Source organism: Tenrec ecaudatus, chromosome 15 (genome assembly GCF_050624435.1).
Source record: "Tenrec ecaudatus isolate mTenEca1 chromosome 15, mTenEca1.hap1, whole genome shotgun sequence".
NCBI classification, from domain to species: domain Eukaryota; kingdom Metazoa; phylum Chordata; class Mammalia; order Afrosoricida; family Tenrecidae; genus Tenrec; species Tenrec ecaudatus.
Window position 1 is genome coordinate 54,921,622 of NC_134544.1, and position 71,884 is coordinate 54,993,505.

The window sequence follows — 71,884 nt, forward strand, 5'->3', positions numbered from 1 at the left end:
GTTCATTGCTGACCTGACCGTGCCACCAGGACCGCTTGAGTTCACATAAAAGAAACCACAAATGGAGCTTAGTCACGGGAAATTATGTGCAACCTCATTCACACTTACAAAGATGCAGAACAAAACTCAGGAATATGTAAGAGAAGAAGATCAGAAAGTTTGATACAGAGTCATTTGATTTAGGAAAATGGAATCATAGAGAGCAACTTGGCAATATTTATCAAAATGAAAAGCAGAGGTACCCCAATGCCTCTTCTGGAAACATGTCTTATAAACCCTACTATATGTGTGTAAAACGACAGATATGGGATAGATGAGCTGAAGAAGAATTCAGCATCAAGATTGTAGGAGGCTTATTAACAACCTGCGATATGCAGGTGACACAGCTTGCTTGCTGAAAGTGAGGAAGACTTGAAACACTTGCTGTTGAAGATCAAGGATTGTAGCCTGCCGTATGGACTACAAGTCAATGTCAAGAACACCAAAATCCTCCCAGGTGGACCAGATAGATAGCATCGTGATCAATGAAGACAAATGTTGAAGTGGTGAAGGACTATGTCTTGCTTGGATCCACAATCCATGCTCATGCAGCAGTAGGCGAGAGATCAAGCAATGCACTGCATAGGGTAAATCACAAGAACTCTTTACTGAAAAGCAAGGATGTTAATTTGAGGACAGAGGTATTGTCCATGGCCTCATATGGATGTGAAAGTTGGACATAGAATAAAAAAGGCAAAAGAAGAATCAATGCATTTGAATTGTGGTGCTGGAGAAAAAGAGTGAAAGTGCCACACATGGACTGCTAAAAGGACAATTGATCTGTCTTAGATCAAGAACAGCCAGAGTGCTCCTTGGAGCAATGGTTCTCAACCTGTGGGTCACAACCCCTTTAGGGGGTGAACGACCCATTCACAGGGGTCACCCGATTCGTAACAGTAGCAAAATTACAGTTATGAAGTAGCAATGAAAATAATTTTATGGTTGGGGGTCACTACACCATGAGGAACTGTATGAAAGGGTCGCGGCATTAGGAAGGTTGAAAACCACTGTCTTACATACTTTGAACATGTTGTCAGGAGACACCAGTCTCTGGAGCAGGATCTCCTGCCTAGTGCATTGGAAGAGCAGTGAAAAAGAGGAAGGCACTCAAGGAGATGGATTGGTAGAGTGGCTGCCACAGCGGCTTGGGCACAAGGACCATTGTGAGGAGGGGGCAGGACCGGGCAGTGTTGTGTTCCGTTGTGCAGAGGGTCACTGTAGATTGGAAGCAACCCGATGGCACCTGTGGTAACATAATTTCATGTCAACCTGAGGATAAGAAGCGTGAAGGGGTGGAGTCTAGCCTGTCAATCAGGTCACAGGCTGATGAAGCCTCCTAGTGGGTGTGGCCTTCTCATGAGGCTTCTGGAAACTTCCCCTCTCTCCCTGGAGGCAGGCCCCACTCTCACTCTGCTTTTCCTCCTGTTGACAAGCCATGTGACAGAGACCTGCAGACAGCCTGCGATGCTTCCACTGGCCAATGAATCCACAAGACTTTTCACACACCAGCCTGTGTTCTACCATGCATTTGTCATCACTGCGAGTCGCAATAGTGAGTCTGAAGAGGAACTGATGGACTAGTATCAGACATGGGCTAATATCAGACTTGTGGATTTGCTCTGGACTGGGCTGGGACGTTTTCTCAATACGCAATTGCTCTTTGATATAAAGCTCTCTTGTACACATATATGAGTGTCTGCATTTGTTTCTCTAGTCACCCCGGCCTAACACAGCACCTAACAACAACAGCACAATTGCTGGAATTGCAAAGGACTGAAAGCAAGGGTTCTTCAGTAGGAAGAATTCCAGGAAGAAAAAATAAAATGCAAAGCAATGTGGTAGTGTATGCTACCACTTGCTTTGTTTTGTTTTTAATGGGATATATGTACATACAATGCCTCTGTGTACATATATATGTATATATATATATGTGTGTGTGTGTGTGTGTTTTCACTACATTGCAATTCATTACTTTTGAATTTTGTGCTACTTAAGAAATTTTACATGGAATGCATGGTGATTGCACATAGAAAATTGGAAATCAATGCAAAGGCCGAAGCATGTGGATTCTTTTGCCTTCTATTGAGCCTGCAGAGGCCGACCCTCTGGGGAAGGGGCTAGCAGCTGAGCCGTTTTCGCAAGCTCTGTGTGTGATTCCCATGCTCTTGGAAGGCTGAGCACCCCTGACACCGAGCATCCCTGATCAGGCGCCCTTATCACAACAATAATAGTAACAACGATGGACGCAGCAATGAACACTTACCGAAAAAGATAAAGCCTGAGGCAGTGCTGCCAAAATCGTGCGCCAATTTTCCTGAAATAAAATTAAGTCTCTGGCACAACAAAGGTTTTACACCATGATGAGGTATTCCTTGTTCCCTCTGGTGTTCACTTTTAACCACTATTAATCATTTCACCAGCTTGTTGCATACGTTGTGAAAGACTGTATCAGAGTCATCTGAGCTAGGGAAAGGCCCACAGTGACCCAACCCAGCAGTTAACTGAATGATTTGGCAGTTAGAACCCAGGCAATCTCCTTCCATAAAGGTTACAACCGGAAAACCCTACCAGGCACATGGGCCCCATCATCTGGGCTCTCCAGGATTCAGAACTGACTTCAGAGCAACTAACAACTAGGAACGCAAAGAAGCCTGACTGGAAGCAGCTGCGTGAAAGCGGGTAAATTGCTCAAGCAAACTCAACACTTCCGAACGTACACAGACACGCTCCTATGAGCTCCAAGGAGGAGCCCTGGTGGTGTAGGGGTTATGTGTTAGGATGCTAAGTACAAGGTCAGCAGTTTGAAACCACCAGCTGCTCTGAGGGGAAAGACAAGGCTTTCTGCTTCTGTAAAGAGTGACTCGATGGCAGTGACTTTGGTTAGACTTAAGTGAGTTAGTGGGCTAGGCATTGGGGTTGTTAACCTTAAGGCCAGCAGTTCAAAACCACCAGCTGCTCCATGGAAAAAGAAAAAGCCTTTCTATGGTCTCCTAGAACAAAAAAAAAATCATATCACTGTGAATGACAGGGAGTACGGAGTGGAGACCCAAAGCCCATCTACAGGCAATAGGATATCCTCTTACGGAAGGGTTATGGGGAGGAGACAAGCCCCAGGGTGCAGTGTAGCACCGATAAAACTTACAACTTTCCTCTAGTTCTTTAATGCTTCCTCACCCCTACTATCATGACCCCAATTCTACCTTACAAATCCAGCTAGACCAGAGCATGTACACAGGTACAGATAAGAGCTGGAAACACAGGGAATCCAGGACAGATAAACCCCTCAAGACCAATCATGAGAGTAGCCATACCTGGAGGGGAAGCGGGAGGTGGGGGGAGAAAAGGGGAACCGATCACAATGATCGACATATAACCCCCTCCCAAGGAGAAGGACAACATAAAAGTGGATGAAGGGAGACATCTGTCAGTGTAAAACAGGACAAAATAATAATAATTTATAAATTATCAAGGGTTCATTGGGGGGTGGGGAAGCGGTTTGAGAAACTGACACCAAGGGTTCAGGTAGAAAGAAAATGTTGTGAAAATGATGATGGCAACAAATGTACAAATGTGCTTGACATGGATGAATGTATGGATTATGATAAGAGTTGTATGAGCGCCCAATAAAATATTTTTTTTAAGATTTATGGTCTCAGGAATCCACAGGGGGCACTTCTCCTCTGTCCTGTAGGGCCCCTGTGAGTCCAGATCCACTCAACGGCCGTGAGCGGGTGAGTTCTAAAGAGAAGCATAACTAGAAGTTAAGATCATTTACCTTTGACAGAAGCAACTGGGGCGGTTTTGCCAGGCTTCTTTGATCTCTAGACATTTTTTTCCATTTCAAACCAGATTTTAAATTTATACATAGTGAACCACAGCATCACAGCTGAGCTACGTTTACCACACAAAGAAAGAAGGACGGTGCCGTGGGAGAGAACACAGGAATGCCACGACAGCAGCGAGGGCAGTGTCGACATCGTGACCACAGATCCTGTGTCTGCGACCGTGGCCGTGAGTCCTGTCCACAACTCCCAGAAAGGGGGCCTGTTGGCAGGAACAGGGTGGGGGTTTGGACACAGATCCACAGCTCCAGCAAGGCCCAGCCACTGACTCCCTAGCCCAGGGGTGGGGCACCTTTATCCTGCCAAGGGTCATCTGGAAATCTAGAACATCATTCACGGGCCAACTATTTCATTAACCCACGCCTAATGTGATGGCTGGAATTGCTTTTCTCTGGTGAGGCCTGTAATGTTAGCTGGTATTGATGATTTCACAGGCCTTACACGAAGCCAGACTTTGTCCACTCCTGCTCTAGCATACGAGTATTTCAAGTCACAAGCGTGTATTTCTAAGACGCTAGGAAAGGGACAGGGCGCAGTCTCGAAACTCCGGGTGCTGGCTGCCCTGTGCTCTTTAATGTATTCCCCTTGGAATCAAGTTGCGCATGCAGTGTAGCATGCAGCAGTAAGAGCATGTGGTCTGGGACCGCAGTCCCTGAGCGCAAATCCCAGCTCAGCCCCAGGGTAGCCTTGGGCAAGTGCCTCCCTCTCTCTGGGCCTTGGTAGACATGTGTGTGAAGTTTCCTAGAGTTGGGCTGAGGATGAGCTATGTTGCCGCATGCGAAGCCCCCTGCAGAGAAACCAGCACACAGTAGATTCCACGTGGCAGCAGGAAACAGCGTAGCAGTGGACATATCTGACCTTTGTCACGCTCTCTCCATCTTTACCCTATTCTCACACCAACCATTCCTCCCACAACACTCAACTTCTATGCGAAGTTGGATAAATCTTGACTGTGGCCATACAGAACTCACAGGCAATACTCATGATTGAGGGGGCTTATTGTTGTGGTTGCTGTTATCAGTGCTATTGAGTCCACTTCCGCCCATAGAGACCATGTGCACAACCGAATGAAACACCGCGCAGTCCTGCACTGTCCTCACAACTAACTGTTCCTCTGGCTGAGCACATTCATGCAGCCGCTGTGTCGTTCCATCTCGCCAAGGGCCTGCCTCTTTTTCACTGCCCTTCCGCTTTACCTTACATGACGTCCTTCTCCAGGGACTGACCTCTCCCGGCAATATGCCCAAAGTGTGTAAGACAACGTCTTGCCATCCGTTCCTCTAAGGCCCACTCTGGCCTCAGTTCTTCCAAGACAGATCGGTTTGTCCTCTTAGCAGTCCATGGTCCTTCCAGTATTCTTCTCCAGCAGCACAATTCAAATGTGGTTTATTAGGGGAATTAGTAGGTGAGAATCGGTAAGCAGTAAAGATGCAGTCACTGGTCCACAGCAGCATGCATCCTCAGTCAGCAGCCAAGTCTTTCTCTGGTCCTGAGCCTCTCAGCCAGATGGTCCCTTGGCTTCTTCCTCTGAGTCAGGAAGCCAGCCTGCCCGACACTGTCCCATAGTCATATAGCCTCAGGCCAGATGAGAAGGTACCCCACCGTCTCAGTGCTGTTTCTCTGCGTTTCCATGCCACAGCTGCTGGGGCCTCCACCACTTCAGACAGAGCTGGGACGTGCTCTTCCAAAGGTCTGGGATTTTTCTCTGTCCCAGATGGCTCCTTTAGATCCAGCAATGGCTTTGATGGTATGGGTTTTGTTTTTTTTTGTTTTTGTCTTTTAGCTAGCCACATCCCCCAGGAAAATGAAGGGTGGTCTCTTAAGTCAGACCATCTAATAAAGTGGTATTAAAGATGCTCCCAAGGAAACAATGGGTATAAATTGGTCACAACCTCTACTGGGATCAGAACTTACCCCCACCTTAATCCTGTAGCAAACTAAACTCACCACTCGAGTCCATCCTGACTAATGGAGACCCTGTGGGTCATGAACAACCCTTACACAGGGGTCACCCAATTCATAACAGTAGCAAAATGACAGTGATGAAGTAGCAACAAAAATAATTTTATGGTTGGGGGGTCACAACAACACAAGGAACTATATTAAAGAGTCATGGCATTAGGAAGGTTGAGAACCACTGACATATATTCCTATATAGGGCCTATAGGATAGGATGGAATGCTTTGGTGGGGTCTATAACTCTCTCTGGCATGGAAAGTTTCATCTTTCTTCCATGGGGCAGCTGGTGGTTTTGAACTGCTGACCTTGTGTGTTTAGCAGCCCATCAAGTAATCACTATGCCCCAGGGCTTCGTTGGAACACAGAACTTCCTCCAAAACAGGCTTATACCCACAGCAGAGTCCAGAATTATAACACAGTGCCTAAGGCATTATGACTAGAAGGGTCCTAATGATTGACTGCATCTGAGCCCTCTGGAGTACTCCCATGCTCAATAGATTTTGATTTATTATTTTAAGCATGTTAAGGGGACAGGATTCACAAAAATAAATGTAAACCCTAGACAATAAGAAGAGGGAAAATTCTGGACCAGCTAAAGCGCAGACACAAGAAGGCAAATAACAATGAAAAGTCAGTTGTTTCCAAGAAATAAAAAAATCAACTACAAGATATTGAAGCCGTGGGCCAAGCAAAGCAAAGCTGTTTTTTCCTTGTTCTGCAGACTACTCTGCAGCAGACTTTTCCATTTCCGGTCTGGGTCCATAGCACTGTACAAATGGTCTGTCAGGAGCCAGAGTCCAAGTGGGTTGAGCATTAAGGGCTGGTGGCACCTCTCACTAAGCTTGTGTGTTCAGAAGTATGAGCAGGACGGTCCCCCTCTGAGACCCAAGTCTACACAGAAGGACTTGGTCTTTGATCAGGGGACAGAAAATGGACAACAAGCACATTCCAATCCATCAGCTGAGTGTGATCATGAAGGGGCCCCTGAAGACCTCAAGGTCTGGGAGCCCAAACCAGGCCAACGTTCCACCGTCAATTCACTGCACACAATCGGCCTCCATGGCTGTCAGAAGAAAATGCTGATAAAAGGACCTTCAACCCCAATGTCACCTGATTTCTCCACCTTCTAGATGGGAAGGCTTTCTTGGGTGGACCAAGAGAGAAAAACGACTTGCCCAAAGACTAGACTATCTAGATCAGTGGTGCACACCTTTCCTAATGCCACGACTTTAATACAGTCCCGCGTGTTGTGGTGACCCGCCAACCATAACATTGCTTTTGTTGCTACTTCATAACTGTAAGTTTGCTACTGTTATGAATAGTGACCCAAAGGGGGTGTGACCCACAGGTTGAGAACCGCTGGTCTAGATGATCATTTTTCACCAGAAGGAATCCAGGATACCGGAAATAGAAGCCCTTCTACCAATTGATTATTCTTACATCTTCTTTTGCTGTTAATACTCATACCAGTAGCTATTTCATCCAGGGTGTGTTATCCACATTGTACCTTAGCTTTAATTTCTTGATATAAACATGATATGAGAGTTGGACATTAAATAAGGAAGAATCCGTGCATTTGCATCGTGGAGCTGGCGGGGAATATTGAAAGTACCACGGACTGCTAAACGGACAAATGTCTGTCTTGGATGAGGTAGGGTCAGAGCGCTCCTTAGAGGCAAGGATGGTGAGACTTCATACTTTGGACATGTCAGGAGACATCAGTCCCTGGAGGAGGACCTGGTGCTTGGTAAAGTAGAAGGTCAGCAAAAACGAAGGTCCTCCATGAGACAGCTACGGCGGCTGTAGCAATGCGCTCAAGCATTGGGACATGGGGAAGGTGCAGGGCTTGCAGGGCTTCCATCTGTTGCACACAGGGTCCCTATGCATCGGAACTGACTCAATGGCATCTAACCGTAACTACAGCATAAAAAAACTGAGATGTGAGGTGACTAGCCACAAGGTTGGTAGTTCACAACCGCTAGTCTTTCATCAAAAGAAAGATGAAGCTCTCATCTCCCATACAGATGTCTAGTCTCAGAAACCCTATGAGTTGGAATCACCCCAGCAGCAGTGTTTTGTGGGAGTTTGGTTGGTTGGTTTGGGGGCTTTGGGGAAGGGGATATAGAAGACTCAATGGGACGTACAAAGGCTGTCTCTAGTGTGAGCTTCCACAACTGAGCGCTTCGCTGCAACACCCTAAGTTTCCTTGAAAAGGCATTTGGAACTATTATTTATTGACTCAAAGTCCCCATTAAGTGCCGTAGGGCTTCAATCTACTAAAAATACGACAGATTTCCCAAGCCAAGAACGACTCCTTTCTCAGCCTCATGGAGCCAGTCCTCCCCACATGGACCATCGTGGAACTTTATTCCATAGGATTGTCAATGGCTGTAGATCACCAGGTTGTCTTTCCAGGTGCCCTTCGTGAACTTGATTTGCCAACCTTTGTTAGCACCCATGCCTGTGACTGTCTGCATCACTCAGGGACTCCTCAGACCCACCTACAGATGTGTATTACCCTGCTGGTCCCTATTTGCCACCCAGAAATTAGCAAAGCGACCTGCTTTGAATCCAACTACTGAAAGTTCAGTGGCACAGAACCCACCCGAGACGTACAGAACTGTGGGTTCCCACTCATAGTGACCCTACAGGAGACAAGCGAGAAGTGCCCTGTGCATTGCTGAGACTATGACTGTTCATGGGAGTAGAAAGCCTCATCTTTTGACATTAAACTGTTTATGGGACTAGAAAGCCTCATTTTGACTGGTGGTTTCAAACTGCTGACCTTGCAGTTAGCAGTCGGGATGGACTTGATGGCAGTGAGTGAAGGGGTTCCGTCTTACTCACAGACTCCCATCTCGAAAACATTTAGTCTCAGATTCGTATCCAAGTTTCTCCCGCTTACACTAACGAAACTAATATCTGACTGCTGAGTGAGCTTCCAACTCTAAGGAGCTAACTAGTCTCCCCCAAATGGAATTAATATAACTTCCACAAATTATATTAACAAAACACATGAATACACCAGGACGGTTATTCTAGAATCTAAATAAATGCTTGCTCTCGCCCCTTTACCCACGCACAACCCATTCCACACATACACACACTCAGTCTCGACTCAGACCTGCAGGAATCCAGACCCCATGGGCGAAGGGTGCTGCAATGAGAATGCAGCATGTTAGTCACGTTGGACCACACTGGAAGCAGTCTGGAACCTGGCACGACCACCAAAGATGCGTTGCATGACCTCCCAGCAGCTCGTTAATCTGTGATCTGAACTTACATCAAATTTTGAAGGGTCAGAGAAAACACTTCCCATGAACAAGAAATTAAGTTATTTGGAGGGGGGATTGAATAGCTCCCTCTGCTTTCCTGGCCCTCCCATAGGCACCAGGAAATATTAAGTGGCCCTGAGATGAGACCCAAGACAGAGTCTTCACTTAAATACGATGGCCAAAAATTGGTCATGGGAAACAGGGAACATTCATCCTGCGGGCCACAGTAACAGGTCTGAGGATTCTTTAAACCAAGGTGGGCCACGCATATTTAAATACTAAGATCTATTAAGAAATGAATGACTTGGTTGTCTTGTTGTGGTGTCACGTTTAGTACAGGAGTATTAGATTGTGTATTGGGGGGAGATCAAATTTCTGCTCTCTACACCCATATGTATAAAAGCCATCATGTGAGCAGTCCAGATTAGCAAGTTCTTTGTTCAGGTGGATGTTAAGAAGCTCTTGCCTTCTTGCTGCCCCTTTTAATTCATTTCATGAAAATGCTTCTACTTGAAAAAGGAAGAAGCAGCACACTTGGTTATGTTTTAGAATTGCCAGCGTCAGAATTTGAGATCATGCTCAAAACGAAAAAACTATTTGGAAGTGCCAAAAGGACAAATTCATATTCTAATCAAAGCATGTTAACTCTAATATCCCCCACTGCACCAGAAAACGTGCAACTTGTCCTGAGAACCGTCAGAGGAAATGGGGATAAGAATCAGGTAGTGGGAAGAGTTGTTATCCATTAGCTAGCCTCCTTCTTCAAAGCAACATCAGCTCAGGTCTCTCCAAGGAACACACCCTCCCTCTCTAACCCTTCCCCCGCAATGACACCCCCCTCCCACATCAGGAACAGGCCATTTTTCTCTCCCCAGCATTGTGCAAGCACCATTTCACCCAAAGACATCAAGAACATCAGGTGCCAACAGACCGACTTCTGATACCCTACTGAAATTAAGGCCTTACTCAAACCCTTCATGCTGTAGGAACCCCGATCACCCATTCTCAAAGTCAGCTTAACTTAGTGAGTGCCAATGGACACTTTACATGGACTATCAATTTGATGCTCCACTTACAGATTAGAAATAGAAGTTCTGATAAACTACCCAAAGCCACTAGCCATGCTAGTCTATGACCAAGCTGAGGCCTAGTGAGACCCCAGGCCCAACTTAATTCTAGCCCACACGATAACCAGCATGTGTGAGTGCTAGTGGATTTCCCAGATACACAGCAGCCTTAATGCAGTCTTGCCAAGGGAGTAACCTTTTTTGACCCATCATTACCAGAGAGGGATCCACCATCCCTAAAGAAGATGTCCCTCAAACGGGTGCATAAGCAAATGTGGCAAAGAAAGCTGATGGTGCCCGGCTATCAAGAGAGTGTCTAGGGACTTAAAGGCTTGAAGGTGAACAAGCAGTCATCTAGCTCAGAAGCAACAAAGCCCACATGGAAGAAGCACACCAGCCTGTGCAATCACAAGGTGCCAAAGGGATCAGGTATAAGGCATCATAAAAAAAAAAATACCATAGTGAAAGAAGGGGGAAGTGCAGAGCGGAGACCCAAAGCCCATTTGTCTGCCACTGGAGATCCCCTCACAGAGGAGTCTAGGGGAGATGAGTCAGTCAGGGTGCGATGTAGTACCGATGAAGAATTCAGCTTTCCCCCAGATCCTGCTTCCTCCCCCGCAACTACCATGATCTGAATTCTACCTTGCAAGTCTGGATAGAGCAGAGGTTGTACACTGGTGCAGATAGGAGCTGGAGGCACAGGGAATCCAGGGTGGATGATACCTTCAGGACCAGGGGTGTGAGGGGCAATACTGGGAGAGTAGAGAGTGAGTGGGTTGGAAAGGGGGAACCAATTACAAGGATCTACATGTGACCTCCTCCCTGGGAGAGGGATGGCAGAGAAGGGGGGGAAGGGAGACTCCGGATAGGGCAAGATATGACAAAATAACGATGTATAAATTATCAAGGGCTCATGAGGGAGGGGGGAACAGGGAGGGAGGGGGAAAGAGGACCTGGTGCAAAGGGCTTAAGTGGAGAGCAAATGCTTTGAAAATGTTTAGGGCAAAGAATGTACAGATGTGCTTTATACAATTGATGTATGTATATGTATGGATTGTGATAAGAGTTGTATGAGCCCCTAATAAAATGTTTTTTTTTTTTAAAAAGATGTCCCTTTTGACAGCCAATTTGGACAATGACTGGAGTAAGTGAATGAAAAGCAGTATAAAATACCACAGGCTCAGGGAGCCAAAATTTTATGTTGTAAAACAGCCTCCTGGTTTCCAGAAATCTAGCCCACGACGAAAAACCAGGCTGGTCAAATCACTTCTAGCACAAACAGAAAGTGACAACTAACCCCAAGAGGGCAACCTCAAATAAGCCACCTGTATTCAAAGCGGTTCAAAAGGACCACTCTGAAAGGGCAGGCTGTGGCAACGAGCAATCCTCACCAGGGCTTGTTTTGAATGCTGTCAACAGCCACGCAAACATATGCGTCAAAATGAAACAGAAAGGGAAGAAATGTGATGTCCAGAGACAAAACAATACCCTTGGTTTTTTTTTATTATTTTTAAAACTCTGGTGAAATAGGTTTCCATATGACATCCCATTTAAAAAAAATTCATGTAAGCCAACCTGCCCATGGGTTGGGCACATTACACAGACTTCATCATAGTGTTTAAAGATGCCCAGATATCTCAGAGTATATACAAATGTTATCTGTTAGGTAGTAGTTTTGTTGCAATCTTTCCAGCACATATTCCACAGTAAAATAAAGGGGGTCTATTGGTGTTCTTGTATAAAAATTCTTAACAAATGGAGCAAGGCAATTTTCCTGAGAGAAGATTTGTTCTTGAAATATTTTCAACAATTGGAAAGATAGAAATGGGATGTAGTTGTAAAAGAAGCATAAGAATGTCTAAGTTAACATTTTTCTTTTAAATTATTTAAGTACCATTAAGTTAAAATGTTTACATTCATTATAAAAAATGTTGTTAAATCTTATGTAAATGATTTAACACTGGATTGCTGCAACGCAAATTGCACTTTTTAAAAAAAATGATTGTATACATGGAAGAAAAATATCTTGTTTGCTACCCTGTTTACAAATTCCGGCTGACTCCAGATCAGCCACGCGCTGTGAACTTTGAGGACATTCAGTCACAGTGTACGTTAATGGTAGAATGCAGTCTTGCCAAGCGAGGCACATTTTTGTGACAAGAGCCCTCAAGAACCCACTCAGCCTCCAGGTGTGTACAAACGGCCTCGAAGAATCTTCTCCGTGAGCACAAGTGAAATTTGGATGTGGACAAGGTATGAGGAAATCCGTGAATAACCCAAATCGACCGGAAGGCAAATGATCTGAGACACTATACATCGAAGGTTTCCTAACAATCTCTCTCAGTGTCCTTAGCGGGAGGCCCCGCCCCAGTCCCGCTTCCCGGAAGTGACGCAAGTCCCGCTTCCCGGAAGTGACGCACAGACGCCAAGCCCGTGTGACCCCGGCAGGCTGGCGGTCTGGCGGGCAGCACCAGGGTCCGGCAGAGGGCGGAGGCCGCGTGCTCTCGGGCTGCGCTGGCTTGTCCCCTCGGCTCGGGAGGGGCGGGCTGGCCGGTCCGGCGGAGGCGCGGGCCTCTGGGAAATTACATCTTTCGGAATAAAGGCACGGAAAGGGCGCCGTCGGGGAATGTTCCCTCAGCGTTCGGTGTGGACTGCTCGCTCCATGAAGTAATGCCATCGTCGCCGGGAGGCCCGTGGCGGGCTCCCCCAACTTCCTGTCAGTGACCGCGGGCTCAGGCCAGCGCCAGCGCGCACCAAGAATCCTGCCGCACCGAGGACGTCACTTCCGCCGGGGAGGCCAGGCTGACCCCTATGTACAGGCCGTCTGGCGCGGAGTATTTGAGTTCGCTGGTCTCTGGGTTGGGCGTCTCTCCAGGGCCAGACATCACTGAGGAGGCACCTGCCTGGCAGGACGAGGGGGGCAGAGGGAAGAAGAGAGCGTTACTGAGAAAGTTGCTACCTTGACCAGCCTGCGGGCTGAGCCCACGGGCACAGCATCTCCCACTGTGCACACGCCGGGGCACCCCCGGAAGCTGGGCGATGGCTGCGTGGCATAGCGCTACTGGCCCACCGGTGGTCCTTCCAGCGCTCAGACACGCACTCGTCCGCTTTAGAATCCGTGGCGGGAGGTGCCCGGCAGGATTGAAAAACGGAAAAAGTACGAAGGGGACCTGGAAGAATTTTAGTTGCCGAAAGCGCCAGCAAACGACACTGGGTAGGGCAGGTAAATGGGCCTGGATGAGGCACGCTCAATCTAATCATTTTTCTTTCTTTTTTTTTTGAATCTAATCATTTTTCAAAAGCTAAACTGTGGGGGTGCTGCTCGCACAGCACCTACTTAGAATCCACACGCACACAAGTACTTGTGCAGATGTCACACGTGAGCAGGGGCTTCTAACTGTAATCTTTTTAAGAGATCATTTTACTGGGGGTTCTTAAGACACTTAACAATCCATACATCAATTGTATCAAGCATATTTATACATATGTTGCCATCATTCCTTTCTAGACATTTACTTTCTATTGATTCCTTGGTATCAGCTCCCCCTTTTCCACCCTCCCCATCACTCTTGTGACCCCTTACTAAATTGTAAATTATTTTCATATCTTACACTGTCTTCTGTCTCCTTTCCCCCATGGTTTCTGTTGTTCATCCCCCATGAAGGGGGTGGGGGTGGATATATGTCAATCATTGCCATTGGTACCACCTTTCTCCCCTCTTTGCCCCATCCTTCTGGGATTGGTATTCCTGTTCCTGGATTCAATGTGTCGTGAGCTCGAGGGAGGTCGGAGCAGAGACCCAAAGTCCATCTCTAGACAATGAGACTCCCCACACAGGGAAAGGATGAGTTGTTAATCGGGGTGCTGTGAAGCACCAATGAAACATGCAACATTCTTCCTCTGGTTCCTCGAGGCTTCCCCACCCCACTGTCATGACCCCAGTACTACATCTCACTTTGGACTAGACGGGAGCATGTGTACAGGTACAGAGAAGAGATAAGAGCTCACAACTCATGAAAATGGAATTTAAAGGCAATAAAATTCCCCCCACATACTTTTGAAGCCCCTCATACTTGCCCTGCACAGGCACACCTCCAACCATTCACTAGCGCGCACACATACACATACATACACATACATGTACATACACACCAGAGCCAGAAGGCCTCGGCACTGTCCAATCTAAAGATGAATGCTACATACACCCAACATGGTCTGATGAATGAAATTTTTGAACCCCGACTTCATGGAAAATTAACCCACGCATGCATAAGTTCTGTTTTAATAGCTACCTCATTTAACCTTAATTCTTTCCAAATGCAAGCCATGTTTGAGCCAGACCACAGAATGAACAAAATGTTAAATATCCTCTATTTGTCATGATTGTGGGAAGTAACTGTTCACCTTCCCCAGTTGGAATCCTCCCCTCCAATCCAAACAAACAAAGGCCAAACAAAAAACATCATGTAATTTGGTAAAGCCCAAAACCAAATTGGACTACAGTCCGTTGCGTTTGAAAAGCCTTCAGAATGGAGACATAATCGCATACTAAAAAGTCCTGCCTTTTTTCCTTCTGAAGCTCAGCTGATCTGCTCTAAGCTGTCAAGTTCCAGTGCATAAAACTAGGTGGTCTGTTATTGAACATAAGCAGGGTCATCTTGAACTTTTCAAAGCATTTCCTCTTTACACATACAACCACATTCAATCCTTAAACCATGGCTTGGTTGGTTAAGTTAATGTTACATAAGAAAAACAAAATTTTAAAAATAAAACAAAATTTAAAAAATTTTTAAACAAAAACAATCAGCGAAACAGAGGGCGTCAGACACAGGCTGAGCAGTTTGGAAGCCACTCCTACCGAAGTGGGGAGACCGCAAAAGCCATGGTCAGTGTTGTCCTCCCTTTTCCTTGAACAAGACCTAGTTCCCTCTCATCCTCACCGTAAGAGTGTAAAGCTTGGCTGAGAAACCCCAACCAGGCCCTGCCTTGAGACTGACTGGGGATTCACGATGTCACACCCATCCTGCCTTCACTGTGGGAGCTAGCCCATCAAAGGCACGTCCCCATTTATCACTGGCCTGCACTAAACCCGATTTCACTGCCAAACAACAAACCCACTCACTGCCTTGGAGTCGGCGCAGACTCACAGTAACCCTGCACAACAGGACAGAACTGCCCTGCCAGCTTCTGAGACTGGACCTCTTCCCCGGAGTGGAAAGCCCTCTCTCGTATTTCTCCCACGTAGCTCTGGCTGATGGTTTCCGACCACTGGCCTTGCAGCCCAACTTGCAACAGCACGGAGTATGTTCTGTAGAAGTGGAGGCTGTGCCTGGATTGGGCCAGGAAGCAGCCCACCCCAAATGGCCGGGAGTCCATCAGGTCTACACCACTCCATCGCCAGCATGAAGGAACAGCATCAAAGCACCTGGGAGCCAGGACCCACAGACCCTAAATTATGATTGCTCAACAAGGAGGTGGAACAAGACCAGAATAGGACTCTGGAGAGGGTGGGTACCTCTCAAGAGTGAGCTTGGGTTTTGGCAGGCCCTGGACACTCAAAGACTCACCTCTAAAGTGCTAACACTATTCCTTGCCTGTTGAATATTTTGTCAAAGACAACCATTACAGCTGCAGCACTGCTAACCCCAGGTTGGTGGTTCAAGCTCAGTTCCTGCTCCAAGGGAAAACAATGAGGCAGTCTGCTCCCATAAAGATTGACAGCCTCGAAAATCTGTACTGGGTTGCTATGAGGTGGAATCAGCTGGCTGGCAGTGGGTTTTGTTTTGGGTTATTACTAAGGAGGGAGTGTTGAAAATGGAGTATGCAGGAGAGAGGGAGTGGAGCTGATCAGAAGGAAATCCAACTGAAATGCAAAGGGAAAGTGGTGTGAATGAGATGGCTAGACACTATCAACAAAACCACCTGACAAAAACCCTTTGTGCCTTCACCTGTAACATGGAAATAAAAGGGTACCTCTGTCCTAAGGTGGCTGCAAGAATTAAATTAGTTACTATCTGTCAGGGTCTTAGAACAGTAGCAAAGACAAAAGTGAAAAAAAACACCCCACAGCCATTGAATTGATTCCGATTCGTAGCAGCTCTGTTCAGTACGGGAGTAGGCAGTCCCAGCTTTCTGCCAAAGAGCAGTTCATGGGTTTGAACTGCTGCCTTGTGGCTAACAGCCACGAGGCCACCAGAGCCCTTATAAAAACATTAAGTTATCATTGCTATTTTATTGCTTTTGTTAAATGAGCCACATTAAAGAAATCTTAACACCTTGAATATTATTCTGACACTGGGCAATAATCCCAAACACTATGTCTTTTTCAGGCAAAATGTTAACATGCCTAGCTGGGCAAGAATCCTGCTGCGCAAACAGCAAGCCCCACAGTGCTTGGGCAATGCTCTCCTGATGAACTGCTGCTCGCCTGCAACCGAAGCAAGTTCTCTGAAGCTATCAGCAAAAAGAAGTCAAGTGCGCATACCTAAGGCTCCATAGCCTCATTTTTGAATGGGACCTGTATAGGGTACTTATGTGAGCCCCCCTGCAGACGCCTGTGGCACAAAATAGTGGCAAGGGGCATCAAGAGAAGTCTGCACCTCTCCCCACTCCTTCGTCACATTTCACTTCTGAAAATGTCTCAGGAGGAAATAACTCAAAGGAAAAGAAAAGCCCACACAAAGAAAAACACCCATTTCCAGATTACTGGCAATCATTTATTCCATGGAGCCAGGGACGGAGCACCCAGGCTGCAGGATGAGCACAGGGAAGGCGTGGTGGGAAACACTTTGCACTGGGCACCGTAAATTAGCAAGGAAGCACAAGGAAGTCTGTGCTTGCTATGCTTATTGGGGCTCTGTCTTTATAAGAAACTGTAAATTTAATAAGACAATTGAGTTTGTCGGAAAGTGCTGTGGGGTCAAGAGAGCAGCGGGTGCCAGCCAGCCCTAGTTGGAGCTTCTTTGCAGTTAGTGGGGAACGTGAGCAGATAAGCAGGAGTCAGCTGTGTTGACTTTGCTTGGGGTAATCCAACGCCACGTGGACAGACCCAATCGTCTCAGAAAGGTTTGGAAAAGCAAGGAAATCCACTCATTCAACTATTATGAAATGAGTCAAAATAAATAACAAAAATCAATTAGCAAAACAGAAGCACACACAAAAGTATTCTGAGGCCCCCCAGGAAGGTTTGGAAGGCAGGGCGTTCACCAGAGAGGGCCAGCCAGCCCCTCTATGAGCTACCCGTGCCAGGAGTCCTCAAACTTCTTAAACAGGGGTCAGTTCACTGTCCCTCAGACTAATTGGAGGGCCAGACTGTAGTTTTTAAAAAACTATGAACAAATTCCTATACACACAGCACATACCTTATTTTGAAGTAAAAAACCAAATGGGGCTAAAACACCTAGCGGGCCGGATTAATGTCCTTGGCAGGCGGCATGTGGCCCACGGGCAGTAGTCTGAGGACCCCTGACCTATGCCTTCCTTTGACTATTTTAGGGAGAAAGATGGGACGCTAGTCCTGTAAGGATTTGAGAGTCCTGGAAACCAACAATACCCTGTCCTATTGGCAGCGCTACGAGTTGGCATTGACTCACTGGCAAGCAGTTTGGATTTTTTGGTTGATGATTTTAAGGCGCCCTGGTGGTACAGTAGCTAAAGCACTGGACTTCTAGTCTTCGGGCAGGGGCTTCCAACACAGCACTTCTAAGGACATCAGGAGCACTTCTAGAGTGTCCTGTCAGGGCCTGTTTTGTATGTTTTCCTGCTGCTGCTTGTGTGAGTGGCACAGGAGCCCTGTGGTCGTTATGCATTGGGCTGTGAAATAGGAGCTCAACAGTTCATTATCCCCCAGCTGCTCCTCGGGAGAAAGACAAGGCTTTCTACTCTGGTAAAGAGTTAGTCTCCGAAACTCAAAGGGGGCAGTTTCATCCTATCCTATCGGATCACTAAGAGTCGGTGTCTTTTTGTTTGTGGTGTTTTGGAATGGCACGGCACAACGTCACTTTGCAGAAGGGGCAGAACGCACGGAGCTACCATCGGTCAGAACCAAACCCAGCAGCCGTACAAGCTTCCAACAGACGCCCAGGGTCTGTCTTCCAGCACACAGGGGAAGCACAGTTCCACGTAAGTGAAAACATGGAACACACACAAATCGGGGTCACTGGCACCCCGGTTTGTCTTCTAACTGCACCAGGTGGCTAGAACCGTCACAACTTGCCCAGGAAACAACGTGCCTCGTCGCTTTGTTGTTCATCTTTGGCCCTGGGCCTCCATGATAGTATGTACCCCCAGCGCGAGCCCTTTGAGAACCAGTAAGACCCAGGTACAAATTTGACAAAAGGATTAGGGCCCTGGACCCAACATATATACGCCCCGAAAGTATACATTTGCATGGCTTTAACAGGTTTTCCCCATCTAACTAAATCCTTCCAAGAATTTTCGGTCTGATTGTAGATATCTAAACATAATAAAAAGCAGGCATTCCACCGGAGTTGAGTCCACCTACATGTTCCTGCGTCCTGCAGAATGCCCACGGCTTCGCCATCCTTCCTCCCAGGCCAGGGGTCCCAGTACTTCTGGGATCAAAGTGCAGGCTGAGGGTGGGGCAGAAATCTGCTCTGTGTTTCCATTCACAGCTTATCTGCCCTCCACCCTCCCACAGACAACTGAAAATGGAGGCACTTCCTGTTGAAAGAATGCGTTATCAGCACCAGACCCAGGCCAGGCTTAGCACTGAAAGCCAGCCAGGTTAGGTGGGAGACAGCAGAGAGGCTGGGCGGGGAAACTCCTCCTAGAGGAATAAATGACCTCAGGGAGAACCTGGAAGCTTGCAGCCTGGGACTCGGAAATACCCAGGAATCATGTCCCCTCCCCCAGGGGAAAGAAATAGAAAAGAAACTTTTCACTCATTTGAAAAGTCCAGTCTCTGAGAGGTGCTTAGCTGTTAACGGAAAGATAGAAAGAATGATTGAATCCACCTAGGAACACTTGGGCCATCAAGGCCTGGGGAGATCTGCTTCTAAAAACTCAGTCCCTGCAGGCCCTCTGGAGCACAGCCGGGGTCAGAGACATGAGTTGCCACAGCTCCATGGCAACTGGCTCATGACAAGTTTCCAGGAGGTCTGGTTTGAGGCTCGCTCCTGTGGTCAAAGGCTCAACAGAGAGCCGGCTGGCTCCCCAGTGGCTGGCCCTCACTGTCAGAGCGCAGTTTCCTTCCTGCGCTTCGCAGCCTCCCACGGGAACCCGCATCCACAGCTCGAGAAAACCCTTCAAAGACACAGCATTTCCAGAAGAATCCAGAGAGGAATTTTCACATTTGAGGGAGAAAACCAAGCGTCTGGCAAGCTGCGCTCAGTCTCAAGGTGGCCTCGCTCTGAAGAAACAACACACTGCACCCAGGCCAACTGAAGGCTGAGTCCCCGAGTGCCTCACTTTGATGATGATCACGCGACCTCTTCAGCCTGGATTCAGACTGCAGGCTTCCCTGGCCTGGGATCTGTCCCTTCCTACACATCTAAGAGGGCCTCCTCTCTTGTGAAGGGAAGCCAGCCATCCCCAGAGCCAAAGGGCGGTGCTCTGCTTGTGTCACCTCTAGGTTAGAGTCCTGCGGTGCTTTGTGGCTGCCTTCCCCCGAGAAGACAAAATGTAAAAACCCCATATAAACACCAACCCAGGGACAGCACTTCCAAATCTGAACTTCTAAAACGAGTCATTGCTGTAAGGGCCATGTGTGTGCTCAGTTCCAGAACAGAATCCGAAAGAACGGAAAGCAGCTCAGTCGTTTAAGAAACATGAATACACACGTGCGCACGTGCACACACACACACACACATTCTGCATCTCCTTCCGGGAGTGTGGGAACCATCGACCAGACCCTCAGAACTTTCTCAGAACCGCTGATAAACCGCAAGGCCCATGGGGTGGCTCGTCATAGCTGATAGTCGAATGCAGGTTGTAGAAGTATTTAATGGTTTTTTTTAAGTGGTTTTTTTTTTTTAATTTAAAACAATACACCCCTTACTGGGGAGCTCCGGCTGTCTCTGACCCCTCTTGTATCCAGGCTGGAGTCAGCCTTTCCTACCAAAAGAACACAACCTATTCTGGGCAGAGGGGCAAAGCGTTTGAGACATCTGTGTCCTGTGCGTACGCACGCGCTGGGATTATTAGGAAAATATTGAAGGAGAAATAAATCTGCCCGGGGAGACATTGTTCTACCATGTGAACTCAATTAGCCTGCCAAAGGGAAAACGCAAAGCGAATCAGAATGGAATATCCAATTCTCTAATCTTGCACTCACATGATCAAGACCTCAAGACAAGATGACAAACCTACCGGGTTAAGATCTTTTATAACATTGGCTCCCAAGTAAGGGAATAGCTGCACATCTTCATCTATGGAAATTCCAGAAAGCACACGGGATCAGAAAACCAGTCGTCACTTATGCAAACCACAGTAAGCATTGTGAAAGCACCAGAAGAAACGAAAACTGATTCTACGCTGGAAACAAATCCTTACAGCGTGGTTACTCTGTTAGCAGAATGACTCTCATCCAGCCCCGTCAAGAAACTAAGGATTTATCTCTCTTGTCTTGTGAAGAAAACCCCGCCATGCAAATAAAAAGCCTCCATATTCATTTCCAAGATTATGTTGAAGTAGCACTATTCTTCTAAATAGGTTTGTGGGTATCTCCCACCTACTTGGGATAGGAATTACTTTCCCCCTTTTCAATAAGAGAATGGAGGCTTTCCTAGCTCACTGTAGTCTCACACACACACCTAGAGCAAGTGCCTGGCTGCCTAAATCTACTTGCTGCCAGTTGCTAATCTGCAAATCACCCCCAGAATAAGACCAAGAACTATATTACTTGGACTTCTCCGGGAACCAAACAACTACATTTAAAAGAGCTTCAAATTAAAATGATTTGTACATTTAGAGTTAAAAAAAAAATTTTTTTTACCCAATTCTGGAGTGTATATCCCAGCTTAAATTCTGTTACTCACAAGATACCAGCAGGTCATTGAAATCAATACTTTGTTGTTTACTTGTTTTATTCTCAGCCTCACAATTCTGGGTCATCCTGGGCCTATAAACTAGACTAGCTGAATCATGACTTTTTACATACCCCCCCGGGGGGGGTGCTTGAACACCAAAACAAATAAAACACTATAACCAACAAAAAACTTTTGCACTGAAATGACATCTCTTAACTTGATTCCATAAGAAAAGCAAATGACTTCTACCTTGACTTACTCTTTACCTAGTATTCTAGCTTTCAGAGTGTGATGATGAGTCACTTATTAAATAAATGCAGGGTGATAAATTGGGTGGATATTCATATATTACAGACTACCTAAGAGCAATATAGTTTTGTTTCCAAATATATAAAACCATTAGATGTTAATGTAGCACAACCTACTTTCTACTATTTTTTACCATCTGCCCCTCTTATCAGCCCCGCATGAACACACACCAGAAACACAAGGGGAAGAGAGTCCAGAAGCGGCCTTGAAATCAAACTTTAAAGTATGTAAGTAGGCAAAGTACACATGCTTCAATGCTGCCTGCCCTGGTGACGTGACTTTCCCGGTGAAGGCCGTGGTCAGACAGGAGCGTAAGTTATTAGAAGGGGCCTGAGGGAGCCTGGCACACAGGGAGCATGAAGATAAAATGCCAAAAAAAATTATGCTCATGGCTTGTAGCATGTGGCAAGTAGGGTATTAATAACCACGCTGATGGGTGGACTCCCGGGAGTGGCAACTGCCCCTGGCTCCAAGCAGGAGACCTCGGTCCCAGTCCCGGCCTCAACGCGAGCGAGCTTTGGGGGCCCGACAGAGTGGCTTAGGATCCTGGTTTATAAATGAGGCAATACTAATACCTAACCGCAGCCTCTCACGGGTCCTTCCGGTGATTAATGGATTTTTCAGTGCCTTTTTTTTTTTAAGGAGTATTTAGGACTACCAACTCTGGATGGGGGAAATAGGTACTTGCCTCTTAAACACCTAAACTTTTAAAACAAAAATTAGCTAAAGGCAATTGGAGTGTTCAGAAAGGTAAAAAAATGTTCCAAGTAGCTTAGTGTACTCACTGTTATGGATCTAAATCACACTCGTAAAAGGATTTCGGATCTAGAATTGGTTCCGGTGACAACTGTACAGTTTCTCTTGATATGACTGACATACTGACAAGGGGGATGGATTGACAATGAAACTGTTAACATTAATCAATGAATTAGAGGATCTCGGTGCTGTCACCTGTAATACTGGAGAGCCTTGTGATGATCACATGGGGAATGCTGACAACCGTCAGTTTTACCTCTCACTCTTTTTCGCGCCTCCTTGTGTTGCCCACAGTAACACCCCCCCCCCCCACACACACACACACACACACTGCTCAGCGTGAAGCTGATGAGCAGAGCATTTGCAGTCCCTGCCTTAGGTACTTCGCCACCAAATCAAAGCATTGCTTTGTCTCAGGGATTTGATACTGAAATCACTAAACAAAATTCAAACTTCTTTTTTTAAAGTCTTGTTTCAACTCAAAAGAAAAATTTCATATCAGGTTATTTAGCCTAGTGTATGCACCAGCCAGACCAGGGTCCCAATCCAAGCCCTGCCTGTGAATGTGACAGGTGACCTTGGGTCTGAGCCTCACCTTCTGACTCTCACTTCCCAAACAGAAACCAGTCAAAGCTCTCCCTCGCTTGCAGAGTTAGAATCAGGAACAAACAGAAAGTACACACAAAGCTGGACCCCTCCCGTGTAATGCCCACTATATTAAAAAATGACAGAGTATAGGAACCAGAGAAAAAGAGAACCCACAGCAACAATCCTGTAAGAAGATGCCAGAATCCCGCTTGGCTCTAAGGCTGCCAAGGCTGCCGTGGGATGCGCACGTAGGAGTAGCAGTAACTTGTCCCTTTCCCAGCAGGCCTTGAATCAGAACTCCTTCAAAGCCAAGTTTCTCTGAAAGAAAGCAACGAATATGAAGGGACAACAAAAGTTCGTGGGCCACACCACCCCCGCCCTAGGGAGGGCAAACAACAGAAACATGGGTGAAGGGAGACAGCGGACGGTGTAAAATGATAAACTATCAAGGGTTCACGAGGGTGGGATGGTGCGGGAGGGATGGGGAAAAAAAGGAGCTGATACCAAGGGCTCAAGTAGAAAGAAAATGTTTTGGAAATGATGGCAACATATGTACAAATTTGCTTGATACAATCGATGTATGGAATATAAGAGCCGTAAGCGCCAACAAAATGATGTATTAAAATTTTTAAAATTAAGTTCATGGAAAAATGGAATAAAAAGAGCATGGAATTTTTCCATGAATTTTTTTTTAGCAGCCTCCTTCATTTGGTACAAGCCCTTTATAAATGCACCCTTTGGCTACTTAAGAGTTATTTTGTGAGCAACCAAAATGTCATGGTAAATCCAAAGTGATCCAATTGCTGGAATAAAATGATATTTAAATAAGTTTTCTAATAGAAATATGCCCCCATCAACTGAGTAATACACAGTAAACTATGTGACTAAGCTGGTTTCTCTCCCATATTGTGAAAATATCAATATAGAAAATCTCTAAAAAGAATTTTAAACATTAGCCTGTGTATGACCTCTCTCTTGAGAGGGCCTCATGCAGCACACCAAATAAGTGTCAGTCTCTAAATCACCCCCTAATGGCCGTATGCACTTAGGGATGTGCATTAACTCTTTCAAACCACTTGTAGCACAAGACAGAGTGCTCCACGTGCAACGCAGGAGAACTGTTTCTTCTGCGAAGCTTGTTGAATAGAGGTCCGCAGTAGATGAAACAGGTCGAGCTAGGCACAGAGCAGCCCCAGGAGACTAAGGAGGCAGGAATAGCATGGCCAAGCCAAGCCAAAGCTTGCCCGGGGTCCACCCACAGACACTCAGCAGTAACAAATAGAATCTACATCTGCTTTTTAATGGCTGCCTCCCCGCGCAGGAGGTGTGGGTCCAGAACAAATGAACCACTAGGAGGAGGAATGTTTGCCAGAAAGATGACCAGGGAGCTGCCCCAAACCATCTTGCTCCAGAAGATCTGGGTAGAAAAACACTCAAGTACTCCTACCCTGTTTGAGGTCAGTGAAGGAAGGTGTGTGGCTCTGAGGAAATACTGGTCTGGAGTGGGAAGCGACCGACCTGGGTCCAATAGTGGGACAAAGAGGCTGATGGGACCCTCTAGGCTACAGCCCTGAGTTAAGAACTGCACTCAGCCCTCGAGGCTCAGTTTTCAGCCCAACAGTCACAGGTTTATAAGGGGAACAATAATACAAACTGAGGTTTGAACACCTTAGAATCATCCATGCAGCCTTCCTAAGGCTTAGGTAGGAAAGGAGGAGGAAGTGGGTGAAGTGGATTGTCCGTTGAGGGGGTTGCTACAAGTGAGACAAAATTGAGGACTGTAAAGCCTATCCTCTATATAAATCTTCACTCCCTTCACCCTAAAGAGCTGTATTTAAAAATGCAGACAGGAATATACAAGCACTTGCTTCCATCAGTCGTCAAAATAACTCCAAATGGGAGCATTTGAATTGACGGCCACCAGCGTGCTGACTGACACGGTGATGTTCCCATAAAGCTCCACCACCATTTAGAAGGGAGTGGAGTTTGGTTTCTGCTCTCCACCTCGATCAGGGCAGAACTGTGCCTGTGGCTTTCTGAGACTATGACTCGGCAGAAGTGAAAAACCTTGATCGTGGCCCCTCTCTCTCAGCCTGCTGGCTTCCAACAGGCAGGCCTTGCTGTTAGCACTCAGCATACGCCCACTATGCCACCAGGGCTCCGCTGGAGGCTGGCTCCCTGATTTGGCACATTCCCGAGGTTCTTCCCACCACCAGCCTCCCCCTGCCTTTGGTTTCCTCCTGATCCCCACACCAACCAGTCAATCCTTTGCAGGCTCACGCTTTTCCTTCTTTCCCTGGTCGCCCCATTTCTTGCTCTAGTACCAATCCTACCAACCATCTCAAATGCTTCCGTGAAGCCACTGCCATTTCTGCAGTCAGTGTGCACATCCCCCCTCCCAGAGGCTACCCCAAATCTGACCGGTAGTGTGTGGTCTATCGCCTACTCCGCGCCTCTACAACATTAACACTTTGAGTTTGGAGACCTTGTTTTATTCAGCTATAAACGGTATTTTCCATAGAAACTGTAACAGAATTGGGGGAGAGGGTGCAAGGGGCTTCAAATGGTTCAATGAAAAATGGAATTGAAAGATCATGGAATTTTTCCAAACTTTTTGAAGCTGCCTCATATTACATCTCTATTAATTTCAATATGTTTAAAGATAACTTGCAGTATTACTATGAAATTAAATGGGGTTTATGATTTCTTAATTATTTATGCAAGCTATTTTAGGCCAGCAAATACATTATCACTCCTTATTCTCAAACCGTAAATCTTACTAATCTCATCCCAACATTAATCCTCCCCAGCCCAAAGGAAGTCAAGTTATGCCGGCCGGTTTTACTAATTTTGAGTTACAACTTACGGATGAGATAGGACCCCGTATGGAATACGTAGTACCTTGTACTTAGGAACAGGAATGGCTGAAATCGACCGTGTCACCCTGTTTCCCTTACAGAACAGCAAACACCAAACTCATTGCCCCTGAGTTGATGCTGACACCTAGCAGCCCTGTGAGACCGGGTAGAAACGGCCCCTGTGGGTTTCCAAGACTAGCTCTCTGCAGGCCTAGAGAGCTTCATCTGACTCCTGAACAACAAAAGAACCTGTAAAATATTGCTCAGTTGAGAAACGGAATTCAATGGCGGGGGGCGGGGGGAGGAAACGATCCTTATAATCCACAAAAGTAAATGTCACAAAAAACCTTCCGTTGTCGACCCAGGTCAACTACACACACACATTTTCTTATCAATCTACATTATGCACACATAGGTAAAATGGTGAAATAAAGCGCTGCTACAAAACCACAGAAAGCTCCATTCAAGAAAAAGAGCAAAATGTGAAGCTGGTGTTTCAGGACATAGACACTGAGGTTTCCATGCTCTCTCACTCTGAAGATTCTGCACTCAAATTTTTACATCGCAGCCAAACAGCAGCTCAGGCATCCTTGCGTTAGGTTCCTTTTTAAAACCTTGAGCTGAAGGAATAAAAAAAAATCTGAAGGAGCAAAAAAGCAGAGCTAGATGGCTGGGGGGAGGTTTCTCAAAATATTTTTGTAGGAAAAAATAAAAAGAGTATTTTTGTAGGGTGACCCTTATGGCCCTAGGAAGAGGGGCATTGTGGTGAGTTTTTAAAATTCTCAGTCCAACTTAACTGAAGGGGTTTTCAAAGTTTTCATTCTACATGATAATCCATGTAGGTCCGCCTTTGTCCTTTAAGAGAATCTATGAAGATCACTCCTTTGGAATGCCAAAATAAAAAATAAAAAACATTCTCAACATACTCTCTGCCTGGACTAAGAGCCCCCTCAGAAGGCCCGTGTTTAGGCATCCAGGTAGGAACCGGCCTGGCAGCAACACATACTACCTATCCTTGTGCAGGAAGCACACTTGATACAGAAGGTATGTGTTTCGGGAAAATGACCTGGTACATTCACAAGTCACAGAAATGAATCAACCGCCTCACAAAATGAAGCCTAACATTTTCTTAATCAACACAAGGAATCCCAAGTCACAAAACAAGCCTCGTAGCAGTGCAGGCCATCCTGAGCTCACACAGGAAGCACACTGCCCTCCCTCCACTTCACAGGCACAGCCTCAGAGAGAAACTGAGTCATGAGACAGGAGTCATTGACCGGATAGCAATCTGAGGGAAGAATTCATCATTCCCAGGCAGAGACCTACCTGTAACACAAATGAGCAACAAGTCAATAAAAAGCTAAGGCATCCAGGCAAGCCAGCGAAAAGTCCAGGGTTCTAAACTCGCCCTGGAAGAATGACGACCTGCCCTTGGCCAGAGTCCTGTCCATGCTTGCTGTGGAGGAAAGCCTCGCTCCCGGTACTCCACTCCTGTGGCCCCTCAGCCACCTGACCACCGGGAGTCCAGGGATCATGATAAGGGCCTGGCCCAACCTCAAGATGGCACCCATACAGACTGCAAGTCCACGCTTCTCCCTCACCGCACAGAGCTTGTAAAGCAGCTGGCTGGGATTGGTTACTGGCACCTCCCGCCACTGGCTTCCCATGGGGTCAATTTAAAATGAACAGCAAGGTTCATGTGGACCTCTGTAAGCAGCAATCATCGTGTCGTTATGCTTTCATTTGCAGGGAAAGAACGAGTGGTCCCCCTACTCCACGCCTAGGGCTAACTTCCACCGAGTGTGCTCTTCCTGCGCTAGGCAGCTCAGTTTGCCCCTAGCAACCTAGGCTAGCCCGCATTACTCAAGCGGCCTCGTCCGGCCCAAGGGACACCAGGAACCAACGATCAACCGTCTGAAGAACACGGAAGACGGCCTTGCCATGCAGAACTGACATTTTCGTCACCTCCCACCGGATCCCACAGGCAGAAGCCTCCACACCAGTCTCAGCCTCCATTATGACACACCAGGTCCCAAACAGGAAAACAGAACATCAATGGCAAGCAGTCCTTTTTTACCCCATTGAATACATATATCATATCATTCCATATTTTCGTGACATCAAGTAGAATTGTGCAATTGCTCCCACAATCCATTTCCAAACAGCTAGCAGTCCTTTTTAAAGGCTCCTGCCAGTCGCGGCATTCCCAAAAGGCTCAGAGGCCACCCAGCAGAAGGGGTAGTGGCAGCTGTGGGCACACAGCTGCACCCCAGCAAAGCCCCAGCAAATATTCTCAGGACTGCAGTTCCCGTGGCAGCTGACAAATTGGTTTCTGCATAGTAGACCTGGTCCCGTACAATTAGCCACCTGATCTGACAGGGGCTCTTTTGGAACCTCACCTTATGGGTTCTCCTGCAAGAGAACACCCACAAATCTAGGTGCTTGCTCCCTGTCTGGAGAAATCACCACGTGGCAGGGAGGAGAGAAAGTTGTCAGGTCGGTAAGGAAACTCCACCCCTACCCTGAGACCCAACCTCCTTCACGGCTCTCTGGCTGGAACCTGTACAGGCTGCCCAATTCTCTAATACCCCAGTCTCTCAAATTCTCCGTGGTTTTGCCTACTGCCTCTGGGAGGAAACTGCCCTCTCAGAGGTTAGCCACCTGCAGCTTGCCTTTTCCCAGGTGAGCCCTTTCCTGGGGAATGTATGCCCTTTAGGAACAAGAGTGGCGTTTTGAGGAGGATCCTCACATGCACCTACACAGACTCCAGGGCCCAGAGGGAGCCACGCAGAGCGCCTTAGACTTCCAGAAGGCCACTCTCTCTGCCAGGCCTGGGCACAAACCTTCCCAAGACAGGAATTTCTTCCCTAGAAGGTCAACTGACCTGATTGATAATCGCTAATCTTGAAAGTTTGCATCACACAAGCACAGTAGCAAAACAGGCCCCACCCACCAAAGCTTCCAAGTGATTGTTAGGTAAATAGTTCTTTGTCATGCAAATTACACCTCACCCCTGTACTGCTGTTCCAACACGGTGACCCAAGTTTGAGGGCAATGTCACTTCAGCTAGGACAGACTCACTCCAGCACCGGGGCTCTGGAAAACCCAAACATTTCTTTTGCCTCGTTTAGGTAGGTAATTGTTTCTGAGGCCTTGGGGTAAAACCAAGAATATATTTTAAAGTAATCCTAGGTCTTTCCATTTGCAATGTGTTCTGTTTACCACCTGAGATCCTTTACTTTTTTAATGTCCTTTAATTTTTTTAATTGCATCTAACCTGCCTTAAAAACAAAAATCCTGCACTACAGGGTCTATTTTAATTTTGTAAAAAGCCCAAAACATTAATATCCTATAAGTAAAGAATTACAAAGGCAACAGTAATGACAACTGCAAGTTTCCTTTGTGAAACAAGTTTCGTGATTCACTCAGGAAAAAAAAAAAACTTGGATGATAGGACAAAGATTATCAAAAACCACTTCTATGCAAGTTTTGAATTTTTGTTTTGAGTATTAAATTATTTTGTTTACTCAAGCCAATACAAATACCAGACCTGTGTTTCCCAAACCCTAGATCACAGACAGCTCCAGGGAAGGGATTTAAATTTCACCCAGGGCATTGGCTGAAAATTTCCAAGTCCTACACCCTCTGGAGACTACCTCCAATCCAGAAGAAAACTATAGGTAGGAAACAATCACTAGGAAAGCAGGGATTTAAATCCTAACTGGTCTCCGCACAATCCAAAAGATCACTGGGCACCTTTTAAAGACAGTTGCTCCAGACCCTTACCTTGGATCTCCATTGACGCCTGGTAATTTTTAAAGAATTCCAGAATGAATTGAGAGGCTGGAGCAAGTTTGAAAATAAGGTGGGAGGAAGAAAATGTTCTCTACTTAAAAACAACCTTATCTCCAGAATAGCTACACAGAACTTGGTTCTATGATCTTCAAAGGCCCTTGACATCTCCCAGAGTTCAGAAAAGTCATGGTCTCCTCAAATGGGGTATCAATGATCAGGGATGAGCTTTGCTCACCAGGGGTTAATAAAAAGGAAAACTAGCTGGAGGCAAAATGCAAAAGCAACTTCAAAAGCCATCACCCCTGGGGAAAGTGAACCGCAGGCTTAGTAGTTTTGCTCATCTGTTACAAATATGCACGCAACAACTCTGACAAAATTAAAACAGCAAGGCCTCTTGATATCAAGGGGTCACCAAGGTGGGAGGGGGGGGGGAAAAGAACTCATACCAAGGGCTCAAAAGAAAGTAAATGCTTAGAAAATAATGATGGCAACCTGTGTGCAAATATGCTTGATAACTGATCTACGGATGGCTGTACGCACCCCCAATAAAATGATCTGTAAAAAAGCCAACAAGGCCTTCCGACCAAAATGCATTCAGGCTTTTGCTTTAAGTTAATTTAACCATAAAAAAGCGATATTCATCTTAATTTAGAGGTGTGTAAAGTACTTAAATTTGTCATTTTGCTTACATTTAAATTAATTTCCTCCTAAAAACACTCTTCGATATCCTTACCCCTGAGGCTGTTGGTTGCGTTGTAGGAGAAGTGTTCTTGCTGCAGTCGTCTGAGTTAGAAGAGGTGGAAGTTGGAGTCATAGGAACTGAATTATTACTATTACCTGCAAAAGCCAACATTAACTTGTAAATATACACATTCGTGCCACTCAAGTTGGCAAATATAATTTGAAAAGAATGCAATTAACTATATTTTATTTACCAGAGCAAGCCTTTGACTTATTTATGTTCTTTGGTTTTCGTTTCCTGGTTTGAATTCCTTCTTTTTTCATAGCAAGTGGCCGAGGCACCTGAAAGTTAGGGTTTTTTCCACATAGGTCTTAGTTTAATAAATATCATGAAGAAAACTAAACATCCAGCACTAGTCCCAAGATCCCCTCATTTAAAAAGCCGACCCCCAAACACCCCATGCAGACACACAGCAACCAGAGGACAAGGTAGAAACACCTGTGGGTTCTGAAAGCAGCTCTTACAAAGAGTAGGAAGCCTTCATGCGATTTTATTTTACTCACATGCAATAGAGTAAGTGCCTACAACTTCTCTCAGTGTGGGTTCCGTCAGGGAAACTGGGATGATTTGTCAGAGGGGAGGGAGTATTTATTGCTTCAATTTAATGCTTATTGTTTGAAATAATTTCAATTGTAGAGAAGTCACTGAAGAACCACTTTTTATCTCAAACACTATTTGTTCTCATCCTCCTACACATGCAAGGTTAGCTTTCTCTGTGAGATTGAGGTGTTCATATTTGGGCGATCCTCCGAGTGTAGCATTTTCCTAACTACAATTCTTAAGTTGTCTAAATGTTTTCAAAGATCAAAACATGAAAGTTACTGCTTTCCCACTTGCTTTCTCCAAGTGTGCACAATTTTTAAAAATTTAAAAGGACAACATGGAATGTCTCATCATGGATATGTGAGTTTAATTTGATAGTTCACTGTTTTGTTTCCAGTAAGATGATAGTGGATATTATAATGGCATCTTAGATTCAATAAAATGTGTATCTCAAACGTGCAGAAATTCAAGTTTCTCCCCTTGCATTTGCAGGGAACCTCCAGGGTAAGCCAACTCGTGTCAACCAGTTACCCAATGCATGTACACACCCCATGGAGTTTCATGTAGAGTCCACAAGCATTGCACACAGGCTCGCCTTCAGCGTTTCTGCGCCACAAAGTGGTTGTTGTGGTGTGACAGTTGGCACAGGACAATCCAAGCCGCCGCGATGCAGGCTAGATAGAAAACAGCACAGGAAAAGTGTGATTTCACGCAGAACACGTTTATAGAGATGCTCCACTGTCTCACCACACTGTGGTCCACAAGCATGTTCCTGGGTTTATTACCAATGAAATTTCCATTGAGGGTAATTAATTAGGTAGACCTCACTGAGTCGAGACACTTGGAAGTTCAGTGTGCTCCCCATCCCAATCATTGGTTTGGCTCCAGGTTGCCAGCAATTCTAGAATTTAGAAGCAACCACGGGGTTGACCCCCAAAACTCCACTTGAAACGTTTCTCACTGGCATCGGGACATTGAAAGAGCTCACTAAGGGTTTCTTCCACCACTTCCCCCCCCCCACGCCCCCAAATTCGAAACGCCTTAATCACTGCAACTACTTTAAGGCTAGGTACTTCTCTTTCTAAGGTCTAATTTCAAAACACACCAGAAGCAACAATACAACTGGGCACGATCAGCAAAGTGTCCTCCCTGCCTCCCAGTAAATGGCCCTCATCACCAGTGGTCGCAGGTATGAGATACAGGAGTCACAAAACTAAATCATGAAGCACCCACAGATGCGCTAAGTGGCTTTAGGTAGTCTCCACTGTGAACCTACAGGAATGGGAACTGCCCAGCTACGGAGTAAAGATTGTAACTCTTTACGGGAGTAGAAAACCCTGTCTTTCTTCTGAAAATTGGCTGGGGGTTTCAGACTGCTAATCTTGCAGTTAGCAGCCAAACTTGTAATCACTACAGCATAGACTTTTTAAAACTGTGTGTTAAAAAGGAGAGTTGCCGCCTCAGAAACGCTGTATCAGGTGGCTGGCTATCAGTCAGAACCAACTCAATGGCCGTTGGTATGCCTGTTAATAAGAAGCCATGGTAGCACCGTGGGTTGAGCACATTGGGCTGCTAAATGAAAAATCAGTGGTTCAAGCCCACCGCAGCTCCTGGGGGAAAAGATGAGGCTGTTTTGCTCCTGTAAAGATTTAGTTTCAGAAACCAGAAGGAGTTGCTGTGAGTCTGCGATAGTGGGTTTTTATGTATGCTAATGGATTGGTCCTTGAAAATCTTATTTTTAAAACTTCCTAAAGAAATATATTTTAATACATTCCATAATTGTAATTGCCTGCCAGAGCAGCCAAATATATGACCCCTGACCCCTCATTTCCACATTCCCTTTGTGCCCATAACAACCTAAAAGCAACAGGAAACCAAACCCACTGCCATCGAGTCGATTCTGACTCATGGGGCCTGCACAGGGTTTCCCACACTGTCAATCTCTCAGGAGCAGAGGCCTCCTCTTGCTCTCGTGAAGGGGTTGGTGAACTGGGACCACGGAACTGTGGTTTGTGGTGAGCAGCCCCTGCCCCCAGAGCTCCACTAACAACCTTAGGAGGGGAATTTCCTCCAAAATCCTGTGTGAATTCTAAAGAATGGTAAGTTAGGCTGGTAAAATTGTCTTCTTCCAAATAGCAAAACAAGCAAATTATCTTTAAATCGCCTAGATTTACCCATCATAAAAGTGCCATTATGACTTCAATAAAAAGCAAGTGGTGAAAAACTCAGGGTGTTAATTTCAATATATTTCTGTTGGCCAAGCATATTCGTCGTCACCAAAAGACAGATTTTTTTTTCTTTTTCTTAGCCCTTACTGAATGCTTTCCCAGTGTCCCTTGGTTTTGCTAACTTGTCTGGGAAGAGTACTGCTAAAGTAATAAAACGGGACGCAAGTTATAAAAAATGTAGGATTCAGTTTATCTTGGTTTTTAAATTGGTAGGCAAAGGATTTGGATATCCTGGCCCTCTAATCACAGATGTTCATGTTTGGTGAGTTCACCTTTGTTGTCCATTCTTCTCAATGTCTTTAATTAAAGGAGACTCAATTTCCAGGATTTGCTGTACATTTCACCTTTGCTTTTGGTGGGTTATGGGTTGGGCAATTAATCGCAAGGTCAGCAGTTCCGAACCAACCAGCCTCCACGAGAGAAATACAAAGCTTTTCTTCTTCCATAAAAGGCCACAGCGGCTGTTTGATCGGAGTCAAATGAGTCAAAATGGACTCCATCCTGATAAAACTTACACTGGGCTTCTGTTTTGCCTTTTCTCTTCTTTTTGGTCAAAAGAAAGCCACTTCCCCAGGAAAACACTCCTTTCTCTTTAAAAGATGAAATCGGTGAACCAGGAGGCAAGAAGGTTTATTTTATAAATAAGCCATTTATGAGTTTCCAGTGGAATTTGGAGCCAACGTGAGGTAACCTTGTTATCAGAATCTGCCATTATAACAAAGACCTTTATGACTGTCAACTGCAGCTCATAAGAGAAGCCACTCCCCATAACATGGGAAATGAAGGTGAATGGGTTATAAAAGTTCCTTGTGGCAAGTGATCTCATTTGCGCTCATCAATGACAAGGAATTCAAGTTACACCATAAACCTCTTCTTTTGCAATGTGTTCCAAGTTCAAATTCACAGCGATTGGTTCTGTACTGCTGGCTAAACAAACTTGAGTTAAACATTCTGTTTCTGAGAACTAAGCTAGGTCCATCAAAACCATAAATAAGAAGTCTACAAGGAGCGCTAATTGATAGGGGCACACCCTTCAATTGGTATCATTTATAACCCATTTACAAAGCATATTGGCTGACCTTGGCCGCTGCCAGGACACCTGCCACACAGAAGGAAAACGAATGGGTTCCGTGATGTTAAAAAACTGTTTTCTTCCCGCCAACAATTCTTTTTACCAACAAGGGCACAAAACAAATGACACTGTCTAAATGCACACCCTCTAAACCAAATTTAGAATACAGCTTGCATTGAAGTGGCTGCTATGCTACTGGCTGTTCACCCAACCTTGAGAAGACTGCGCCTTTCAGACTCCGCGGGTCGCAAGGCCCAATTTGCCTTTCTCCTCAGCCCAAATACATTTCACTCAACAAGGAACTTCCTTGTAACATTTTCCATGGTCTACTTTCATCTTGTAAAATATGGAAGAAAAATGGAAACTCCGAGGAGGAGTCACGCTGAAGTGAAGGCTGCCCTTTGAAGAAAATGTTCAGCTGAGGGAGGTTGTAATAAATTTAACTACACACGCACTCATTAAATTAACCTCAGCCACTTTATTTTAAATGCATTAAAAACAAAACAACCATAAAACTAATTGCTTCTCTTTAAGGTGTCAGACTTACATTGTGATGCAACTTCCCTCTAATCTATTTAACACAAACAACATGCGGGGCATTTGTTCCTGCTAATTAGAGTCTAATAATTAAATAAATTACTCCATTGCTTGACGTCTGGCAGCTCTCTAAAATAATTTTACTTAAAAGGTAACAATATGAGGACTTGATTAAACAAAGGTCGCCTTGACAGGGGTGTCTGTGAACATTTAGAAATTAAATTTTCTCTAATCACCAGAACAGCTAATAGCCTTTTGTCCTGCTAATAACACACAACTAAAGACAGTAAGGAGATTACCGGTGAAGAAAATCAGAATTCCCACTTTTAAAGCAAGGTAAAAAGTGCTCAAACTGGTGCAAACCCTCAACTTGCGCCTAGATTTTTTTCCCCCTTTAGTTCTCTGTGACTTTTCAAACCAGTGATTAGAGTAAATGGATTTTCACCGGCACTAAGGTTATTCCAAAAGATGGAATTGGGACTGGAAGGGAGGAGGGAAATGGAACTCCAGGGCCGGCTGGGTGAAAGGGACGCGGGCTGAGGTTTTGTGGTTAGAGTTGGGTTGCTGTCAACATCTCTGCGGAGGGAAACGTGACAGACGGACGCGGTGCATACACACCGCATGCCTTTTGCAAGAACCCGGCTCTAAACCAGAAGGAGGAGCACGCAGCCCAGGCGGGCTCTGTTCACCTGACCTTGATCGGAATCCAGGTTTTCTCCCTAGAGGTTGCCAATATTGCCAATTTCTTCTGGATCCTTCCAGAACGACTCCGCTACGCTACATCAGATGTCACGGTTTCGAACTTGAAGTCTCGCCCCGCCTTGACAGGCCGCTACAAGTCCCCCAAAGTCCGGCGCCGGGGCAGCCTGCACCCAGGGGCCGGCGGGCGCGTGAGGTCTCCTCGCGCGCTCGGGGCGCTCCCCGCGGGGCCGAGCCGGCTAGGGTCTCCGCGGCGCCCCCACCCCACCCCACCCCCGACCCCCGCGGCAAGGACGGGCGCGCGCACTCACCGCGCGCTTGGGCGGCTTGATGAGCGGCCGGCTGAGGCCGTTCATCTTGCTGTAGAGGCCGCAGGCGTTGCACAGGTAGTGCCCGGTGCCGTCGCGCCGCCACAGCGGCGTCTGGATGGAGCCGCAGTTGACGCACTCGCGGCTCTCGGGCAGGTCTTCCATCAGGTCTGCGGAGAGAGGTCGCAGTCAGGGGCGCCCCGCTCGCCCCTCCCTCCCCAGCGGCTCCCGGGCAGCGGCTGTCCCCCCTGAAGCGCCCAAGGGCACTCCCCTGGGCCTCGGAGGCGCGCGGCCCGGGATTCCCCACCCGCTTTTCCGGGCGTTTGATTTCCTCGCCATTGATCGCTTGGCCATTTGCCCCATACTTCTTGCACCCCCTGGGTGAGCGCGATAGACACTTCCGAACCAGGGATCGTGCCGGAAGTGGGGAGGTCGTCCTGGGCTCCCCAGACCCCAAGCTTTTTCCCAAACAGGAATTCACTAGAATCACAATATGCCGCTGGCCAAACCCATTAATTTCCAGTCCAGCGACAAATACCCAGCGATAGTTTGGTCGGCTTTATTTAGTTTTATCTCAGATCATTTTTTAAAGCAGTGTCTATATCTGCGACTCTTCCTTACACAAGCCCTTTCTTCAGTTTTTTTTTAAAAGGACACCTGTAATTGGAAATACTGTCCTTGGGCACTTAAGTCAATTGATTAGATATTACTCTTGTCTAGGGGGTGGCAAGAACGCACATACTATTCAGGACACAAAATATTAAGTTTTATGTTCATCTCCTAATTATTTCCATCTGAAAAATATCCACATATAATTGATACTTTGAGAAAAATCACTAAACCAAGGCTTTTCCAGTGCTTAAACAAAGATCCCTATTTTCTTACATTAAAATTTCAACCTATGCAATGGGTTTAAAATGTTTGTTTTGCCACTTTATTATCAGCTTCATTTTGAAAATCTACAATGAATCTAGATTTGCTTTTAAAAAATCTTGAATGGTAACACTCATCACATCACCTGAAGTAGCTCAAATATGAACATACCTAAATGAGATGTGTGCTTACTAATCAAATGTACATTAAAAAATAAGCGACTCCTCTCTAGAACTGTTTGGAATCAGCATTCTTTAAGGAATATTGCTGAGTCAATGTTAAGAGCACATAAACATCACACCTTAGAGAAGTTTAAGCATTTCATAGCAGTGAGCCTTTCTAGCCCCTCCCGTCCCCCTGCAGTTTGGGGTTTACCATCTACCTTTTGTTGTAAAAATATTTAAATGTTTTAACACAGATGTGCTTTAATTCCATTAGTACTATTTGCGCTACAAAGCCAGTCTCCTTCCTAGTTGGAGAGAAACTTGCGTCCTGCTTGATTCAAAGTTCAAAGTTGTCCTGGGGTTCCTGCAACTACAACACATCACAAAGATTTATTCTTCTCCACCCTAAAAGCCACTATTGACTGCCCTAATCAGTAAAAGGCTCAGGACTTCAAGGACGCTGAAGTTAAACAAGGTATTTGTCTTTGTTGTTGACTTTAAAATGTTACCTATCCGAGCCCCTCTCCATAGAGCCTGGCATTCCCTAGAAAACCCAGCCCCTGTACTGGAAACAATAAGGCCTCGCAGAAGACTCCTAGGAACTCCCCAATGGGCACTAGTAAGCCATTGGAAAACCCAAAGACAAAAGTTTAAGTCTTCTTTGGCGAACCAAAATCTAAGTCAAATCTAGTGTTCCCACCCTCTCCCGACCTCTCCATCACTCAGCAGCTACAATCCTTTAGCTCTGACTAGTGTGGAGTGGAGGCTGTCGTTTTGTAATAAATTGGACAAAATTAGATGTTTAGCTCCTTTACCAGTTTTCCTTATTCAACATCATCTCTCCTGGGGCTTTGGGAAGTAATCCTAGGGGGTTACAAATTCAGTGGAAAGGACTTCTAAGCCTGTGTTGTCCCAGGACCTGTGAATAGGTTGAGTAGGTTCTTAGTTGGGAGCTGGGCCCTGGGACTCACCCAGGACACACACACACAAACCCCACTGGCAGCAGGGTCATGGGGAGGTGTTTGGGGCGGGTCTCCCAGAGGCTTCCACATGGCCCAGTGCTCATGTTTTGGCCCTGGTGTTTGCTCAAGCCAATTAAAGACCTTGCCTCCAAAAGTCGGTGATTTAAAAAAAAAAAAAGGTGGAGAAACAGATTCTAGCTAAGAAAATAAGGGACAATGGTGACAGAACACCTGGGATCACAAGCAAAGTTCTGATTATTTGCTTCCCTAGCCCCCCCCCCCCAAAAAAAAAGCCCATCTGAGTCCTTGTAGAGTCCTGCTAAATAGAGCCTTTCTGCAAATCTGGGTGTTTCCAACCCCCTTGCTAGTTTTGGGTTTCATTTTTTAAAAACATACAGCACCAATTAACTTTAAATGCCAACAGCTTCCCAGTCTGTCTGTTGGAGCACCTTTGTTTCTCAGTCATGTGACACGCTGAAGACTAGGGAAGGACAGACATATGGAGACCAAGCTAAGAAAAAGGAGTTCTGTTTAAACCTATCTGCCCCATCCAACTCCCACACACTTCAGACTCCCAGCAAGACAAAAGCCGCCTCACACACACCAACTTCCCCTTCTTTGAAGAGCCCTCTCCTGGTCTCTGCTCCTGGATGCCAGACCTGGGTCCCTATGCATCTGGAAGGGTTGATAGCCTACCTCCTGGCCTCTCCCAGGCAGGTCTCTACTCCACACGGTTAACCTTAACAGGGAACCCCACTGTCACTCCACAACAGACAGTGTAGTCTCCAGGGCCAGCTTTGAGGGGTTAAAAAGGCAGCACTGGTTACCAAGCAGCCCCGCATGAGAAGCTGGGGCTATTCAAATTCCGTTTCAGCACTTTCGGGTCCTGGTCTGTCTTTTGAACTCAAAGTTAACAGCACCTTACTTGATGCTAACTAATCAGCTGACGCTGATTTAGGGAAGTTTGAGGCTCCTTAGCCTGCCAAGTAGGGCAATTGAGCTAACCTGCCTCCCTCTTTCCTTGCCATGTCTGTGACACGAAGGGGCTCCCCTCAAAAATCAAACAGAAAAGACTTGTTTTTCCCTCGCAGGAGGCTGCTAGGTGAAATATAAAATGTGCAGGCCGTAAAAGCACCCAGGACTCAGACTCCTGTGACTGAAAAGCAGACATGCAGCTATGTCTGTCTAGCCAACATGGATCACACGCTCTGACTGGGGCAAGAGAAGACTTCACAAAAAAGCACTATGTCCAGGTATTTCAGAGGGTTATGTTTCCCCAGTGTACCCCAAATGGGCCCCCTAAACTTGGGAGTGAGAGTTTAAATTAATCTGGGTACTGAATACTCAGGACAGGAAAGTCTATAGAGGCCCAAGTCTTCCTGACCTCCAGGATCCCAGAGTCCCAATGGATTACTGGGCAGCAGGGCAGGCAGTCAGCTTGCCCTGGGAATGAAATTCTACATAAGTGGAACTGGCCCATCCACCAGTCCTCTCATCTTTTCTGTCCCTAAATCCTTTTCATCAAATACTCTTTTCCTGGAAGAAAAAAAAAAACCCAAACCCACCACTCTTCCCTGATCAAAAGTTAAACAGGGAGAGGCTGGGTGCTCTCCTGTGATTAGAGGCAGACAGTGAATCCAATGCCCAACTACCCTCCCAAGGAGATTCACCCACTGACACCCAACGAGGGCCTGGGGGAGCTCCCGCCATGTCAGGCCCATTTCTGCTCCCACATTCCGAAACCACTTATGGTTCCCCAGGCCTCTGGCGCTTCCTTCTCCAAGGCACGACTAGGAAACCCGGGCAGGAACTCGGACCATTCGCAAACTGCACACACACCGCCAGCACTGCCAAAGCCCCCTGCCACACACACGGGCCTGCGAATCCTCCCCGCGGCCCGGCGGACCCCGAGGCACCCCGAAGGAACCTTTCCCCCCTCACAAACAGCCCTTCTGTCGGTAGCTGCCGCCCCGCTCGACCCTTACCTGCGCTGGGGCCCCTTGGCATGGGCAGGGGCGCTCCGGCGCGGCTCTGCAAACTGTGCAGCACCGGCGTCTCGAAGGGCCCTGCGGTCCAGGCGGGCGTCAGCGGCGCGCCCATGTAGGAGGAGTAGGGGCTCGGGTGGTGGTGGTGGTGGTGATGGTGGTACGTCCCGTTCAGCGGCCGCGCGGCAGACAGCGAGCTGTACTGATGTTCGCGGCCGCCCATGGCCGCCAGCGTCCCTCCGCCGCCGCCCAAGCCGCCCCCGCCGCCACCGCCGGCCGCCGAGTAGCCCCCGGGCTCCCGCGCCGAGCCGTTGGCCACGGGCGGGCTGGGCGCGTAGGGGAAGCGCGCCGAGACGTGCGCCGCGGCGGAGCCGGCGCTGCCGGGCCCCGGCGCCCCGCCGCCCACGGCGCCGCCGCCGCTGCTGTACGGGGGGCTGTCGGCCGCGGCCTGGGGCCAGCCGGGGTGCGCGCCCGCGCTGCCCGCGTGGTTGGCCGGCCCGCTGCCCGCGCCCTGCAGGTAGGGCAGGCCGGGCAGCATGGACCCCACGCGGGTGGTGGGCACGTAGACTGGGGAGCTGGCCGCGGCCGCCGAGTGCACGAAGCCGCCGGGGGCGCCGTCGTAGGCGCCGGGGCCCTGGCCGGAGAGGGCGGCGAGGGTCTGGTACATCTCCTCGGACTGCTCGGGGGCGAAGGGGCTCAGTTTGGCGCCGCGACTGGACCACAGCAGCTTGCTGGCGGTCGCGGCCTGGTCCAGGTCAGTGAAGAGCAACAGGTCCTCCCAGCTCGACAGGGCGCTCCCGGGGCCCGCGACCCCGGGCGCCGACGGTCCGTGGGGCGCCGCGAAGGGGTGCGAGGCGTAGGGGCTGAGCAGCAGCGAGCGGGCCGGGGGTCCTGCCGCCGCCTCCGTGTCGAGCTGCGGCGTCCGGCAGTGGCCGGGGCCGCGCTCTCCGCCCCTGGAGCAGCTGGAGGACGACGACGAGATGGGGGAAGGCGGCGTGGAAGGCTCCCGCGCTGGAAAGGCCCCGGAGTCGCTGGCGTCGGCGGCGGCGGCCCCGAAGCGCTTCGGCAGACTCCAGCTGCGGTCAGTCACTGCCATCCACGGTCCGGCGCCGCTCCCGGGTGACTTCTAGCTCCTGGGGCGACGCGGAAGAGAAAGCACAGTTACAGCGGAGTTACCAGAAAGCGCAGGCCCCAGAGAACCTCGCCCAGACTCCGGTTTCTGGCTTCGGGAGACGCCGCCACTCCACGGAGATCCGGTTTGGGCCCAGGACTCGGGAGCTGGGGGAGGGAGCGGGCAATGGAGCCTACGCAGCCGCCCGGGACCCAGAAGGCACCAGATCGACCCCCAACTGACTGCCCCGCGCGTCTCCGGTCCCCTAGTCCTCCACCCCCGCCCCTCTTGCAGCATCCTTACTCTGCGCCAGCCAGATCGCAGGGGGGACGGCCAGCCTCCCGAGGGTTGCCTTCTGCCCCAAGTGGCTTTTTAAAAATGCCGTGCGTGGCCGCGCGGTCTCTCCCCGCCTCCTTGCGGGGGGGGCCCCACCCGTGGACTGCCTCCGAGTGAGGCTCGCTTCCCCGCTTTAAAACCCCGAGAGCACGGAAGGCAACCTGCCTTCCAAAACGAAACCTCCGCCTTCTCCCACACTGGCGGCTCCCGAGCTCCCCGTCCTGCGCCGCCGACGGGAGCGAACGGGCGCCCCGGAGAGCGAGGCAGCGTAGCCCCGGGAAGGTGGGGCACCGGGGCGGGGACCCGAAGCCCCGGACCTTCCAGGCAGACGCTCCGCCGGCGCCGGGAGTGGCGCACCTTAGACACCGCCCACATGTGCGGCCCCCAGCACGCGCGCTTCCTCCTGGCCAGGCCCCCCGCCGGGCCCACCCGGGACCCATCCCCGGCCGCGGAACCAGCAGAACGTGTCGGAATCGGACTTAGCGGGGTGGCGTGGAGCTCCGATTGGAGGCGGAACGGCCCGGCAGGCGAGGAGATCGCCTTGGAGCGAGGCCACCCCAAAGGGGAGAGAGCGGGAAGAATGACAGGCGCCCCTAAAAGGGGTGGCGAGGGAGAAGCGAAATGCTTTCTCCAGGCTCTTCGGCTCCCGGGCGATCATCACACTAAAATGAATGCCCACACACAGCCCTGGCTAGAGAGCGAGAAATAAGTTTCCCTGCCCGCCCGACTCCAGGCTCCCGCCCCTTCGCGCCGAGATAACTCGGAGATAAGGCTGCGCGCAGATAAGCGCTTCCAGGGGCGGAAAAGGCACCAGAAGTTGGGCCGCAGTGTCCCGAGAACCTGGGCGCCGCTACCGACCGCCCGGAGGAGGAAGCCTTCCGGCCCACGGCGGCCGGCAGAGCGCGGGAGAACCCGAGGCCCTAGCGGCCCGTGCGGAGCGGGCTGGCGGGGAGCGGAGCGGGGCGAGTGGGGCCGGGAAGATGAAGCCGAACCTCGGGTGGGCGCTGCGCATGGAGAGTCGCGGCGGCGGAGAGAGCCCGGGACGCAGCGAGAGGCCGAGGGCGCCGGCGGGCGAGCGCAAGTCCGGGGTCTGGGCGGCGCGGCTGGAGAATAAAAAGGAGAGAGGAGGCGCCTCTTACCGCTCTGCCGGAAAACTGCAGCCTGCGCTCCTGATTGGACTCACCGAGCCCTAAACAAACAGCGCTCGCCGAAGGGTGCCTGGCTGTGGGTCGGAACTGTGCGCTGCTAGCAGCTGTGCGCTGGAGGTGAAGACCGGGCGGAGAAGAGGAGGAGGAGGAGGAGGAGGAGGAGGAGAGAAGGAGGAGGAGGGAGCGAGGGGGGAGGAGAAAGCAAAGGGTGGGGAGGGGACCGCGGGGGGAGGGGAGCACGCCGCTGCGGGCAGACAATGAGCGCCGCGCAGCCCGCGGGCGTGGGCCGGACCCGGAGCGCAGACCCGGGAGTGCCAGGGAGTCCACCTAGAGGGCGTGGGGCCCGAGGACGCCAGGGGAGGGGCGGAGGCGGCCGAACGGCTGACCTGGCCGGCAGGAGAGCGCCAGATCCTGCTGGCCGCAGCGCCAACCCTCCACCCCCACCTCTACTCTCTCGCTCGCAGATACGCACCCACTGGTGGGAGGGGGGGGCGCAAGGAGGGCTGCGACCCTGGAGGGGGTGGATAAGCCGAGCCCCGAGCTGCGATCCAGCCGAGCGATTTGCGCCAGCTCCTGGGTCGGCGCGCCCCAAAGCTAGGGGGCCCTCTCCACTCCTCCCTCCAAAAAGTTACTAGAACTTTTGCTGCGAAGTTGTTTATGACCGACCTAAAACTCTCCGCGATCCCTTCTCGGGACACTAGGGTGTAGCGTTGGCCGTCGAGGGTCACCGCACCCCCCCCCCAAATATTTAGAAGTGATGAAACTCGGGGGCACAGCTCCAACTCGTGTGTCCTGCTCTCTAGGTCTCTCCTGCTCTTCAAAAACACAGTGCGTTTCTGGGGTTCGGGAAGGTCCACTCCCCAGGCAGCCTTTGGGAACGTCTGATTGGGGTGGTCTTGTAGTTAAAGGTTAGCCTTTGGGGGTGTACTTGAAAATACTTCCCCGCCCAACGTGTTCGGGACCCTCTCCTTTGTGAAGCGCTGTGTGCTCCGAGAAGGAACTTCAGGTAACGTGCGCCCGGTGTGCTCTGAGCTTTCCCGGGAGAAAGAACCTCAGGTTAAGTCTGATTAGCCTTTGGAAAGGGGATTGGGGGAGGTCACCTCAGGATCCAGAGCGAAACCACCGCACCCCTCCCCTCCCTCCGAACACACCCCGTCTTCGTCCCTCCAAATGGTTATCACAAGTGCGTATAAACTGATAGGATCCTGAGCGAGCAGAGTGACTGGAAATGAACATCGCGGGGTTATCAGCGCCGATCTGTCAGCGAGGACTCTCGCGGCCTCGGGCTCGGCTGCCGCGGCAGCCGTGATATATGTCTCGCTCTCTTTCGTTCACAAAAAGGATCTCTTCCGACAGATGAGTTCCCCAGAGGCTACCGAGAGAGAATTTAATTAGGACAAGAGTTGTTTGGTGCGAATGGATTTCTACACTCCCACCCACCCCCAGGTAAATCGAAGTAAATGATTTTCTAAAGGTCAGTCTTTCTGAAAGCACTTGAGATCTGGTTTGTGTGTGTGTTTTAATATTGTTGTGTGTGTGTGTGTGTGTGTGTGTTTCCAGTTGGGGTCAAGAAAACTGGCCAATCAAAGTTGAGCGGGGGTAGGTAAGTGTAAAGTGTTCCTTTCCAGGACTGTATACTTTCCCCCCATTGAACTGCGAGTGTGAACCAGGTGGGGAGGCGGGGGACGAGAGCTGGGGAGCTCGAGGGAGGGGGCACGGAATCGAGGAAGTTGGCGATAATTCATCTTTTATCATTGATCGTTGTAAATTGCCACTAAACACTTCTGAATTTTAAATAGCTACTGAGAAAATCCATAAACCGTTCTTGTCCAATTTAGTCATTTTTATGACATTCCTCCTGGCCTCTCCCAATCACGGCTGCAGCTCCCAGGTTCTGCGTGGCAGCATTTGGGAAAGGTTGAAGGCAGAAAACTCTGGAATGGACACTACGGCTGGAGCTGGATCCAGGAACTTTAAATTTTAACCTAGGTCCGATCAATAGAACATAGTCGGGCGCCTCCTGGCCACCCTACTCCTACCAGGGCTTCAAATGACTGCCTGCGGAGTTCGTTCGTGAGTTCCGATCACATTTCGAAGTGGGGCGGGTTTGCCTAAAGTTCGTTTGTAAACAATTTTAAAAATAGTGTGGACGTTTGATTTCTTTTGAGTACAAATGTTTGGAAATCATGCGCCCTGGTTTTGATATTAAAAGCAATTTTAAAAAGAACTAGATCTCGGCGAGGTGATTTCCAACGAAGAGTTAGTAAATACATGCGTATATTAGGTTAGCATTTACTGCCTCCAAGCCTGAGCCCCGAGGAGAAGGAGCCCCTGCTTGAGCTTGACCCCGGTCGTGTATTTCTTATATTTGCAAGTAAGAGAGGTGCCGGGAGTGAGTCCCAGTGACTGGCTTTCCCCGCAGGGCGGCCGCACCGTTGGGAGGCGCGCTGGCCCCGGAGCGGCTGGGGCAGTCCTTTGACCCACTCCACGACGTTAAGGTTCTCTCTCGGAGAAGGGACCCAGCATTGCCCGCTCCAGACTCCCATTCTCTCTTGTCTCTCTAGCATTGGCTAAAACAAAAGGGGGGAAAGACCCTGGGGTGGGGGTGGGACTCATTGTTTGCTCCTTTGCAATGTCACAAATTTTATTTTCTTTAGTCTGGCTTCCCAACCAAACGTGGGAAGTGAAATGTTTTTCTTGTCCGTTCATTTAAAAATAAAACAAAACCGTTTACCCCGAAGAGTTGACTCAGGCAGAACGTCAGACCGCCTGACCCCTCGGATGTATTGTTGCCTAAGCCCGTCACTTCATTTTGGCTTTGGGGAAAGCACCCCGGAGGGAAGTGGCACATTTTCAAAGGCACCCACTGGCCACTCTCCCCAGGCCCTCCGGGGCTGCACTTTATAGGCATGACCCAGCTGGCCTGACCGGCAAGCAGAAAAGGGGGATGCAAAGTGGAAGTGAAAGCGTCCCCGAAATAAAGGAACCCCCAAAGCTGGTGAAAGTTGCTTCTCCCCGCACCCCCACGCCCCAAAATGCCCAGGTAGACTGGCAGACTTTCGGAAGTCCGGCTTTCTTGGTGGGTGGTGGTTTTTTTTATCCCTGCTCCTCCTCACTTGCCTCCTCCTGTGCAATTTGTAACCTTGAAACTCGCTCTTGAGAACATTTAGACCCAAGCAGGGGATCCTACTCTGTGACCCTCCCCGCCCTGAGTCCCTTCCCTGACCGTGCCCCCAGGAGGAAGAACTCCAGCGCGGCCTGTGCTGGAGGCTGTTTCCCTAGGGCCGCGCCTCCGCCCTGCGGCCCTGCCCGGGCCTCGAACCCCGCGGTCACCCCGCAGCCCACTCGGCTTCCGGAAGTCGGAGTGGTCTCGGGGGCTCGCCACGTGCTGCTTCTGGAGGGCCAGCGCCCGGAGCGCAGCCCCGCGTCGTCGGACACCGTTGCCCTGGCTAACTCCAGCGCCGCCGCAGATTCCACTTCCCGCAGGCCTGCGGCTCCAGCCACCGTGTAGAAAGCGAGCGAACAGCCCTTTCAAATTGAAGACACGATTTGTGATTTTAGATGAAAAAGAAATAAAAACTAGATGAACGAGACCTTCCCAAGTTAGACCCTATTTCTTCCGGTCCAGGGAAGGCGTTCACCGCAGGACACCAGGTCACCTCTGCGTCCCCGGCCAGCGTCCGGGACCCACTCACCCCGTCGGGGCGGGCGGGGAGCCCACCCACCCCGCGGCCCCGAGTTCGGACAGTCATTCTCTTCCCCGACCCCCGGCCCGCATTTCTAATTCGATGGACACAACCCAAAAAATACAATTTCAGAAACGTCAGGTGGTGGCAGCGGCGGAAGCGCGAAAGCTGCGCGGCCGAGAGGTCGCTCACAGGCCTCGGGGCCGATCCCGGGGCCCCAGTTCCCCGCGCCCCGCCCGGGGCGCCCGGGCGAGTCCACCGCGAGGTCCCGCGTGCGCGCGGCGGCGGCGCCGGGGCCGGGGCTCCGCGCTCGGCCTCCCAGCCCCGCGCAGCCCCGGGCCGACCCCGCGCGCCGCCGGCGGCCGCCAGCGCGGCGCGGAGGTGGGCTGGCTGCGGCGGCGCACGAAAGGTCACCGCGGCGGCATTCCTCTCCCGCGCGCTGTTTACGTGACTTAATGTACTTCATGCGCCGCTGCTAAGTTAGAGCCGCGATAAGGGGGTGGCCAGGGGAGGGTCGCTGTAAAAGCCCCACGCTGGGCGCCTCCTAGCCCTCCCCTCATCCATTAACCTTTTTACTTTCTTCTTCTCTCTCTCGTTTTTTAAAGCTTGTTATCTAGGCCACCCAATGGCCGACGAAAGATTTTTTCCCTCCCTGGTTCTCCGATGGCTACTTTAAGCCAAATAAATTCAGCTATTAAGGGCTAAGATGTCTGACAAAAGATCGAAAGGTGTCTTTCCTGGATCGCTTAAAGAAGCGAAGGAGAAGTTTGTGGCTTTCCATTCCAGATAAAGAAATTCCATGCAGGCGCCTGTCTCTCTCCCCCCACCCTTTCCAACCCCCCATTCTCCTCCCCCCCCCCCCCCCCCCGCAGCCCGCCTGCGCCCAGTCACCCAGAGACCCCAGAGACCCCGGACTTCAGCAGCTTCAGATCTGGGGTGGACCGCCCGGCCAGCTCTGTGGCCGCTGGCCAAGGAATGGGGAGGCACCCAGATGGCTGGGCCTGAGAGTGCCAGACCTGAGAGGAGCTAGAGGTTCTCAATGCCCTGCTTGCCCCAGAAAAGCTAAGCAGAGCTCAATCCCAACCCAAACCAACCCCACTTCCGTCAGATCCATTGACTCATAGCCACCCTGTTGGACAGAATAGAAACACCCTCGCAGGGTTTCCAGGGAGAAGCAGACTGTTCCACCTTTCTCCTTGGCTTTCAACCACTGCCTTCCCAGTGGGCAGTGGGCACTTAACCACTGTGTCACTAGGGTGCCTTAAACAAGAGTTCAGTAGCACCTAAACTACTATCTCATTTTGGTTGTGTTCGGCTACCAAATAGAAGCAAAACTCCTTCCTACCTCTGATTTCTGCTAGCCTGCCAAGGGGCAGTGTGCTCTGGTCATCTTGGGCCCATAGCATTTTGATCCTGGGGAGTGGAGGCCAGGGTGGCTGGGAGGGGGTTGAGCAGCAGGATAAGGCTAAGGCTAAGGCCAATGGTGAGGGTGTGGACCACAGACCAACAGTGTGCAGGTGAGAGGCTGAGGTCCAATCATTCAGTCATCCTCAAGAAGGTTTGGTTAACAAGTACAGTATTTATCATCATCATTAATACTGGCATTGCTGCACAGAAACTGGGGCTGCCAGCTAAGCCTCTGCCCTGCCCTGGGGCCGGTCCCTTTCCTTTCCCTGAAGCTGGAGCAGGGACTAACCAGTTTCCTGATCCAGGACTCCAAAGTGAGTGGTTCAGGTGCTGAGATTTTATCCACCTTCTCTGAGTCTTATGAGCATGCTGTCCTTAGGTCAGCGGGGAAGAAAGAGAGGACACCCATCCAGGGCAGGCACTTCCAGGATGGAGCATTTGCCGCCCTCTACACCAGAAAAAGCCTTTTTCTAGCCCTTCGAAACTGAGTGGGATAAATGTTGGGAGGGGGGCTGAGCTTTCCTGCAGTGGGGCTTCTTCTTCACATGTTACCCAGTCCCTGGGGATGGGAAAAGGCAGAGGGTCCAAGTGAGAGAGGTGGTTTATGTTTCCAAGAGGACTGTCCACCAGATAGGAAAGCAGGACCTGGGCTCTCCCTAGATTCCTAGGTGTCCCTGGGTGTACAACAAACTCACTGCTCTCGCTCCAATGGGGCAGACGCATAGGGACCCTATAGGACAGGGTAAAACGGCCCCTGTGAGTGTCTGAGACTGTGACTCTTAGCAGGGTAGAACGTCTCATCTTGCTCTCTCCCACAGCTGGTGGTACCAAACTGCAGACCTTGTGAATCACAGTGAGACCAGTAACCAAGCAATGTCAGGTCTGGAGCTTAGATCCAGAGACTCACTGCCCCCCAGCTGTCTGCATTCAGAGGTCTGCCTGTGTTTTGTTTTCTAATGAGCATTGCTGAAGGGCAGAAGAAAAAAAGAAGTTAATAGGTACTTGGAGATTCAGTACGTTGTTAATGCCCCCTCAATTACAGAAAAAAGTATCCCATAAAACAAAACATGACTACATTTACCATCCATAAATATGACCTCTCTATTCTGCTGTGCTGTAAATATGCAGAGAATTAAGACCAAAGGGAGCGACCGATAGTTCCCCACTCTCCTACCACTTGCCTAATATGTACTAAGTTTAAACTGCACAAAGGAGACAACGAAAAGTTGGTTGCTAGTGTTGAAGTGTTTACAGTCTAGAAGGTTGGCACCTCTGCCATGCCAGTGCCACCCAGTGCCTCTGCCTAGCCCCAGAGACAGTCTCCAACGTGGACCGAGATGAGGTGGACAGAGAGATGAGGTGGACAGAGAGATGAGGTGGACAGAGAGATGAGGTGGACAGAGAGATGAGGTGGACAGAGAGATGAGGTGGACAGAGAGATGAAGTGGACAGAGATGGTGCGTTCTTATCCTTAGAAAAGTGCTCAGTTCCAGACGCCCTACGGACTTCACAGTGTCACTCCAGCATGCATGTGGAGGGGTTCTAGGAGTCAGGGCTCCAGACTGACTGGTCTACATGTGAATCTTGACCCTGGCTGCTTATTAGCTGGTTGATGCGGGCAAGATGGCTAACATCTCTGAGCCTCTGTGTCCTCAACTCTAAGTAAAATGGAGGCGATGACCTGTGAGTACCTCCCTCCCAGGATTGCTGTGGACATTAAAAGTGTCATACATGTGAAGAACTAGTAGTACATGGCACAGGGCTAAGTCCTATAAAACTGATAGACGCACAGATCTAATCCGAACTTCAATCTGTTACATGACACAACTGTCCTCTGGCACTAAATTATTCCCCAGGAAAGAACTTCTGTAAGCATCCATGTAACGTTGGGACCCACTGTTAACCAGAGGTCTTGGGTCTTTTCTGCGTATCATCAGGGAGAGCCTTCTTTCTTTCACCGCAACAGAGAAGGGTGGGCGCAGGCAAACAGATAGATCCTCCACTCGCTCTCAGTTCCATTGAAGTGGAAACATCCCAGCAGCAGCCTCTGATGTCCTCTGCCGGACAAAGACGGTCCATCTTGATGTTCCTTCTGTGCTCCAAGAAGCATCCCAGACGATGATGGCAACCTGTGCATAAGTGTGCTGGATCCCATTGATGGATGGATGGTATAACAGCTGTAAGAGCCCCCAATGAACTGATCTAAAAAAAGAGAAGGAAGCATCCCAGCCCTCAGCAGCAACCCATTCTGGGGACAGTAGAGAGGGAGAGTTAACAAAGAGGGCAGCCTGGATGTCTGGCCTTGACTATGAAAAAGAAGCAAATACATTGATCTGGTCATCTAACTAGACGTCTGTCTCTCCTGCGTTTTTACCTGGTGGCGCTGTGGTGTAGGTTAGGTTTGGCTGCTAACACCCAGGGCAGAACTACAGACAGCCGTCTCCTGTAAGAATTTCCAGTCTCAGAAACCTGATATACATTGGGATGGACAGAGTGGTGGTGGGTTTGCTTTTGTGAGTCTGTTTGGTTTGGGTATCTGCAGGAGATTTGTTTGACTTTAATAATTTTTTTAAGGAAGTAAAGAGGGATCTTAGAGAAACTGCAGAGCACATCATTGCTATTGGGGAAAACATTCTAGTTATTTTCCATGAATTTTCTTTCTTTTTCTTCTAGCACCCTGACTTCTAAAACAAGGTCGAAAGCTCAATAAGGAGAATGTAACAAAGGAATCCATAGGGCCAAACAAAGAATATAGTTCTGCAGATAAAATGACAGGGCACGGAGATTTGTTTCTCAGGAGGCACAGACTGACAGGCACATAAAAGTATTCCCAGGCCCGTGGATTTTAGGCAGGGTTTGTGCCCGGAGCCTGTTTTCCTCCGTCTCTGACAGTCCTGATCTTCCCTGGGTTTGATTTACTGAGTGCTGTCATTTCTCTGCTCTTTACTTTCACAATCACACATTCAAACCCGATAAAGTTCAAGACCCTGAATATTTGCAGCTCTCCCAGATTTACAGTCCGCCGCCCCCGCCCCCACTTGCCCAGCGGTCCCGGCTGATTGAATCCTCATGGACGGAAACTGGCAGGGATCAGCCGATACAGCCGAGCCCACGAGGGTCGAGTCCACGGGAAATATTCCCACCCCTACCAGGTCGCTTATTCTAAACAAACCTTCTGAGCGCCCTTCTGACGTCCAGTCTGGGCAAGGGCGGATGTGGGCGTGGTGGGGGCCGGGATTCTCATCCGAAACATTTAGATGTAGTGTGCATTAGGTCTAAAATTCTGGTCAGCTCACACGAGATCTGATTTTCCTTGATCAATTAAAGCCCTTGTTACCGAGAGTAAGCCGCATAACCTCTCAGTGCCTCAGCTGCCCCATCCATAAAATGGTAGACATAGTATTATGTCCTGCAAACATTACCCACAAACTCATGGTGCAACCTCCCCTCCCCGCACAGAGCTCGGTCCCGGCCACAAGAAGACTCCTCGGGATCTGGATCTTTGGGTCCCGAAAGATTGAATCCATACCACCAGTATGTTACACAAGGATCCGTCATTCCTAAACGCTGAAGAGTTCATCCCGTTTTCAAACTGCTGGATTGTCTTTTGATGGAAGATGCTATCTAAAGAATCCATTCTTTTTTAATATATATATAGTTTTATTGACAATATGTGGTTCACATAGCAAACACTTAGTCAGATTAATAAAAATCGTTCCATCATCTCTACAATTAGTTCCAGAACATTTTCTCCCCTCTTGTATTCATTAGTAGCTCCCCTTTTCCCTCCAGCCTCACCCCTCCCCCTGCGCCCCAGTAGTCCCCAGTTACTGTCTCTATAGTTTCACCCATCCCATCTTCATGTTCTGGGAAACACACACACACACACACACACACACACACACACACACACACCAACAATAAAAACAAACTAAACCAGAGGAAAAAAGCAGGGGGGTTAAAAATGGGAACAGAGTAAAAATGGGTCAAAGAAAAGATCAAAGGATCAGATATCACACTTTAACTTACTTACATCTGCCAGGATCGAACTTACCTTTATTCTCTGTCAGATACCAACGCTATTCACACCCCCAACCACACTCAGAGGGGATTGATCAGAGAGGCTCAGCCCAGGTAGGCGAGCTGGAAATGGATTGAGGGCCTACCGTTCTTTATGCTAGCTACACAGTGAGCCAAAAGTGACAAACCATAGCTGAGAAGGAGCCCCCTGGGTGTCCATGTGGTCACCACCCGCATGGTGGGCCAAAGCCAGGCCCACCCTGCTGCCCTTGCATCGATTCTGGCATATGGAGGTGCCATCTGTGTCCAAGGAGAAGGGTGTTGTCCTCGTTTTCAGCGGCTGTTTGGGGGGCAGCAGAATGCAAGGCCTTTTCTCTGAGACACCCTGAGGTCTGAGCGTGGACTCAAACCCCCACTCCTTTGATTCATTGCCAAATATGTCGAATATTCCCACCTTCCAGGGACTCCTGGTTACTATATGGGCGCTTCAAGTTTAGTGTATAAGTAATTGCCACACATGTTTTATTTCGGAGGATCAGAATTTCCAGGTAAGGCCAGCATGTTAAGTGATTTAAGGAAGTCTTTTTGTTTGTTTGTTTTGGTTTAAGTCACTATTTCAGATCCATTAATGTAAAAATGGTGCGACCTCTTTCCCTTTTCAAAATCCATATTCCAAACAGCATACTCAGAAATATCATTCGCCTTCCGTGGAAGCCTCCCCAGCGCAGCCCAACCATCCAGTCAGGAGGCACTCCTTGGAGTAGCTCACCACGTGGCTTTTTCCTGACCATAATAATATTCACCTCTACAAAGGTGAGCAAAAATCGAAACTTGATTTAAAAGATATCAAATAACGTTTTCTGGTTATTCTGGAGACAGGATACTGGTCTGTTTATAATACCACAAATTAGAAGCATATAACTACCCAACAATAACAGTGAAAATATTACACCATTTTAAAAGGTATTCGTAGACTTCCGCAAAGCTGATGCCTAACTGATTCTAGCCAACAACCACAGTGTGGCTCCCCAAATAAAGCGCTCAACCTCTCCATTTCAAAGCAGGCATCTTCCTGTGAGGATCCCAGCATGCTCTGGGGAGTAAAAAAAACCTCCATCAAAAAGCAGCAGCCTACTCAGTGTTGGAGGAGACGGGCCAGCAGGGCCACCTGGCTACCCCTGGGGTCTGAGCTAGATGAAGCCCCATGGATAGAAGAAGACTCGGAGGCCTAGGTTCAACTCCTGCTCCTGTCACTCTGTCTGTCCTTATGCAAGTAGGTCCTCTGCTCATTTTCTGCATCTAAAGGAGAAGTGGAAACATGACATTATTATGTATTGTTATGAAGAGAAAGCCAGTTAGTATCTAAAAAGTCGTAAAAGAGTGCCGGGCACAACTTACATGTTATTCATTGGTCTGATAGGTAAGTGAAAACATGGCCACGATTTCAGGCCATCGGGTTGGCCAGGAAAGGGGAGCTAAGGGGAGAGAAAGAGAGAGCAGCTCCCAAGGGTTCATAGAAGTTAGGTGAGGAAGTGACCTAAGACAACCATAAACAACTTGGGGAAAACCCGTGACGAATATCAGCCATTTCCTACTGAGATTATTTAAGATCGCGAACTCAATATTTTGGTATTAGAAAGTTGATGGGAAATGGAATGGTATTTATTAATTGAATTAAGAGGATAAAATAATCATTTATTCCCCACATAAGCTCCATCGATTAAAAAACACTTTTTTTCTTTCTTTTTTTATATCATTTTATTAGGAGCTTATACAACTCTTATCACAATCCATACATACATCAATTGTATAAAGCACATTTGTACATTCATTGCCCTCATCGTTCTCAAAACATTTGCTCTCCACCTACGCCCCAAGCATCAGCTCCTCAGTTTTTCCCTACCCTCTCCCTCATGAACCCTTAATAATTTATAAATTATTATTTTGTCATATCTTGCCCTGTCCAACATCTCCCTTCACCCACTTTTCTCCTGTCCATCCCCCAAGGAGGAGGTCACGTGTAGATCCTTGGAATCAGTTCCCTCTTTCCAACCCACCCTCCCTCCACCCTCCCAGTATTACCACACACAGCACTGGTCCTGAAGGGATCATCCACCCTGGATTCCCTGTGTTTCCAGTTCCTATCTGTACCAGTGTACATCCTCTGGTCTAGCCAGACACGCAAGGTAGAATTGGGATCATGATAGTGGGTGATTGGGGGAGAAAGCATTTAGGAACTAGAGGAAAGTTGTATTTTTCATCGTTGCTGCATCACACCCTGACTGACTCGTCTCCTCCCTGAGACCCTTCTGTAAGGGGATGTCCAGTGGCCTACAAAGGGGCTTTGGGTCTCCACTCCGCACTCCCCGCCTCATTCACTATGATAAAATTTTTTGTTCTGATGATGCCTGATACCTGACCCCTTCGACACCTCTCGATCTCACAAGTTGGTGTGCTTCTTCCATGTGGGCTTTGTTGCTTCTCAGCTAGATGGCCACTTATTTACCTTCAGGCCTTTAAGACCACAGACACTATATCCTTTGATGGCCGGGCACCATCAGCTTTCTTCGCCACATTTGCTTATGCACCCATTTGTCTTCAGTGATCGTATCGGGGAGGCACACACTGATATGATTTTTGTTCTTTAATGCTTGATAACTGATCCCTTAAGCGATTGTGTCAGGAAGGTGAGCATCATAGAATGCCAATTTAATAGAAGAAAATGTTCTTGCATTGAGGGAGTACTTGAGTGGAGCCCCAATATCCTTCTGCTACCTTAATATTAAACCTATACATATAGACACATAGATCTATTTCCCCATCCTCATGTATAAATATATTTTCATATGTACATGTCTTTATCTAGACCTCAATAAATGCCCTTTGCCTCCCAGCTCTTTCCTCTATTTCCCTTGACTTTCCTCCTGTCCCACAATCATGCTCAGTCCCCACCTGGGTTTCAGCAATACCTCTTCGTTACATTACCCTTGATCATGCCCTACCAGGCTTCCTGTCCTCACCACCAATTTGGATCACTTGTTGTTCCCTTGTCCCTGAGTTTGTTAACATAACTTCCTTTCCCCCCACATTCCCCTATCCCATGTCCCCCCGGAACTGTCAGTCCCATTGTTTTCTCCTCCAGATTGTTCATCTAGCCTATCTTATTTAGACAGACCTGCGGAGATAATAACATGCACAAAAACAAGATAGAGCAAAACCAAGCAATGATATACAACAAAACAACAGCAACAAACCAATGACAAACAAAACAAAACATAAGAAAGAAAAGCTTGTAGTTAGTTCTAGGATTGTTTGTTGGCCTTTAGGAGAGTTTTCCAGTCCAGTCTGTTGGGGCATCATACCCTGGCCCCAAAGTCCACCTTCAGCATTCCCTGGGGACCTCACTGCTCCATTCCCTTGCTGTTCTGTTGCGACCCCTTAGTGTTTTGCCTCGGTGTGGCAGGATAAGATCGTGTGCAATTCCCACACTGTGTCTCCGGTGTTGTCCCCAGTGAAGGACGTCCTGTCTCATAGTGGGGCCAGCCATGTGGTCCTCTCTGTGGACTGGCTGCTCTAATCGGGAACATCATCCTCAAGGCCTGGTGGGCCAGGCTGTGCTCCACTTGCTCCTCCTCCCCCTTCATCTGCTGCCGTGTGCTCCAATCAGATATGTCCCTCTCCCGGAGCTGCATATTCAGTGCCGTCCTTTGAAATAAATTCTTCTGGGGGAAGGGGCAGGTGTCCACATAGTAATTGGGATTGGAGCCAGTTTTGGAGCCAGCTCCTCAGACCTCTCCACTGGCTCCCTACTCCATGCAGGCATGTTGCATTCACATCTTGGAGTACTGCCTTGAAGTCTGGTCCCTCTTTCCCTGTGGAGATATAAACAATACCCTCTCCTTGGTGGGTTAATGCCCTGTGCCCCCGCTAACCATGTCTTTAAAAACCCTTTTTTGTAAGCGATAATACCAGTCATTTGGTCCATCCCTAAGAACTGCGGATCCTGGGAATTTAACCACCTCAATGTGGTCTTTGTTATGTTTTTGACTGAAGAGAAACCGGTACCCTTAACATTTTTTTTTAACGATTAGAAGCAAAAAGTCAGCAGGAGCCAAATCAAGACTGCAAATCTGATTATTTCCCATTGAAACTCTTGCAAAAGTGCCCTTCGGGGTAAGGGGTATGAGCAGGAGCATGGTCATGGTGCAAGGTTCTGGTGAGGCTACCCCGGGAGTTTTTATTTATTATTATTATTTGGTATAAAGCTTTGACTAACTTTCTCCCAAACACTCTCATAATGAGCAAAAAGTGTTGCTCATTGGCCTCCAGAAAAACAACCATCAAGATGGCCTTAGTACTCCCTCCCCAAAAAAGGTTTTGCCATGACCTTCGCTGTTGACTGTTATGCTTTTGCGTTGACTAGACCACTGCTACCTCTTGGTAGCCATTGCTTTGATGACTCTGTCTTCAAGATCTTACTGGTAAAATCATGTTTCATCTCCTGTTACAGCACCCCTAAGACATGCTTCGGGCTCTTGATCCCACTTGCTTGACATTTCCATCGACAGCTCTGCTCTTCTCTGTAGCATCTACCAAACAGAACTTAACTTCAAGTTTTCTATCAGAATTGTGTAAGTTGAACCAATGGAGATGTCTATGGCATTGGCTATAATTTTTTTGCTGTTAATATTCAGTCCTGTTTACATTAGGGCACAAACAAGATTAATCTTTACCTCACAAGTTGATGACACAAACATCTTCAGCATCATCTCATCCTTTTAAAACAAGTTATCAGTTTGTAAACTACTGAATTCTTTTCATATTTCATCATTTTACCACCCAAGTTTCACCATAAATTGGATGTTTTTCCTTGTTTTAATTTGAGCAGAACTTATGTTTCTTTCTTCAAACTGATGTCTTATCCATCATAGTGCTGCAGATTAGTCCTGTTGAGACATAATAATAAGCTAATACATTTTTGGTACAAAAAATATGAAATTTATGCAGTTCTTTGAACAGCATGCCTTTTCTGTGGTCTTTTTTTCGATTATTACTGTTTATTATCTTAAAGATACATAACACGATACTTTCCAATTCCATGTTTTAATTCAGTGATACCCACCCATTAATCACTGTGCAACCATAACCAATAATCATGAACCTGAACATCTCAAACAGAAAGTTACCACTTCCTACATAAAGACTTTCCCGTTTTTCCTCCCATTTTTGTTACTGCCCGTTGGCACAGAGTCCACCTGGAGTCCTGCCAACCCACGTGTGCAGAGCAGAATCTCTCTGGAGGGACATCAGGCTGTGATCTTTCGGAAGCAGTTCTTTAAGTCTGTCTTCCAAGTTGCCTCTTATTGGTTTCAAACCAACAATTTTTTTCCTTATCTATAATCTTTTAAAAATAGTTTAATATAAAATTCACAGAAATTCCATAATTAAGACATTGTTTGTTTGTTTGACTACCATGTTTGTATGTACTTTTTTAAAAGATCATTTTATTTAGGGCTCTTATACCTCTTATCACAATCCATACATCAGTTGCATCAAGCACATTTGTACATATGTTGCCATCGTCATTTTCTAAAAATGTATTTTATATTAGAGCCATTGGTGTCAGCTCTTCTTTTTCTCCCTCCTTCCCCCACCCTTCCACCCTGGTGATCCCTTGATAAGTTATAAATTATTATTATTGTCATATCTTCTGAGAACTTTAAATCCTCTAATAGAGCTGACAATCCAAGCAAGTTCCTGTTTGTTGTTTGCCTTTGGTCATTCAAAACTCAGACAAGTATGAATAGACAAACTATGGTATACATACCCAGTGAAATACTATACAACATTATAAAAGAGTGGAGTCTTCAAAACACCTCATAACCTGGGTGAACCTAGAAGACCTTGTGCGCCACACCAGCCTGTGTGATCACCAGGTGTCCACAGGATCAGATATCAGGCATCAGAACACCCAAAACAATCACATTAATGCAAATGGCGGGGGGTATGGAGTGGAGACCCAAAGCTCATCTGTAGACAATTAGACATCCCCTCATAGAAGGGTCACAAGAAAGGGATGAGCCAGCCAGGGTGCAGTACAGCACCGATGAAACATGCAACATTTGTCTAGTTCTTTAAGGCTTCCTTCCCCCACCTCCCACTATCATGACCCCAGTTCTACCTTCCAAATCCAGCTAGACCAGAGCATGTACATTCTGGTCATGGTACAGAAAAGAGCTCTGACACATGGAATCCAGGACAGATTAACCTCTCAGGGACAATAATGGGAGTAGCGATACCATGAGGGCAGGGAGGTGTTGGGGGAAGAAAGGTGGAAACTGATTGCAATGATCAACGTATAACCCCTCTGATAGGTAGGTTTATTGTGCCAACCTGGCCAATGAATATGTGGGATTAATTGAAGGACAGAGAGATAAATGGCTCGGGGAGCCTCACTTTTCTTGTCTCTTGTTCTTTGATGATCTTACCAGTGTGCAGCTGCCCTAGCTGGTTCTCTGCCTCAACTTGCAAGCTACACTACCTGTGGGACACCCAACCCATGGACTGTGTCGCTGTAGTTTGAGGTTCTTTTGAGACCTGCTTTGCCATGATACTGGAGTACACATCACTTGAGCTGGGGACTGTCAGACCCTGTCATCTGGCTGACTGTTGCTGTTTGCTGCCTCTGGCCAGATTGCCTGAATTGCTCTACAGAGGACTCAGCTGTCTGCTTTCTTGACTTGCACCTGGTGGCCCTCAACACTTGAAGGACTGCCAGTGTATTAACTATCTCATGGAAGTGAGTTGCACTGAGCCATTTGTACTGCTCTACAGACTAATTAGCTGTTTATTTCATATGTTGTATATCTATATAATCCTAAGTGTCCTGGTTTTGTTTCTCTAGAGAACCCTGTCTAACATAGCCCCTTCCACCCAGGTGATAAACAACAGAATATGAGTGAAGGGAGATAGCAGATGGTGTAAGATATGAAAATAAATAATAATTTATAATCTATCAAGGGTTCATGAGGGAGGGAGAGGAGGGCAGTGAGAAGCTGATACCAAAGGCTCAAGTAGAAAGAAAATGTTTTGAAAATGGTGATGCCAACATATGCACAAATGTGCTTGACACAATGGATGTAAGGATTGTTCTAAGTACTGTCATAGCCCCCAATAAAATGATTTAAGAGAGAGAGAGGGAACAGAGAGACTTTATGCTGCGTGAAATAAGTCATTCACAGAAGATCGAACATAGTATGAGACCATTATTGTTAGAAGTCAAGAAAAGCTTTTCACACCGAAAGAAATATTGGTGGTCGCCAGAAGTGTGGAGAAGGAAGGGTAGATTCCTGGCTAGCGGGTTGACATGTACTACCTTGGGTGAAGGCGAAGGCAATGCACAATAAGAGGGAAAATTAAGATAGAGGACGGGGAAGACCTTGGGAGGGGTGTGAGAGTTGAGGCAACCGAGACAAATATTGTTATCTTGACAGCCTTTCGGTAGCGGTCTTCTGTGAATAGATGCACGCGTAGGCACGCATGCTGAACATATGTGGCAGGGAGAGTGGGACTGCATGAATATATACAGGTTTCACACGGGATATTTCTATTTGTGTATCTACCCACACACATACAAGTTGCAAATACATCCATGAATGTGTTAGAATGTACAGGATGTAACGGTATGAAAACTTCTTAAACATAATCAAATACTTGAAGGAATGAGCCCTAAGGCCTGGAGTCTCAGGAAGAATCGAGGTCAACTAAGGTAACATCGTCCACAAAGACGGACCCAAGGGGAATAGAGATTGAGATCTTAAACACTTGTGAGCAGCCATCTCAGGTGCAACTATTGCTCCCACCCTGTCCAGATGAAAGAAGAGTGAAGCAAAGCAAAGGTGCATGGGAACGATTTGTCTCATGCACAAATAGACCACAGGAATGTCAGTATTTAACAAACTACTAGACCATCGTCCTTCGGTGACTCTGAAGGACTAGACAGTGTCCAGTTACTACTTCCAGCAGCTCTGAAAGGGATCAAGTTAGAAGAGCTTGGATAGAGTGGGAGAACATGTAAGGCAAAACCCCAAATCATAGAAAAATAATAATAATAAATAAATAAAGGCCAGGCTTACAGATAAGCTGATGGACCCGAGCACACCCACCCCTAGCCCCAACCCCCACTGACTATGGACCTTAGTCACCCTTTAGGTCTAGAAATGTACTCACCCCCTGACTCAATTATCAGCCAAACAATAGGCAGTCCTATAAGGGAAACCGCAACTCTAGGGAAGTACACAACCTTTGAGATCAAAAGGACAGGATTTACCCCAGGACAAAGTTCAGGAAGGATAGGAACGAAGAAATAGAGGAGAGAAACAAAGGGAAGCGATGGAATCAGCGACGTTGCATTGTGGGGTTGCAATCAATAAGATTAAGCCAACTGTCTGAATTGGGGAGTGGAAAACTGACGTGCTCTGCAAAGCTTCCCTCAGATGGAAAGACTGAAACAGTGAAATGCCAAAGCCCTGTCTTCAAGCTCCTCACAGGCTAGCCAGAGAGATCCAAATGAACAGAAAACCGCCGCCCTGGGAGCTGGAATTGTTCAGAACCCTGACTATGGAACTGGGTGCCCCAGTGTTGCAGCCCAGACCTCTGGTCAACCAGCCGGAGTAACTAATCCTTTCCCATTGACCTCTGGGGCGGAGAGATGGGCATTCAGAAGCAGGAACCAGGGCAAGTGGCGAGAGCTCGCGGAGCAGCTCTCAGAAAGGCAACCCCGCTGTCCCCATTCACCAGGAAAGTTTCCTACAAGGAAAATATTTGCAGAAGTCGCCCTTTGCTTATGGAATTCCCGGAATTTCAAAGGATTCCTTAGAATCCAGAGTCCTCACTGTCTTCCTGGAGCAGCTCACAGAGGCCTTGATCTGCAAGTGGGGCTACGGGCATTCGCCAAGCAGCGCTTGTTTATAGCAGAGGCAAACGTGAGGGTCCACAAAGCCAATACAACTCTTCCAGACCACGAACATTGTAATGTCTCACAAATATAAAAAGTTCTCCATTCTAGCAGGGTCAGTAAACTCTCTCACACAAGAAAGCACCTCGTACTAGCTAGCAATTGGCCTGGTGGGTGGTCAGGAAGCGGTGCTGCATCTATCAGTTTTGACCTTGTGGGCGCCAGACCACGTCGTCTGCAGGCAGCACTGGTGTGATGCTGAAGGGGTATGACTTTGAATGCCATCCCTGGACCAGCTCAGGGTGTTGTAGTGCATCACCCACCACACAAGCTCCCTGTCACATCTTCCCAGTCGGACGCCCATCATTCTCATTACATCCATTGCCTTCACTGGGCTGGGACACCTGGTGGCTCTGGCATGGTGAGTTCATCTTTGCATCCCCAGGGGCAGCGTCTAGCACAGAACCACACACACAAACAACGACCCCTCTCCCACTCTGATCTCTTTAGATGGCTAGTTAGTGTCCAACACTTTTGGTTCCATATCCGCCCTGAGACAACTTTTGAATGTCCACTCTTTCAGGGAGACTCTCTACGGACCAGAGTTGATAATGAAATGATATTGTCAGTGCTATCTACTGGAATGAAACTCAGCCCGGCCCTGCATTATTCTCATCATCCGTTGTGGAGTGTTCTGTTAGGATCCACAGGGTTTTTCCACGACTGATTTTCAGAAGCATTTCCTTCCATGGCAATCCTAATCTGAGAGCTTCGCAAAACCGGTTCAGAATCACAGCAGCTCACACGCTTCGCTGGCAGAGGGGTGGGAACTGCACATGGGGTGCCTTGGCCAGGAGTCAAACCTGGGTCGCAAGATTTCTACCTCTGATTCATCACTGCTCCATCAAAGGAGGTAGCTATAAGCCAATTTCTGACCCAGGCACCCTCTACCAGCAAATTCTGTCTGTGGAAATCCTCCCATGCCTGGCATTGTGGGGTTGGTTCTTACAGGAATTATTTTAAGGTTCTCATTGCGACCTCATTTCATCCAATGGACCTTGTATTTCACAACATTCTCCCATCTCCAACTTCAGAATACTGCCCACATGTCCCCCCTCTTAATTCAATTGCGCAAGTATATTCTTGTCTGCATGAAGAATTTTGAACTAGCCAGTTACATCTATTAGAATGAGTATTTTAAAAGAATTAATGGCAGTCAAAAGCAAAAAGTGCTATTTATTAAGCATCAATACCATCGCCAGCAAGATGATCACTGCACATAAAGGCAACCCCCATTTTAAGCACTACATCATACCATCACATCAGGAAAAGCAAGGGCAGATCATACGTGCCAAACCTAGGGCTCCTTCAGATCCAAGGCTGTTCCACTTTCCTTGTTGTTTGGTTTGATTAGGGCTAAGGGTTAGGGTTAGGGGGGTAGTTTCGGCGGGGCGAGGTCTAGGGTTTTGATCTGGCATTAAGGTTAGGGTTAGTTGTTTTTAAGGTTAGGAACAGGCTTCGGACTTCATCTAAATCTAAACTTAGAGCTTGTCTCCTGTTGGGAGTAGTGTTGGTGTTAGAGTTTGGGTAAGGGCTAGTTTTTGTGTTGAGTTTGGGTTACAATTATGGTGAGGGTTGGGTTACACTTCAAAGTTCTTCCACTTTTGCTGAATGTAATCATTTACCGTTTCTATTGTGCTCAGAGTAGCACAGGTTTCTCCTCCCTTTAGGGAGGAAGTGCTCAGTGTAAGAAACGGAGACCTATTTGAGGAAAAACCAGCCACTAGTGACATCAGGGGTCCTCAATCCCTGGAAACCCCCAAACACACACGAAAAAGCAAGACCGGCTAAGAAAATGAAGCTTCCGCACCCTCTAATAAAACACTATCAAAAGTGAAACACTTATACATGAATAATGTAGATGAAGGTCTTGCCTTAGAGAAATCCTTAAAAAGAAATTTCAACATAAAATGTCCTCACTACTCTATGATGCTCACTCTCCCGACACAACGGCTGGAGCCAAAGTGGGTGAACAAGTAAATGTGGTGAAGAAAGCTGATGGTGCCCGGCTATCAAAAGAGATAGTGACTGGGGTCTTAAAGGCTTGAAGATAAACAAGCGGCCATCTAGCTCAGAAGCAACAAAGTCCACATGGAAGAACACACCAGCCTGTGTGATCGAGTGGTCCCAAAGGGATCAGTTACCAGGCATCAAGGAACAAAAAATCATATCATTGACTGCACACCTCCATGATAGGATCGCTGAAGACAAATGGGTGCATAAGCAAATGTGGTGAAGAAAGCTGATGGTGCCCGGCTATCAAAAGAGATAGTGTCTGGGGTCCTAAAGGCTTGAAGGTGAACAAGCGGCCATCTAGCTCAGAAGCAAAAAAGCCCACATGGAAGAAGCACACCGGCCAGTGCAATCACGAGGTGCCCAAGGGACCAGGTATAAGGCATCATGCAAAAAAAAAAAAGATATAAGTGTGTGTATGTATGTGTATATATGTGTATATGTATATATGTATGTATATATGTATATATATATATCATATTAAATGAAGGGAGAAGTGCAGAGTGGAGACCCAAGGCCCAAGTGTCGACCAATGGAGATCCCCTCATAGAGGGGTTTAGGAGAGGAGATGGGTTAATTAGGGTGTGAGGTAGTATCGATGAAGAACACAGCTTTCCCCCGGATCCTGGATGCTTCCTTCCCCCAACTACCATGATCCGAATTCTACCTTGCAGGGCTGGATAGGACAGAGGCTGTACACTGGTGCATATGAGGGTTGGAGGTACAGGGAATCCAGGGTGGATGATACCTTCAGGACCAAGGGTGTGAGGGACGATGCTGGGAGAGTGGAGGGTGAGTGGGTTGGAAAGGGGGAACTGATTACAAGGATCCACATGTGACCTCTTCCCTGGGAGAGGGACGGCAGAGAAGCGGGGAAGGGAGACTCCGGATAGGGCAAGATATGACAAAATAACGATGTATAAATTACCAAGGGCATATGAGGGAGGGGGGAATGGGGAGGGAGGGGGAAAAAAAAAGAGGACCTGATGCAAGGGGCTTAAGTGGAGAGCAAATGCCTTGAGAATGATTGGGGCAGGGAATGTATGGATGTGCTTTATACAATTGATGTATGTATATGTATGGATTGTGGTAAGAGTTGTATGAGTCCCTAATAAAATGTAAAAGAAGAAAAGAGAAAAAAATGATTAGGGCAAAGACTGTACAGATGTGCTTTATACAATTGATGTATGTATATGTATGAACTGTGAAAAGAATTTTATGAGCCCCAATAAATTGTTAAAATAAAAAAATAATAAAATTAAATTTAAAAAAATGTCCTCACTAATAAAGTTACCCTAAGTCATAACAGAGCACAGGCCCACACCCACAACTGTCCAATTGTACTTCGATTCCACAAAAACAAGACCAAACCAGTATACTTTCTCCTCTCTCTCCCTCTCCCTCCCCTTCTCCCTCTCCGTCTCTCTCTCCCTCTCCCCCTCTCTCTCATCTTCAACAACAGGAGCCCTAGTGGCATACTGGGTTGCCAACTGAACTGTAAACCTCATGGTCAGCAGTTCAAATCCACCAGCTGCTCCAGGGGAGAAAGGGGAGACTTTCTACGCTCATCAAGAGTTAAAGACTCAGAAGCTCACAGGAGTAGTTCTACCCTGTCCTATAAGTTGGAATTGACTCAATGCAGTCAGGGAGAACACAGACACACGGACTGTGGCTAAGGATGAGAAAGAGGAAGTAACGAGAAAGAAGTCTCGCTTCCTCCCTCCAGGTACCAAATCAGGGACTCATGGAAAAGCCATTACCTGGGGGCACAACCTCAAGTCATCGGGCAGAGAAGCAGCCTCTGTAAAGTTGTTCTTTCTCCCAAAGAGCCACCACCCGCCAGGCCAGAGCCCACGGGTCCAAATGACACCTGTGTGTAGACCACAGAATTAGGGACAACAGAGCCAAGACGGGGATGCTGTGATAAGAAAGGACATTCTCATCTATACCCTCTCAGACTCAAGGAGGGAGGATGAAGTTGGTTGTCATTGTTAATGATCAAAACAAAACAAGGTTTTTAAAAACGTTAGAATGTTATTGTGTGTGTGTGTGTGTGTATGCCAAACCCACTATCACTGAGTTGGTTTCTATATCTAGGTCCATACACACATCTATATCTACATCATGTGTGTAAGCAAATTTACCACATTAGTAATTTTAAATGTACAAGACAGTGGCCTTAATTGTTTTCATGTACTGGGCAACCATCATCACTATCTATTTCCAAATAACTTCCATCACTCCAAGCATCCTTTGGTGGTGTCAGCTCCTGCCAAGCAGATTCTGACTCCCGGTGGTTCCCTGGTCCCGAGAACTGCTCCATAGGTCTTCAAGGCTTCGGTGTTTGGGACGTAGATGGCCAGACTTTCTTTCCAAGATGCCTCGGGGAGAGTTGAAGTAGGCAAACGTGTTTTTTCAACACCGAAGTTACGCCTCAGAGGAAGTGTATTGACTTCTTTGGAATCCAGGTCCCCAGGGAAACCCAAAGCACAATTCTGAAATAGGGCAAACTGTCTGGGGCATCCCTGCTCCCACTCTCGCCACTTCCTCCTCCATTCCATCATTCTCTTCTTCCCTCTGGCAGCAACCCACAAGGTGTGGTGTCCTACAGCAAGCTCCTACTGCCCTTCAGAGGCAGTGTTTAAGGGCAGGGAGTGGGGCGCTAACCTAGGGGGAGGGAGCTTTGTGCAACACGTTTTCTGAAAGCACTGCTTGCTAGAATTTTAGAGTCCTTGGTCATCAAATGGAAGACGTTCAAAGAGGCAGAATCTTCTAGTCACAATTACTCTTGACCAAGAGGACCACTTCTTGCCATACCTATCAGTGGGGCATGCTTTGCCTAATTAGGCCTCTAAATATGGGTCTTTTTGTTGTATTTCAAGGTGCTCCCAGTGACTACTTGACCAGTTATTTTTTAACTATGATGTAAGTGTTGAATGGAAAGTATTATAATCCATTTCATGTTTGCGCTGAAACTATTTGAAGATGTCAGGTATCTGCAAGCTTAGAAAAGGCCCCTGCTTTGACTGCCCCGTGGGGGGAAGAGGAGGAAATGACTGTTTGCTTTTGCTTCGAAATGTGAGCCTGTTTGGATCTCCCAGGTTTCCATAAAACTGACAGATGAAAAAAAAAAAGATTTTACTGCAGCAAATAAAGTATTCTCTGTATAAATATTTAGTGACAAGACATGAGTGCTATGCTAGAATTTCAAAAGTATTTAAAATAATGATGGCAAATCCAAAATTTCTGTGAAAACACACAAGATACTGCTTGCTGAAAGGGATACGAACCATCTTCAAATGCCATGTGAATCGAGAATGCTGCCTTATGAGAGTGATTCACTGCCAGTCTCTTAAAACGGACAAGTAACCCCGACTCCTGGGGCATTCAAGTTAGAACGAAGTAGGCAAACGTGTCTCGTGCTGCCATACTGAATATGAGACGTGAGCAGACGGATATTTAGTACCTAACAGTGTAGGAGGCTGCAGGTCCAAGTTCAGGGTGCCACCTCTAGGAGACGCCTTTCGCTCTCTGTCAACTCAAGAGGAAGGTTCTGTCTCATCAGCTTGTGCTTCCTGGTTCCTTGGGCTTCCTTGTCCCTGTGTCTTGGCACCTCTCTCTTCCCAACTCGGCTCTCCTGGGCTCCATTTAAAATCTCCTTTACAATTGGCTCAACATATACCCTATCCTTATCCTGCCTCATTAACACAGCAAAGATGACCCCTTCCCCAATGGGATTTTAACCACAGATGTAAACATAAACGTCAGGATTTACAACACATATTTCGGGGAAACATAATTCAACTCCTAATACTTCATCTAAGATTTTACTCTCAGGAGAAATCTGAGACCAGAGTGATCCCGGAGTTCATTTGTAGGTTGCTTACTTGGGACTTGGAAAATGTTTTCTCATAGAAATAAGGTGATCTGGGGAGGAAGGGGGGGAAAAAAGAGGACCTGATGCAGAGGGCTTGAGTGGAGAGCAAATGCTTTGAGAGTGATTAGGGCAAAGAATGTACGGATGTGCTTTATACAATTGATGTATGTATATGTGTGGATTGTGATAAGAGTTGTATGAGCCCCTAATAAAATGTTGTTTTTTTTAAGAAATAAGGTGATCAAAAAAGAAAAGAAAAGAAATAAGGTGATCTAATTAATAAATTAAAATAAAAGAAATAAGGTGATCAATGACGATTAGTGTCCATCATACCACCTTTGCCATCTCGTCTCACTGCACTGGATTAGTTGAGTCGTTTTGTTTGTGTAAGCTGTCTTTCCGCTGCAGGATCCCATTTCTGCTACGATGCTGCCCTACAGGGACACGATGAGCTGGGGTCCACGCGGTGGTAGTGAGTTTGCCCGGCAGGTTGTTTACCACAGATGGACGCCGTTGGATCTGCATTCTAGAGTACGCCATTGGATCTGCATTCTAGAGTCAACACGAGCCGCGGACGACGTTCCCACCATTGTGTCCGGGCAGCACGCCTCTGAGAGACGCGTGTCAGAAATCAGAATGTTTCTGGTTCCAAGACACAAACATGCTCTCACGGTAGGTCTAAGCAACAAGAACCTGGCTGCGGACGTGGACGTTCAGAGGGGGCGGGCTGCAGGGTCCGTTGAACGCAGGGGCTGGTGCTCTACTTCTTTGCCCCCACCCCACGGGTCTATACAACTTATTGTCTTCAAATTTCGGTTGATTTTCTCCAGTAATGGTAGAGTAACTGTGCTGGGTTCTCCACATCATGGCAGCCAGGGAGGGAGAAAGAAATTCCCTGTTTCCATACCCTGCCCAAGAGTCCTGAGGTTCACCTTGATTGATTCTCTTCCGCCAAATGCTTGTCCCTGATCGAGGGAGCTTCGCTTGGGAATGGGAAAGGATCATTCGTTCACGCCAAGCAAGAGTTAATTAGGGCGGGGTCCTGTTTCTTAAAGGAACATCTATCTATGTTTACAAGGTACATCTATAGAAACAGCAACTGGATTAATAATGACCTAGCGGCCGGTCAGGGCAGTTTAGGGGGAAATGGGGAGCCAACAACAATGAATATGAGAAGACAATGTTCTGCGATTGAGTGTGGTCATGATTGCACAAGCCTTTCAAGCCGACCAGATGAATAAATTGTATGTCATATGAATCACCTGCCAAGAAAGCTATTTTTTTAAAAAGCTACACAGGTGAAGATGATAAAAAGTAAAATGAAAATTTGATAGATTGAGATAAGCAAAAGGAAGAAATAAGTAGATACCTAACAGTGTCCACTAACCCACACATAGCCCAGCCATTGGACAAGGATATCCAGGGCTATGGCAGAACCCAGGAAGTCCTATTAGCAGGGGTAGGCACACAAATGCAGGGACCAAGCAGAAGGGGGCAATAGAAGGATTCAAGCTCTGTTCACCCACCCCAATTACACTCTATCCATCCTTCTGCGTTCTACAAGACCCAGAGCCACAGAACATCACTTTCCAACTCAAAGACTTTGGTCTGGAAAATTCTAGGATCTGCCAGGACCACCTGGAAGACAAAGCAGCAGCAGAAGGCTCTACATCCACCTCATCTTTGAGAAGTGTCAGCATCTCTCCCAGCGTCCTCTCCGCCCCACTTTCTTGTGAAAGAGAAGCATAAAGACACTAAAATCATGATTCACTTTTTGTCTTCTCTCCCTAAGAGCTTTGGTGTTTGCTCACCAGAGTGCTTCAGAAAGACATACGGCTTTGTACTCACTTTGTGATGCTCTGTCCTTAGTTAATTATGCACTAATAATTTGTCTAATTGACCGTGAGGCTAAAGAAATATGCAAGCCGTCCCTGACTTACAATGGATTTTGGTTATGAAAAAAATTACACTTATGACCATCAGTTTGAGTTTGTTTGTTTTTAAACATTATATCATTATCAATATGTTGCTATATTCTGGGGTAAGGGGGAGCTGACAGCACTGATGATTGTATAACCCCACTCGAGGGGCATGAACTACAGAAATATACGTGAATAGATATATTGGATGGTGTAAAATACAGGAAAAAAAGAGTTCCTGGGGGGTAGGGTGAGGGAGGGAGGGATAAAAGGGAGCTGATATCAAGGAGTCCAAGGAGAAAGAAAATGTTTTCAAACTGATGTGGTAACAATTGTACAATACTGCTGGATGTGATTGAACTGTGGACTGTTATAATATCTGTAAAAGCCTCCAATAAAATGATTTTAAATATATATATATATATGTTCTTATATTCAATGTTGTAATGTAAAAAATTATATTATTATTACAACCCTTGGATTATACAGGCTGGTGTGCTTCTTCCATATGGACTTACTTGATGCCTCATTTGGATGACTGCTTGGTTAAGATTCCAGATGCTACTCTTTATGATAGCCAGGCACCATCTAGTTTCTTCACCACACTTTACTATAGCACCCATATATTCAGTGATCTCTTCATGAGGGTGAGCACCAACGAGGGCCATGTCATAAGAACTAATTTTTCTTAGATTGGAGGCCAGATTAAGTACAAACCCAAATCCATTCCTGCGTCTATGGTTTATATATGTCTCTGGTTCAGTGTGGAGAAATCATCATCATTTTATGTTAAAGAACATTATCAATCATTGCTCTGGGGTATCACTTCCATCAAGCCTGCCATCAAGCCAAGGCTGACACATCTCCATTCTGTAAGGCAGGGCACACTGCCCCTGGGTAACTAATCTTTGACAAAAGTTGAAGTCCATGAAATGGGAAGAGATGTTTTTTAATAGAAATGGTGCCAATAAAAATGGAACACCCATTTGTAACAAAAAGTAACAGCAGTCACCCCTCACACTATACACACAAATGAACTCAAAATGGATCAAAGACCTAGACATCGCACACAAGGCCATAAAGTTCATGGAAGAAACCATAAGGAAAACCCTAGGGCGTTGCAGATCAAAACTATAAGGAAATGCCATCGCATCCCAGCAATAATGACACTGATTGAAAACAAAAACAGAGAACAACAAATGCTGATGAGGCTGTGACGAGATTGGAATTCTTATACAGTGCTAGTGAAATTTCAAAATGTTATGACTACTATAGAAAAGTGCAGTGCTTCTTTAAAATGCTAGACATACCACATAGTCTCAAAAGCCCACAGTTAAAGTTATAGCCTAGAGCAATGGTTCTCAACCTGTGGGTCGTGACCCCTTTGGGGTCGAAGAACCCTTTTACAGGGGTTGCCCAACCCATAACTGGCAAAATTACAGTTACGAAGTAGCAAGGAAAATAATTTTATGGTTGTGGGGTCAGCACAACATGAGGAACTGCATGAAAGGGTCACGGGACTGTAGTAAAAGGTGACAGCATCAGGAAGGTGGAGCACCACTCTTCTAGAGAAAGATGAATAGATATAGATGCTCAAGCATGTCCATCATTGCATTATTTACAAGAACAAAAATATAGAAACAACCGAAGTATCCATCAATGGATGAATAGTGAGATATAGTCAATTGATATGCCCCGTCCTTACGTGATATAATTCTGGCCTCTGTGTCCCCCTTTTGCTGGGAGTTCTCTGTTATAGTGGGAGGAAAATTTGCAGTCTCCACCATCCACAGGGGCAGTTCTACACTGTCCTGTAGGGTCCCTGTGAATCGAATGGGCTCAATGGCAGCGCGTTTGGAATTGAGTTTGGTCTCTGTTACAGGATGAAGGTGGGCTATGGAGGATGGGGGAACCCAAAACCTGTCTGCAAAGTGTTTGGTCAGATTGGATCTCAGACTGATTCCCTCTAGCCATACATGAAGGACTTGAACACTTTTACTATCAGAGATTATCGTACATTTGATTATGGTGGATCAAACAACCATGGTATAATATACTTGGTTACTTGGCCTCTCTCTTGACCTAACTTGAACTTGCTCTATGCTAAATATTTCTCAATTGTTCCCAGAAAGAAATTTCTTCTTCTCTGGATATATATATTTCCCCTACTCATTATGTCTATTTTACCTTTATATTATTATTATTATTGTTGTTGTTGTTTTCTTTTCTCTATTTTTAATTTCTTATTGTTTCTGTTAGGTCTCCCAGTTTAGGAAGCAGAGGGGTAGATACATAAAGACAACAATTGATGCAATGGTTTATGGGGAAAGGGGTACAAAGAGAAGGGAAACTGGGGAGCAATCGATGAGGGAAGGCAGAGGGAGCATTAGAGTGGAGTATGTTGATTTGTATACAACTTTTAAAATTTATTTTTTCTCTATTTATTTATTCTTAAAAGACCATTTTCTTGTGGGCTTTTACAGCTTTTATAACATTCCATAAATCAATTGTATCAAACATATTTGTACATATGTTGCCATCATTATTTCTAGACATTTACTTTCTCTTGAGCCCTTGGTATCAGCTCGTCTTTTTTTAATGTAATTTTATTGGAGGCTCATACAACTCTTATCACAATCCATACATCAATTGTGTAAAGCACATCTGTACATTCTATGCCCTCATCATTCTTGAAACATTTGCTCTCCACTTAAGCCTCTGGCATCAGCTCCTTATTTTCCCCCTCTCTCCCTACTCACCCCTCCCTCATGAACACTTGATAATTTATAAATTATTATTTTGTCATATCTGACACTGTCAAACATCTCCTTTCACCCACTTTTCTGTTGTCCATCCCCCAGGGAGGAGGTTATATGTGGATCCTTGTAATCGGTTTCCCCTTTCCACTCCACCTCCGTCCACCCTCCAGGTGTTGCCACTCTCACCACTGGTCCTGAATGGATCATCTGTCCTGGATTCCCTGTGTTTCCAGTTCCTATATGTACCAGTGTACATCCTCTGGTCTAACCTGATTTGTATGGTAGAATTGGGATCATGATAGTGGGGTGGGAGGAAGCATTTAGGAACTAGAGGAAAGTTGTATGTTCCATCGTTGCTACACTGCACCCTGACTGGCTTGTCTCCTCCCCACGACCCTTCCATAAGGGGATGTCCAGTTGCCTACAGATGGGCTTTGGGTCCCCACTCCACACTCCCCCTCTTTCATATTGATAATATTTTTTGTTCTTTGATGCCTGATAACTGATCCCTTCGACACCTTGTGATCCCACAGGCTGGTGTGCTTCTTCCATGTGGGCTTTGTTACTTCTCAGCTAGATGGCCGTTTGTTTACCTTCAAGTCTTTAAGACCCCAGATGCTATATCTTTTGATAGCCGGGCACCATAAGCTTTCTTCGCCACATTTGCTTATGCACCTGCTTTGTCTTCAGTGATCATGTTGGGAAGGTGATCAGCTCCTCTTTTTTACAACTCTTTTTAGAAGTGGTTTAATTATGGAAGTGTATGGGACATGAATAGTACATCATGAACACTACTAAAGAAAAAGAAACCAAATTTGCCCTATGGTTACTGTGGGTGAAGCGGGGAGCATTTTGCCTCGGGGCATTGAGTTCATTCTAATGGAGAGGGAGAACGATAAAGGTTGTGCCACACAAAGAATGTAATCAGAGGCACTGAATCACACCTGTAGAAGTTGTTGAACTGGGGAATACTTGGTTGTGTGTATTTTTGCCATAACTGAAA

The 71,884-nt window shown here is 47.4% G+C and overlaps 1 protein-coding gene across 4 annotated transcripts; it reads right to left on the reverse strand.

Moving 5' to 3' along the window:
* Positions 1-11,667: 11,667 nt before the first annotated feature.
* GATA6 (GATA binding protein 6) lies at positions 11,668-42,304 on the reverse strand. 4 transcript variants are annotated; one of them, XM_075532864.1, is made up of 7 exons: positions 42,176-42,304; positions 39,590-40,722; positions 35,609-35,775; positions 31,310-31,435; positions 30,412-30,499; positions 30,210-30,313; positions 11,668-13,085 (listed from the first exon to the last, which is right to left on the reverse strand). In XM_075532864.1, the coding sequence occupies exons 2-7, from the start codon at positions 40,683-40,685 to the stop codon at positions 12,915-12,917; spliced, it is 1,752 nt and encodes a 583-aa protein (XP_075388979.1). In that variant the 5' UTR covers positions 40,686-40,722; positions 42,176-42,304; the 3' UTR covers positions 11,668-12,914. The 4 variants fall into 4 exon arrangements, with proteins under 4 accessions (XP_075388979.1, XP_075388977.1, XP_075388976.1 ...); XM_075532862.1 differs by lacking the exon at positions 42,176-42,304 and adding an exon at positions 42,029-42,167; XM_075532861.1 differs by lacking the exon at positions 42,176-42,304 and adding an exon at positions 41,004-41,325.
* Between the last annotated feature and the right edge of the window lie 29,580 nt (positions 42,305-71,884).

Coding starts and splice junctions, on each gene's coding strand:
- GATA6 (XM_075532864.1), bottom strand. CDS start 40,685: ATGGCAGTGACTGACCGCAGCTGGAGTCTGCCGAAGCGCTTCGGGGCC. Junction 31,436..35,608: donor TCAAGCCGCCCAAGCGCGCG/GTGAGTGCGCGC, acceptor TTTTCTATCTAG/CCTGCATCGCGGCGGCTTGG. Junction 30,500..31,309: donor TCTACATGAAACTCCATGGG/GTGTGTACATGC, acceptor CCTAACTTTCAG/GTGCCTCGGCCACTTGCTAT.